At 52.1% G+C, this 70,144-nt stretch overlaps 2 protein-coding genes and 1 long non-coding RNA gene across 4 annotated transcripts in view; all 3 read right to left on the reverse strand.

The window, feature by feature from the left end:
* Positions 1-5,176, reverse strand: part of COMMD4 (COMM domain containing 4) — a 6,149-nt gene extending 973 nt beyond the window's left edge. The window contains exons 1-5 of the mRNA XM_030317665.1: positions 5,085-5,176; positions 1,072-1,143; positions 779-844; positions 577-616; positions 138-257 (exon numbers count right to left, since the gene is read on the reverse strand). Of these exons, the coding sequence (XP_030173525.1) occupies positions 138-257; positions 577-616; positions 779-844; positions 1,072-1,143; positions 5,085-5,087 (301 nt within the window). The 5' untranslated portion in view covers positions 5,088-5,176. The remainder of the gene's footprint in view (positions 1-137; positions 258-576; positions 617-778; positions 845-1,071; positions 1,144-5,084) is intronic.
* A 13,749-nt stretch (positions 5,177-18,925) lies between these two features.
* LOC115515660 lies at positions 18,926-20,262 on the reverse strand. The gene is made up of 2 exons (XR_003969360.1): positions 20,225-20,262; positions 18,926-19,090 (listed from the first exon to the last, which is right to left on the reverse strand). It is a non-coding gene; the product is annotated as an uncharacterized LOC115515660 (long non-coding RNA).
* A 6,949-nt stretch (positions 20,263-27,211) lies between these two features.
* CB3H15orf39 (chromosome B3 C15orf39 homolog) lies at positions 27,212-36,727 on the reverse strand. Of its 2 annotated transcripts, none has more exons than XM_030317666.1 (3): positions 36,564-36,727; positions 30,508-33,237; positions 27,212-28,554 (listed from the first exon to the last, which is right to left on the reverse strand). In XM_030317666.1, exons 2-3 carry the CDS (start codon positions 33,185-33,187, stop codon positions 28,187-28,189), a joined length of 3,048 nt encoding a protein of 1,015 aa, XP_030173526.1. In that variant the 5' UTR covers positions 33,188-33,237; positions 36,564-36,727; the 3' UTR covers positions 27,212-28,186. The 2 variants fall into 2 exon arrangements, with proteins under 2 accessions (XP_030173526.1, XP_030173527.1); XM_030317667.1 differs by having other exon boundaries at positions 28,473-28,554; positions 30,456-33,237.
* Between the last annotated feature and the right edge of the window lie 33,417 nt (positions 36,728-70,144).

Below are 70,144 nucleotides of genomic sequence, written 5' to 3' on the forward strand. Positions count from 1 at the left end.
GCAGAATAGAGGTCCCCTGAAGTAGCAGGTAGGGGCTCAGACTGCTCACAGGGCACCTCTCAGGGCCACCCGGCCCTGCCTGCTGCCCAGCAGCCTCTGGCACACAGGTTACCTGCCCGCTGCCTGCACACCCATACCTTTGGGCAGCCCCAGCTGCTGCAGTTCGCTGGACAAGGACTCGCCATCCACGCTGTGCTTGGCTGCACTGGAGAGGATGAAACTCAGCACTGCCACCGTGGCCTTGACATCGCCCGACTCTGGGAGGACCCATGGGTGGGGTAGGGGGTGTCACTGTGGCCTCGGCCAGCTCCTTGTTGCCCTACTATCTTCAGCTCAGAGCCCCTGGGCCTGCTTGAGCCCATGAGCACTGTTACTGCTTCACCAGGAAGTGGAAGAGGACACTGGCGAGCGGGGGGGGGGGGGGGGGGTGGATGTCAACACCTTTCTTCCCCTCATGCGCCTCTGCTGAGGCAAGTGCATCAGGGCAGACTGCTGGGAGGAGGGGCCTCTGTGCTAACCCCCAGGCCTAGTACCTAGAGTGGCCCAAACATCTGTGGACTCAGTGGGGGTACTCACCAAACCTGGCATCGGCGGTGAGCTTCAGGATCTTCTCGTACTATGGGGAAAGGAGGCCCTCAGGGGGTGCCAGACCCCTGCTCACCAGCCTCTTGCACCCCAGCCAGGGTCCTGATCACCCGCCTCCCTGGGTCTGGTGCACTTTCAGGGCAGTAGAGGTCACAGGCTCATGGGACAGTGGGGTGCTGGGCCCGGCACTCACGTCAATCCCCTGTCCCAGGAGTTCTTTCAGCACCTGGCTACACAGCAGCCTCAGCTTCACGGAGGACTGGAGGGGAAGGCCTTGCATTAGTCAAAGTGTCCCACCTCACCCCTCCATGCTGGGGGGGCGGGCTCAGAGAGGGCTGGCCACATGATCAGAGTCATACAGCAGGCTAGGACAAGCTGAGGGCACTGAGGCCCCAACCTCCGAGTGACCTCACCACCCTTCATCCCCAAAGCCCCCATCCCCCATCCCTGCTCCTCCCACCCTCAAAAAGGTCCCATGCACTCAACAATCTTGGCCAGCGTGCTGATCTCTGCCAGGACCCAGTCAGGACAGTCCAGATCACCGCAGAACCGGAACCTCTGCACAAGAGTGAGGCAGATGGTCAGGCTGGGGCAGGGGGTGGTGGGGGGTGCCGAGGTGTGGCCAGGTGTCTCCCACATTCTGTTCTTTAGGGACCCCTGCTCCCTGTCCAAGATGGAGGCCGTCTGGCCACTTGTTCTCTCCGATTACCAGGCCATTTAGGGAACCCTCTCACTGACCCCACCCACCACCAAGCCTAGTTCTGATGCCTGTCCTGGGTGTTCATGCGCTCAGCAGTGACTGTGGCAAACTTCTCTGTGGCAGATCCTGCTCTAAGTGCTGGGGGTACAGCATAGAACAAAGTCCTTGTCAGGGCGTCATGACCTCTCACTTTCTCCTCCTTCCCTTCTCCAGCTCCAGCCACGCTGGCCTCCCTGCTACTCCTGTTACAACGGGCACTCTCCCGTGTCCTTGCCACCCCCTCTGCACACCCTGCTCTCTCCTCTTTCATTCAGGTCTCTGCTCAAATGGGCATTCTCTGACCATACTTTCTAAAACAGCCCCTTACACAAGGCAATTCTGGGGGCCAGTGCCCCAGTGATCTTGATTGTGGTAAAGTTTTCAGGAACATATACGTGTTGAAACTTATTGAACTGTACATTTACAGATGTGTATTACTGACTTTACTTCAGTTAAGCTGTTAATAAAATAGTTGGGGCTCCCAGGTAGCTCAGTCAGTTAAGCGTCTGACTCTTGATTTCGGCTCAGGTCATGATCTCATGGTTTCTGAGTTTGAGCCCCCCCTCAGGCTCTGTGGCATTGTGGAGCCTGCTTGGAATTCTGTCTCCCTCTCTCTCTCTGCCCCTTCCTGCTCATGCTCTCTCTCTCAAAATAAATAAACTTAAAACAAACAAATAAAATACCTCTTCTCCATCATACTCTAGCCCCTATCCTTTTTATTATTTTGTTTCAATATTTATTTATTTTTGTGAAGGGGGGCACGAGTGGGGGTGGGGGAGGGGCAGACAGGGAGACAGAGAATCCCAAGCAGGCTTTGCGCTCTCAGCACGGAGCCCGACGTGGGGCTCAAACTCAGGAACTGTGAGATCATGACCTGAGCCAAAATCAAGTCAGGCACTTAACCAACTGAGCCACCCAAGGCATTGCTCTATCCTTCTTTCTTGATCTCCACAGCATTTATCACAGCAGACAGGTTTTATTATCTATTTGAGGTCTGTCTCCTGCTAGAATGCAAACCCACCCTGTCAACCACATTTTGCCCATACCCTCCATTCCCCAGACCAGCTCCTGTCCGCCTGGCAGGACTCTAGTGCACAGCAACATCCACGTCCATCCTTCCATGCCTCTTACCTGTGGGCAGCTTCCTGCTGCTGGGAACAAAACCGCATAAACTGAGGACACCGCAAACCCATGTTCTCCTGATCCCACTGGACCCTCAGGCAGCCTGGAAACACCATGTCCTCTACTTGGCCCCCCCAGTCACCTTCTCAGACACTTCAGGCCTGCTCCATGACCCTTCAACCTCCAACCCTCTTGCTCCTCTTCACCTGACCCTACTGCACTGGTGCTTCTATATGGGCCTCCAGTGAAGTCCCATAGCCATGGTCACAAATGACTGTCACTAAATCTGGCCTTCCTCTTCCTCAACTCCTCAGTGACATCTGACACAAACCCGTCCTCCCTGGTGAAACACCATACTCTTCTGGACTTCTCCCGGTCCTGGCCTTGGTCTCATTCGCTGGCTCACCCTCCTCCCCCCACCCCCAAATAGTGATCTCTGCACATCACCTGCTGTCATTACTCTGGGGCAGGAGCCTGGACCAGTTGGTGAGGTGATGGGATGTTAAGGACAGTGACAGGCTTGCACTCATCTCTATTTCAGGGGTTTTTAACATTTTGGTGCCATAGACTCATTTGGCATCTGGCAAAACCTACAGGCCTTTCTCAAAACAATGTTTTTATTTTTATTTTAATTTTTTAAATGTTTATTAATTTTTGAGAGAGAGAGACAGAGCATGAGTGGGGAGGGGCAGAGAGAGAGGGAGACACTGAATCCAAAGCAGGCTCCAGGCTGAGCTGTCAGCACAGAGCCTGACATGGGGCTTGGACCCGTGAACCCATGAACTGTGAGATCATGACCTGAGCCGAAGTTGGAAGCTTAAACGACTGAGCCACCCAGGCGCCCCTCAAAACAATGTTTTTAAATGCATAAAATACATAGGATTGCAAAGGAAACTAAGTTATCAAAATCTTCAAATAAATTGGTGATGTAGTGTATGTTTCAAGTCTGATATCCACTGTAATTTACAAATGAACATAAATACATACATGAACAATGTCACCAACTGTAATGTGATAGGCAGATATCTCTCATTTCTCTTGGTGACAAAGTCAGAGGTGCTAACATTGGGGCTTATTGCCAACATTCATGACTGAAGGCAATGCTGAATTTCAGTTTGAAGTTGGTGAAAATTAAGATGTGAGATTTCTCCTACGTTCATGGGCCCCTGACTTCTACCCACAGAAGTCTTCCACCATCTCTGTATTACTTACATTTTTTTTACTACAAGAACGTGTTTCTTGCGTTCGTTTCTTAAAATGCTGGCATTTCTCAAGGTTCTGCTCTAGGTCCTCTCTTCCCAACTCACATCACTCAGGTTACTTGTTTTTAGGGTTACCGTGATCATCTTGGTGCTGATGACTCCTAAATTTATAACTGCACTGTAGATTCTCTTCTGAGCTTTAGCCCCTGAAATCTAGACGGTCGTCTCCCAGCTGCACCTGGTGGCCCACAGACACCTCCCACAGTGCCTGGCAAAATGTGCTCTTCCCATTGAAGCCTGCTCCCCTTCCTGGGTTTCCCATCCCACTGAGCACAGCCACCTGGGAACCAAGCCCAGACACCTGCCTCTCCCTTTTCCCTCAAGCCTCTGGTCCTCAGGCCCTGATGATTTCTCCACTCTCTCTGCCCTAACTCAGGTCACCACCATTTCCTGGGGGGTCTGCTGCCCTAACTGGGGCCCTCTGCTCCCCTCCTGCTCCCACCACAAGTCAGCCGAAAATAGGAAAATATCTCTAATTTCTGCTGGAAAGGACCTTCCTAGCTTCTCAGTGCTCTCTTCTTAAAGTAAACTCCTTTCCCAGCTCTCAAGACCCAGCAAGATATGGTCTTTGCTTACCTGTTGAGCCTCATGTTTCACTAACCTCCAGTTGGTCCCCTTCCAGATAGGTGAAGTGCGTCTACCTAGGGAGCCCTGCTCTCTCTCCCCTGAAGTCTTTAAACATGCTGTTCTCTGTCTGAAGATACAGCCCCCACCCGCAAAGCTTCCAAACCTCTGGTACACAAACTGCACTGCGGCCAGCCAGCTTTCTTCCCTGCCCCCGCCTCCTCAGGTTGCTGTCAGGTTCAGGAAGCCTTCCTAACACTACACACGTTAGGTCCCGTCCCCTCAAGTCCTAACTATGACCGCCAATTCAGGCCCCCTGCAGCTGAAGTCCCAGCGCCTGGCACCCTGCCTGGTACAGAGTAGGCACTCGAAGTCTGTCGAAGGAATGAATGGATGGAGGAGTGGAGAAGCCTCAATCCCACGTCTAGTCCTGTCTGGTTCTGGGAAGGGCGAAGGGGCTTCCTAACAGTGCGGAAGACTCAGCCTAATTCCAAGCAAATTATTCTCCAGGTCTCACAGGAGGGCCGGGAAGCGGGCACCTCCCGCCGCAGGCAAGCCCAGTTCCTGTCCGGGGGGTGCGGGCCCTTCCTTTCCGCCGAGGAAGCACCCGGGACACCAAGGCCGCAGGGCTCCCGCCCGCCCTGCCAGCCGGACGCTCGGCCCTCACGACCGCACCCAGGTGTCTGCCGAGGGGCCGGGACCGTCTCCACCTGCCCGTCCCGACGTCCGCCCGCGGCCGCAGCCACGAGACTCGGGCGCCCGCCTGCCCGCCCGCCCCGGGGCCCCGCCTCCCGACACCCCGCGGCCCTCACCATCGCGCCAGAAAGCCGCCCGGCCTTTCTCCTCCCTGCGCGCCTGGTCAGCTGACTTGGCGCTCACGTGACGCGGGGCGGGGCCTCTGCGGGCGGGGGCGGGGACGGGCGCGCGTCTGCGCTTCCGGAGCTGCAGGGGGCTGGCGATGAGTTCCGTGTCTCCCCGGAACCTCTTCCCGGAACTGCCCGGCGCCGGCCCCCAGTTTAGCTAGAAGAGAGGGACAGGGAGCCATTGAATGTGTTCAACTTAAGAGACCAGGAGTCCGGGAGCCCTTTTTGGCACTTGCGATGATACTCTTGAGAAGGGGGGCGTTCAGGTCGTTCCGTGTATCCCGCCAGTAAGCCGTGCCGTTATAGGTAGCTGTGGGCTGCGGCAAAAGACAGTTTAAAAACTTTACCGAAATAAGATACACATAAAGAAAATTGTGGGGCGCCTGGGTGGCGCAGTCGGTTAAGCGTCCGACTTCAGCCAGGTCACGATCTCGCGGTGCGTGAGTTCGAGCCCCGCGTCAGGCTCTGGGCTGATGGCTCAGAGCCTGGATCCTGTTTCCGATTCTGTGTCTCCCTCTCTCGCTGCCCCTCCCCCGTTCATGCTCTGTCTCTCTCTGTCTCAAAAATAAATAAACGTTAAAAAAAAAAATTTAAAAAAAAAAAAAAAAAAAAAAAAAAAAAATTTTCATAAACTGTACAGCCCACGTCACCAGCACCCGTCCAGCTCCCTCGAGTGCCTGCGTATTTTATTTCATTTTGATGAATTCCCTTTAGTTGCCTTCCTTACAATTGGCTGTAACAATTGACATGCTCAGAACTTCCCCTGTGGCTTCGCCAACGTTAGATGTTATACCTTAGTTTTTCTAATGGGAAGAGAATAAGTTGTTTGAAGTTGCATTAGTCCGCTTACTGGTGAGTTTGAGCAAGGGATGAACTAGGAACAGTTTCCAACATTCACTTAAAGAGGTAAAAGCAAAAAACAAAACAGCAACAGCACCGAAAATACCCTAGAGAATAGACTAATAACCAAAGAAGAAATTGAACAATTTGAGAGCTCTCTTCAATGACATATCCCGCCCCCATAAGCCAGGCCCAGCTGGTTTTATTGTTGCAGCCTTTCAAGCTTTCAAAGGACAACCCATCGCAATTAAACTCTCCATAAATAGAAAAAGATGGAAAGCTTTCCCAATTCATGCTAAAATCGATCTCATTTATAAAGAGCTTTTTGAAAATCATAAACGTCAGCATGTTTAAGTCAACAGTGTTTTAAAATACTACACGATGTCAAAGAAAACTTACATTTTAAGCATTATAAGGCTGGCTCAATTTCTATTTCATCATATCAGTAGGTTACAGAAGAAAACAGTTGATAGACTGTTTAATCAAAACCAGTTTTGATTAAAAAGAAAATTTGGGAATAGGTGGAAACTGCCTTACGTTGATAGGGTATTTGAAAAATGAAAGAGCAAATATGAAATTTAGCATCAGACAGACAAATTATTTAAATCTGGAAACAAGGCAAAAAGGTGGGTGGTGTGTCCTTTTAATGTCATACTGGAGCACTGTCTCAGATTTTTTTCACAAGTAAAGATTATTTGACTATTTAGAGCAGTGGTTCTCAAACTTTACAGTGCGTCAGGATCACTGGCAGGGCTTGGGCAAACAGAGGTGGTTCCCACCCTCGGAGTTTCTAATTAAACAGGTCTGGGATGGGACCCGAAAATGTGCAATTCCCACCAAGTTCCCAGGTGATACTGATGCTTCCCCTTTGGGGACTATACTTTGAAAACCACTAATGTAGGAAAATGTACCTGAAAGGTTATATGTTAACTTACAGATTTCCGTCTAGTAGAAAAAATAACCCCAAAGATTACAGTTTTATCACCCTGTCAAACATTGACAGGGTTTCTCTCTAATTCAACACACATTAGAAATACTTTTCCTCAAAATGTTACTTGAACTAGCTTTACAATTTACCACGTTACTAGGTATTTACCCAAAGAATACAAAAACACTAATTCAAAGGGATACATGCACCCCTATGTTTATAGCAGCATTATTTACAATAGCCAAATTGTAAGCATCCAAATGCAAGCAGCCCAAGTGTCAAGTGTCCATCGATTGATGAACAGATAAGATGTGGGATGTGTGTGTGTGTTTGTGTGTATAAATGTGTGTACACACATACACAGTGGAATATTACTCAGCCATAAACAATAACGAAATTTTGTCATTTGCAATGTACAGTGGATGGAGCTAGAGAGTATAATGCTAAGTGAAATAAGTCAGAGGAAGACAAATACCATATGATTTCACTCATGTGGAATTTAAGAAACAAAACAAATGAGCAAAGGGAAAAAAAAGAAAGACAAACCAAGAAACAGACTCTTAACTATAGAGAACAAACTGATGGTTACCAGAGGGGAGGTGGGTGGGTGGACAATGGGTAAAACAGGTGATGGGGATTAAAGAGTGCACTTGTCATGATGAGCACTGGGTGATTAACATAAAAACCTAAAATAGTAATTAATTTTGAAATAAACACAAAAAGGCATGTAAATAAATCACAAAATACAGAAAAGTTAAAGCAACAAAAAATTAGCAAAGCCCTTCTTTCCCCAGGTAACTTCTCTAACAGCCCTTTCTGGCTTTTTTCCATATGTACACAACTGTGACCTAATAAGAAATATATATTTGGTCTCTGCCCTCAGTTCCTGACACAGAGCTCCTAAATCCCTTGGAGTTTCCTAGGTAATAGGAGTCCCTTGACTCTTGGTGGGCTCCTGGATAGCTTCAGGATGGGGCTGGTCACCAGGAAGACCAAGCGATGATTGGAAGCTTGGAGAAGAGCTACAGACTGAGTTAATGACTGATCATGTCTACATGATGAAGCTTCCATAAAAACCTCTGAACTGCAGAGAGCTTCCGGGTTGTGATCACATCCATGTGCTGGGAAGTAGCATGTCTCAACTCAATGGAGACAGAAGTCGTGCACTCGGGACCCTTTCAGGTCTTGCCTTGAGTATCTCTTCATAGGACGGTTCATTTGTACCCTTTATTATATAGTAAACTGGTGGGCATGTTTCCCTAATTTCTGTTACATGTTGTAGCAAATTAACTTGAGAGGGTTGTGAAAACCCTGATTTGTTGCCAAACCAGACAGAAGTGGGGGTAACCAGAGAACCCACTGCTTCCAATTGCTGTCTGAAGTGCGGGCAGTCTTGTGGGACTGAGCCCTTAACCTGTGGGCTCTGATGCTAACTCTAGGTAGACAGTGTCAGAATTGAATTGAATTGAATTGTAGGGCATTCAGCCAGTGTTGGAGAATTGATTGGTGGAGGAACACCTTTGATGTCAGTGTATTGTCTGTTTTATCAACTATTAATATAAATTTCATAATGGTATCTTACCCTGTATTCTGTTTTGGAACCTGATTTTTCACTCAGCAATGACTAGGGGCAGGCTTTGAACACACTAGGAATTGTGCTAGCCCTGCCCTGAGTCCTAGCAGGGGTGAGAGCACTGGAAGAGGAGTCTTACCGTGTGTGTGTGTGTGTGTGTGTGTGTGTATGTGTGTGTGTCAAATTAAGGGCAGGAAGAGGTGTGAGTAGGACTAGATCAGTGTCTGTGAGTCAGAATTGTCACATAAAGCTGTATAGGCTGTGTACTGCACAATTCCAGGGGGAGGGGAATTCACATCATAATCTGTGGGCATGGAACCCCCAGAATTGGGCAATGAACGTGCCCTGCCCTGAATGTGGTGTGTGAATCTGTAGGTACGTATACCATAAATAATTGATATTTACAGTTACCTTCTATATATAGTAAATGATAGTCAAGCAAACTGCCATGCTGGCAGCTCAGAGATCACACATGGAGAACCACAAATTTGGTTGCCTTTTAAATACATTGGTTTAGGTGTTAGAAATGAGTTGATTTAAAGTACACAAATAGATGTCCAACATCACTAGCTTTTAGGGAAATACAAATTAAGACCGTGGTAAGATATTACTACATACCTATCAGAACAGCTGAACTAAAAAGTCGTGATAACACCAAATCCTGGTGCAGATGCCATTAAAACTGGATCTCTGGGGGCACCCAGGTGGTTCAGTTGGTTAAGGAGCCAACTCTTGATTTTGGCTCAGGTCAAGATCTCACAGTTCCTGAGTTCAAGCCCCACCTCGGGCTCTGTGCTGGCAACAGGGAGCCTGCTTTGGATTCTCGCTCTCTCTTTCTGCCCCTCTCCTGCTCATGCTCTCTCTCTCTCTCTCTGTCTCAAAATAAATAAATAAATAAATAAACTTAAAAAATGGATCTCTGTTAGAAATGTAAAATGGTGCAGATACTCTAGGAAATAGTTTGGCAGTTTCTTTAAAAATTTTTTTTTCAATGTTTATTTATTTTTGGGACAGAGAGAGACAGAGCATGAACGGGGGAGGGGCAGAGAGAGAGGGAGACACAGAATCGGAAACAGGCTCCAGGCTCTGAGCCATCAGCCCAGAGCCTGACGCGGGGCTCGAACTCACGGACCGCGAGATCGTGACCTGGCTGAAGTCGGACGCTTAACCGACTGCGCCACCCAGGCGCCCCAACAGTTTCTTTAAATATGTACCTGGGATCGCCTGGGTGGCTCAGTTGGTTGAGCGACTGACTCTTGACTGGCTCAGGTCATGATCTTGCACTTCAAGGGTCCCAACCTCGAGCAAGGCTCTGTGCTGATGGTGCAGAGCCTGCTTGGGTTTTTCTCTCTCTCTCCCTCTCTCTCTTCCCCTCCCCTGCTTGTGCTTGCTCGCTGTCTCTCAAAATAAATAAATAACCTTAAAAAAAGGGGTAAATATATACCTCCTTGGGGTGCCTGAGTGGCTCAGTCACTTGGTCATCTGTCTTCAGCTCAGGTCATGATCTCTTGGTCTGTGAGTTCAAGCCCTGTGTCGGGCTCTGTGCTGACAGCTCAGAGCCTGGATCCTGCTTCCGATTCTGTGTCTCCCCATCTCTCTGCCCTTCCCCCTCTCACACTCTGTCTCTCTTTCACTCTCAAAAATAAACATTAAAAAATAAATATATACCTCCTATATGACCTAGCAATTACATTCTTGGGCAATTATCCCAGGGGGAAAAAAGAGAAATTATGTCTACACAAAAACCTATATGCAGTTGTTCATGGCAGATTTATTTGTAATAATCTCAAACTGGAAACAACCAAATATCCCTCAAATAGTGAACAGTCAAGCAAACTGTTTGACATCCATTCTATGAAATACTACTCAGCAATAAAAAGGGACAAACTATAGATATATGCAACAACTTGGATAGATCTCAAGGGTATTATGCAGAGTGAGGGGAGAAAGGCCAATCTCAAAGGGTCACATAGGATATAATTCCATTTATATAACAGTATTGGAATGACAAAATCATAGAGATGGGAAGCAGAGCAGTGGTTGCTGGGGAAGGGGTGGTGGGAGGGAGGAGGGAGGTGTGATTACAAAGGAGTAGCAGAGGGAACTCTTTGTGGTGGTGGAACAGTTCTGTATCCTGATTACAGGTGGTCACATGAACCTAAACATGGGATAAAATGATGTAGAACTATACATTTGACATTGTTTTCATATTGAGCTATGTTTCTGTCGAATGTAACCATTGGAAGAAATGGAGTGAAGAATACATGAAACCTCCCTGCACTATCTTTGAAATCTCTCCTGAATCTATAATGATTTCAAGATGAAAAAGAATTGATTTAGTAAAAAATAGTACTTGGCAGTATGAAGGTCTGGCAATTTTGACATAGTAAATGACTGAGCATCTCTTTTTTAAAATAATTTTTTATGTTTGTTTATTTACTGAGAGAGAGACAGAGCAAGTCTGGCAGTGGCAGATAGAAGTGGGGAGAGAGAAATTCCAAGCAGGCTTGCAGAGCCCGATGCGGGGCTCAGCCTCACAAGTCATGAGATCATGACCTGAGCCAAAACCAAGAGTCAGAAGCCCAATCTACTGAGCCACCCAGGCGCCCCCATGACTATCACTGATCCATCCAATGCACAATTGTCCCCATGAGGCCATGCTCTAGGCCAGACCACTTGCAGGAGGCTGGGATTTTGGATTCTTCTTTCCGCTTGGCATTTGGGGTAGGGTTGCCAAGTAAAATACAGGATGCCCAGTGATATTTAAATTTCTGATAAACAGGGGCGCCTGGGTGGCGCAGTCGGTTAAGCGTCCGACTTCAGCCAGGTCACCATCTCGCGGTGCGTGAGTTCGAGCCCCGCGTCAGGCTCTGGGCTGATGGCTCAGAGCCTGGAGCCTGTTTCCGATTCTGTGTCTCCCTCTCTCTCTCTGCCCCTCCCCCATTCATGCTCTGTCTCTCTCTGTCCCAAAAATAAATAAACGTTGAAAAAAAAATTTTTTTTAAATAAAAAAATAAAAAAAAAATTTCTGATAAACAAGGAATAATTTTTAGTGTAAGTATATCCCAAATAATTAATGGGATATACTTAAACTAAAATATTATTCCTGAAAATTCTTTTTTTTTTAATTTTTTTTAACATTTATTTATTTTTGAGACAGAGAGAGACAGAGCATGAACGGGGGAGAGTCAGAGAGAGAGGGAGACACAGAATCTGAAACAGGCTCCAGGCTCTGAGCAGTCAGCACAGAGCCTGACACGGGGATCGAACCCACGGACAGTGAGATCGTGACCTGAGCCGAAGTCGGACGCTTAACTGACTGAGCCACCCAGGCACCCCTGAAAATTCTTTAATGTACTTAAATAGTTGTCTTTTTAAGCCCTTGTCTGCTAATTCTAATATCTGAACCATTTACAGGTCTGCATGTGTTGGCTGGTTTTTCTCTTAATTTTTGAATATCCTTTCTTCTTCATATGTCTAGTAAGTATTTTTTGATATGCTGAACATTGTGAATGTACATTGTAGAAATTTGGATTATATTAACATTTATTTCTTTTTGAGACAGGGAGAGACAGAGCATGAATGGGGAAGGATCAGAAAGAAAAGGAGACACAGAATCTGAAACAGGCTCCAGACTCTGAGCTGTCAGCACAGAGCCCGACACGGGGCTTGAACTCACGGACCATGAGATCATGACCTGAGCCAAAGTCAGATGCTTAACCGACTGAGCCACCCAGGTGCCCCAAAATTTGGATTATATTATCTCACTCTAAATAGTGTTGAATTTTGTTCTAGGAGGCAATTAAATTACTGATGGATTAACTTGATCATATATGTCAAGGCTTGGTTTTAGGTTTTGTTAGGGTGCATCTTTTTCCATTTTTCCTTGATTCCTAGAGAAGTTTCCTTACTCCAAAAGCATAGCCTTCTAGGCCCTCATGTGACTGGGATGGTTATGAAGACCTCTCCACTCTGGTTGGGTCAGAGCTCCATTGTGTCTCTAGTATCCTGTGACCTCAGAAGTATATGTTTTGCCCTCAGCGCCCTGGCAGCTGTTTTCTGCTAGCCCTTGCAGAGTCTGAGTCCACACATTCAGAGTTTAGGATTTGACCAAGGACCTGAGGAGAAGCTCTGTAAGATTTCTGGGGCCCCTTCTCTGTAACTCCTTTCTGCTACTCTACCATATGCATTTTAGCAGCCCTGAACTCCGATGCTCTCTACCTGAACTCCACTTCCCTGTGCCATCATTTGGGGCTTGGAAATGTCTTCCAGGCAGAAAGATGTAAAATTCACTTCATATTATTCCCTTCTCTCAGAGATTGTAAACCTGCACTGTCTGTTGCCCAATGCCTGAAGATAATTTCTGTATATATTTTGTTCAGCTTTTTAGTTTTATGATGGGAGGCTATAATCAATATTCCATCTTGGTCACAGTAGGAGTGCTATTATTCATTCCATGCTAAAAAAAGAAAAGAAAGACCAACAATTCTAAGAAAAACTGGAAAGACATATAAAACTTCAAAGAAAAAGAAATGCAAATTCTCCTGACACATTAAAAAAAAAAATGTTCAAACTCGCTGACAAGAAAGACACAGATTAAAACTAAATGGAGGGAGAAACCAAGATGGCGGAACATCATGGAAGTTTTTTGTGTGTCTTGCATCCATGAAATACAGCCAGACCAATACTAAACCATCCTGTACACCTAGAAAACTGATCAGAGAATTAATACAACAATCTGCACAACCTGAACCACAGAATTCAGGAGGTACATGGTGCAGAAAGGTGAACTGGGGGAGAGAGAAGCTTTACAGGGCAGAGAGCCACTTTTGCAGGTGGAGAGAGGACAGCAACAGGGGTATGGGTGTGGGGGGAGAATACAGGAAAAGTCTCCCCCCCCAAAACAGCTGGAGAGAAAGTGGAAAAGTGGAAGCAGCCACAGGGACTGAACTAAAAAGGGAGAAAGGAGAAAGGAGAAAGAAGAGGGTTTAAATTCCATTAAGACTATAAACGGGGGGGAGGTGCGGCGCTTGGGTGGCTTGGTCGGTTAAGCGTCCAACTTCGGCTCAGGTCATGATCTCACGGTCTGTGAGTTCGAACCCTGCGTCAGGCTCTGTGCTGACAGCTCAGAGCCTGGAGCCTGTTTCAGATTCTGTGTCTCCCTCTCTCTCTGCCCCTCCCCTGTTCATGCTCTGTCTCTCTCTGTCTCAAAAATAAATAAACGTTAAAAAAAAAAAAAGACTATAAACAGGGGGAGCACAAACCGCAGCTCAATACCTGCTGGTGCTCTGGTGGGAAGGGAGAATTCCCAGGAGCAGAGTGGAGTCCAATGTTCTTCAGGCCACATAGGGAGAGGCAGCTCCCCTGCTGGGAGAACACCTGGTAGAGGCTGTGTGGGTCCCCCAAAGGCAAGGCCCCAGTGGACCTGGGAGAACAACCACATTCACTGGTTCTGAAACAAGGTCATTAAGGGTGAAGCCTGGTGCCAGATGTGTGTTGTGATTTTCCATAATCCCTGAAATGCTGTTGCTACACTATCTCACGAAATTTTCCTGGGGTGGGTTGGCACCCAACCACAGTCTCTGGGCATCAGCAGCAGCACAGTCCTGCAAACGTTCTTGGGTGTGGCTGACACCTGGCCATTGCTTGCTGAGACCCGCCTGCAGAGGGGAATAACGGGTTGAAGCCACAGTCCCTCAGAAGTAAGGGGTCAGAAAAACAGCTGCATCTGAGATAAAACTCAGTAGGGAGGTGCTGCCTGGGGCTTGGTCATGGACTGTGTAAAAGCGGGGAATAGAAGGAAGCCAAAGACAAAGGACGGGTGCACAATTGCTGATCGGGGAGAACAGAGTTCCAATACTAGAGACTTGGTAGCTGGGTGATGGCCATTTTCACCGCTCCCGCACATGTGCATATGCACCTACAAGTGTCACAACAATCCACCCCAGTAAGCTAAGCAGCACCATCTAGTGGAAAATGGAGCCATTACACTAAGCCCCACCCAAGTGGGCCAACCCCACTCTTCAGAAACACAAGTCCCTCTGCCTGCTTAGTTTATGGACTATAAAGTGCTTCATAGTTAGGCTTCTAGGAGAAAAGGAAGTAATTTCAGTCGTATTTCAGTCTGTTCACCAGTCGATCTATTCAATTTTTTTTCTTTCTTTTTTCTTTTTTCTTTTTTGTTTCTTTTCTTTTTCTTGAATACAGAAAGAGAAAAAATTCATTTTTATTTTCAATTTTTATTAAAAATGTTTTCTTTAGGGGTGCCTGGGTGGCTCAGTCGGTTAAGCATCTGACTTCAGTTCAGGTCATGATCTCACAGTCCATGAGTTTGTGCCCCATGTCGGGCTCTGTGCTGACAGCTCAGAGCCTGGAGCCTGCTTCTGTGCCTCCCTTTCTCTCTGCCTCTCCCCTGCTCATTATCTGTCTCTCTCTGTCTCAAAAAAAGAAATAAAAAACATTAAAAATATTTTCTTTAATTTTTTCTACTATATTTTTTACTTTTGTGTAAACTTTTTCAAATTTTATTTTACTTCCATCATTTCATTTTAGTCTACTTCAGTGTATTCATTTTTTCAAAATTTCAAATGATTTCCTTTTTTTTCTTCCCCTTTTTTCTCTAATCTATCAAGCCCCCTTCAACACCCAGACCAAAACATACCTACAATCTAGCTTCATTTATTCTATTTTGTGTGTGTGTGTTTAATTTTTAATTTTAATATTTTTTAATTTTAATTTTTTTACCTCAAAATTCCTTTTCTCCCTTCAAAATGATGAAACAAAGGAATTCACCCCAAATGAAAGAGCTGGAAGAAATGACAGCCAAGGACTTAACCAACACAGATACAAGCAAGATGTCTGAACTGAATCACAACAGTAAGAATACCAGCTGGAGTCGAAAATAGATTAGAATCCCTTTCTGCGGAGATAAAAGAAGTAAAAGCCTTTGTAGTCAAATGCAGCCATCAGCAATCAAAGCACAGATCCCCAGTATATAGAGGACAGAGCCCTTTTACCTACCCCATCTCCCATTAGGTCCACTATACTATTTTACTTACTTTTTTTAAATGTTTATTTTTGAGAGACAGAGACAGAGCGCTAGCAGGGGAGGGGCAGAGAGAGGGAGACACAGCATCCAAAGCAGGCTCCAGGCTCTGAGCTGTCAGCACAGAGCCCGACATGGGGCTCAAACTCATGAACTGTAAGATCATGACCTGAGCTGAAGTCGAACGCTTAACCGACTGAGCCACCCAGGTGCCCCCAAAATACAGAATCATTATCTTGAAGATATACATACTGAAGAATTTATAGATGATGTTATATGAAGTTTGGGATTTGCTTCAGCTAATCCAGTGTAAGCAGAGTATGTAGAGCATAGAGGAAGCAAGATTATCTGTATTTGATAATTATTGAAAGTGAGTGATGGGATTGTTTTTTTCTTTACCTCCATATAGATAGAAACTTTCCATAAAAAGGAGGTAAAAATACTCATTTAGATGGATGTTCGTGGGTTTATATATGTATACAGCAGTTTTCCACCCCCATCTGTGGTTTCACTTCCTGTGGTTTTAGTTACCTGTCGTCAGTCATAGTCTGGAAGCAGATGATCCTGCCATATGTCAGAAGGTCACAAGCAGCCTAATGCTACGTCTCAGTGCCTACATCAATCACCTCACTTCATGTCATTATGTAGGCATTTTGTCATTTCATATCATCACAAGAAGGGTGAGTATAGTACAAAAGGCTATTCTGAGAGACAGGGAGACCACATTCACAGAAACTTTTTTAAAATTACAGTTGACACACAATGTTACATTAGATTCAGGTGTACAACATAGTAAATCCACAACTGTATATTATGCTATGCCCCCCGGCAAGTGTAGCTGCCACATGTCACCATACAACACGATCACAGTGTCATTGACTGTATTCGTTATGCTGTACCTTTCCTCCCCATGACTTTCACATTCCCCAACCAGAAGCTTGTATCTCCTACTCTCCTGTGCCCATTTTGCTCATGCCCCCAACCCATCCCATCTGGCAACTGCCAGCTGTTTTCTGTATTTCTGGGCCTGTTTCTGCTTTCTTTGTTTGGTTTTTCACATTCCACACACAAGTGAAGTCATATAGTTTTGTCTTCCTCTGACTTATTTTGCTTATTATAATGCCTTCTAGGTCCATCCATGTTGTTACAAATGGGATTATCTCATCCTTCTTATGGCTAATATTCCATTGTGTGTATGTATGCATATATATCACATTTATATCACACATATATCATGTATATTTATCCATTCATCTATCAATGTACACTTACGTTGCTTCCATATCTTAGCTATTGTAAGATTGTGTTTTATTATTTTTTTATTTTTTTTAATGTTTATTTATTTTTGAGACAAAGACAGAGCATGAATGGGGGGAGGATCAGAGAGAGAGGGAGACACAGAATCCGAAGCAGGCTCCAGGCTCTGAGCTGTCAGCACAGAGCCCGATGCAGGGCTCGAACTCACGGACCATGAGATCATGACCTGAGCTGAAGTCAGACACTTAACCGACGGAGCCACCCAGGTGCCCCTTGGCTATTGTAAATAGTGCTGCAATAAACACATGGGTGCATATATCTTTTCAAATTAGTGTTTCCATTTTCTTTGGGTAAATAACCAGTAGTGGAATAAGGGGATCATATGATATCTCTATTTTTAAATCTTTGAGGAACCTCCACTCCACAATGGCTGCACCAATTTACATTCCCAAGAATGGTGGTGCATGAGGGTTCCTTTTTCTCCACATCCTCACCAACCCTTGTTATCTCTTGCTTTTTGATACAGCCGTTCTGTTGTGAGGCGGTATCTCATTGTGGTTTTGATTTACACTTCCCCAATGATTCATGATGTTAAATATCTTTAATTTTTTTTTTATTTTAGAGAAAAAGAGTGCACAAGTGGGGGAGAGGGGCAGCAAGAGAGAGAGGGAGAGAGAGAATTGTAAACAGGCTGTACGTTCAGCACAGATCCCGACATGGGACTTAATCCCAAGACCCCAGGATCATGACCTGAGCTGAAATCAAGAGTGGGGTGCTCAATTGACTGAGACCTGAATATCTTTTCATGGGTCTGTTGTTATCTGTATGTCTTCTTTGGAAAAATGTTTATTCAGGTCCCCTCCCTGTTTTTTTTTTTTTAATTTTTTAACGTTTATTTATTACTGAGAGACAGAGAGACACAAAGCATGAGCAGGAGAGGGGTAGAGAGAGGGAGAGACACAGAATCTGAAGCAGGCCCCAGTCTCCGAGCTGTCAGCACAGAGCCGGATGCGGAGCTCGAACTCACAAACTGTGAGATCATGACCTGAGCTGAAGTCGGTGGCCCAACCAACTGAGCCACCCAGGTGCCCCACCTCCCCACCTCCCTGTTTTTAAAAATTTAACTGGTTTTGCTTGTTTTTGTTTGTGTTTTTTTGGTTTTAAGTTGTAGAAGGTTTGTATATATTTTAGACATTAACTCCTTTTTAGATATATCATTGACAAATATCTTCTCCCATTCAGTAACTTGCCTTTTTGTTTTGTTAATGGTTTCCTTCACTGTGCAAGGTTTTCATTTTAGTCCCAATAGTTTATTTGTGCTTTTGTTTCCCTTGCCTGAGGAAACACATCTAGAAAAATGTTGCTAAGACCAATGTTTTGTTGCTACGACACTCTTCCGAGAGTTTTATGGTTTTAGGTCTCACATTTAGGTACTTATTTTATTTTTGTGTATGGTGTGAGAAAGCGGTCCAGTTTTCCCAGCACCTCTTAAAGAAACTGTCCTTTCTCTGTTGTATATTCTTACCATCTTTGTAAGAGATTAACTGGCCATAGAATTGTGGATTTCTTTCTGGGCTCTTTATTCTGTTTCATTGATGTTTGTGTCCATTTTTGTGCCAGCACCATACCTCTTTGATTATTATAGCTTTGTAGTATATCTTACAATCTGGAATTGTGATACCTCTCACTTTGTTCTTTCTCAGGACTGCATTGGCTATTCAAGGCCTTTTGTGGTTCTATACAAATGTTAGAAGTATTTGTTCTAGCTCTGTGAAAAGTGCTATTGGTATTTTTCTAGGGATTACACTGAATCTGTAGATTGCTTTGGGTAGTATGGACACTTTAACTGTATTTGACTAATGTCTTTCCAATACATGAGCATGGACTATTTCCTACTTGTGTCATCCTCCATTTCTTTCATCAGTGTTTTATGGTTTTCGGAGTATGGGTCTTTCCTCTCCTGGGTTAAGTTCATTCCCAGGTCTTTTATTCTTTTTGGTGCAATCATAAATTGTTTCCTTAATTTCTCTTTCTGCTACTTCACTATTGGCGTATAGAAATGCAACCGATGTCTGTATATTAATTTTGTATCCTACAACTTTACTGAATGCATTTATTCTAATAGTTTTTTGATGGAGTCTTTAGGGTTTCCTATGTATAGCATCATGCCCTCTGCAGGCAGGTTTGGTGACCTCCTGGGTGACATCCAGGTGGGAAAAGGCCTTGATTCACAAAACTCCAACAGCTCCTGGGCCCACTGGGACACAAGAGAGATTTGGCAGCAGAGGGGGGATGGTCTTGGAACTTGTGACCTGGAAGGAAACAGAGACTCAGGTGTAGTCCTACTTTAGGCTCCCCACCTACAGAAGAGCCAACAGGCCCCATGAGGTGCCCCAGGAGCCCAGGACCTAGACAAAGATGACAGCCAACACCAAGATGCCAGAGAGGGTCAGCAAGAAGGTCACCATATACGGGTTGACTACAGTCGGTGACATGTTCTTCTGTCCTTCATTCATACCCGAGGGGCCCCTGCCCCCCAAGGTTCTACCCCAGCCCCTCAAAGACCAGCCTGATATATGCACATACCCTCAGCCAGTCTCCACTCTCCATGTACCCACAACTTCTGACTAAAAGGGCCGGGGCAGGCCAGGGTATAAGAGGGTACCCTGGGAAATACTCCCCCGACTGTTAGGATATCTAAAACTTCCCCATTAGGGTTTGTCCTAGGGAGGGAGGATTATGCAGCCCTGTTCTCTTGAGTCACCTCCATTACCATAGGAGTCCTTGTAGGTGACCTGGGAGCAAAGCAGTGGGATGGACAGGGACAGAGCCTGAGGGTGAGCTGAGCCCCTCCCCTCTTTGGGCTTTGTTTTCTGGCCCTCTACAAAACAGGCTGTGTCAAGCCTCATGTGAGGCCTTGCGTGAAGATATAGTTCAGACAGTACACACCCTCGGTGGGGGCACAAGAGGAGAACCCTCATGCCTGGCATGACCTCTTTGGAGGTGATAGATAAACCTGCAACATGGAAGGAGAAAGGGTCCACCCGGGGAGGTGAGTCAGCCAGATGGCCGTCAGGCTGGACGGTCACCACCAGGGTCAGCAGGATGGTGGAGGGGTCTGGCCTGGGCTGGGAATACCCGCTCCCCCATACAGATGAGTGAGTCTTTCCTAAGCAGGTCTTTCCTGTGGGCAGGATGGGGCTTCAGGATCACTTCCCAGGGCCCATGACGAGCAGCACACAGACAATTCTCGCAGCAACCCTAGTGCCACGCATCTTATTCCAGATGAATAAGAGGTTCAGAGAGACGGACATGCAATCTGGCCTCAATCACTCCGCCTGTCACCACCTCTGGACTCCATTCCTGCCAACAACCGGATGCTCATCAAGTACCTGTGAAACAGGTGCTATTATCCCCATATAACATCTGAAGAAAGGGAGGCTTACGAGTTAAGTGACTTGTCTAAAGTCACAAAGTGTGGGGCGCCTGGGTGGCTCAGTCGGTTAAGGCGTCCAACTTCAGCCCAGGTCATGATCTCACGGTCTTTGAGTTCGAGCCCCACGTCGGGCTCTGTGCTGACAGCTCAGAGCCTGGAGCCTGCTTCAGATTCTGTGTCTCCCTCTCTCTCTGTCCCTCCTCCACTCATGCTCTGTCTCTATCAAAAAATGAATAAACGTTAAAAAAAAAAGTCACAAAGTAACAGGGCTGGGCTCAAACCCCAGCTGTGTGAATGACTCCAGAGCCTGCATTCTTGACCACCACATCCCCATGGCAGGGGCTTTACTAGGACCTAAACGTGGAAGGTAGGAATACTGCTTCTTCCTTCTGCCCACCCAGAGGACAGAGCATGCAGCCCCAGGTATTGGGAGATGGCAGTGGGGAAACCAGCTGACCAAGGCTCTCTTGGGCCAGTGGTTGCCCAGGCCCTGAAGATCAGGGAGGAGTGCTGAGGCTCACCTCCCTCCCACCCCTGACACTCACTGGGAACCTCAAGATGAAACCTGTAACTCAGGGAGCCGGGAGGCAGGCAGGAATGGACACCTCACCTCCAATGAACCTTAAGTGGTGGAGGCAGGGACAGAGCTCTTGCCTGACCTTCCTCCCCTGTCTCCTGCTCCTGCAAGGTGCCCTGCATGGGAGAAGTGGTAGCTGCCCACTAGGCCATTGCTCAGATGGGGAAGGGTCTCTGGGAGCCACTGGAGCTAGGTCCCAGAAGGAGAGCATGACCTCTGGGTACCTCAAGCTAGCCCTAGGCCTACCAGGGTGGCCATGTCTCTTGTAAGGGCCTGGCAGACAACAGACATAATGTCTGAGTAGCTCTATAAGTTTCCTATTGAGGACAGTCAAGGGAATAGGCAAGACTGTTGCATTCAGCTGAGAGCCTGGTAGGCAAAGGAGAGGCCAGAAGCAGACAAAGGCCAGGTGGGCCCACACCTGGCCTTGGAGGAACAGCAGGGTGGGGAAAGAGGGGGTGTCACTCACCAGTCACAGTGAGAGAGCTCAGGCCCATGGCTGGTTGTTCAGCACCGTCAGCACCTGGGGACCATTCACCAGGCCTGGCTCTGCACTTGGGCTTCCGCCTGGAAGCACAGGGGCCCTGACACTGGCCTGAGGTAGGGAGGGTGGTAGGGGAGGCTCCTGTGGCCATATGCAGGAACCCACACATGACAAGGCGTCATGCCCAAAAGAGGCCACAGGGGCCAAGAACTTAAGCAGATGTCCTGGGACATCTTGTCCATTTAAGTCAGACCCTACCCCCACCCTCAGAATACAGCCTGCTTGAACCTCTACAAATAGATGCAGTGGGGAAGGGGCCAAGCCCAGCCTAGCACATCTGGCAATGCTGTGTTGAATCTGCCAAGATGAGTCATACAAGACAGAGGTAGCCGCAGGTCTGGTCCAGGGCCCAGGAGCTACAGGCTGAGTGTCCCTCCAGGGGCTGGAAGATGGCAGGGCAATGGCTTGAGGCTCCAGGGGGAAACTTCAGTGGCCAAAGCCTGTCTTGGTGTGGCAGCCATGGGGGTGGCAATGCCCCGGGATCCTCCAGGGCTGGGAGAGGAGAATGCCCAGGGTCTGGGGGCCTGAGGACCTTTAGTGAGACAGACTCAAAGTCCTGGGCTTCTGGATCAAGACACAGAAAAAAGCACTCTGCCCAAGGCCAGGTTGTGGACCTGGGGGATGCCTTGTCTGGTCTAAGCCACTCAAGCTACTGCCCAGATGCCATCTGTGCTCAAATGGAAGAAGAGGTGGCAGTGAAGGCAGAGCCCCAGCCCCCTATTCCCTCCTACCCTTTCCAGATATAAATGAAGGTGAAGTCTTCGCTGGACATGCCCACCCATCTTCTCTGTTGGCTGCAGAGGGGTGAGAAAGCTGTATCTGAGTAAGGAAGAGCCAAGGTCCCACTCTGCCCCTCACTGCAGGGTAAACCTTGGACAATTCCTCTTTTTTTTTTTTTTTTTTGGAGCCATGTGATTCACAGGGGAAGGGTCAGGTTCAGAGGTCCCACCCAGGAGCCCAGATGACAGCTTATGGAGATACCCTGTCCTCTCGATCTGTGATCTGCTCCCATCCCCTAAGCCTCTAGGAACAACACCCTCCCAACACCAGGGCTGTGGAAGGTGCAGGGACAGCACCTGCTTTTGGGTTGCTCAGCAGATTCAGCCTTCATCATGGGCAGAGCGTTGATCTCAGGACCACCAAGGTGATGGGCAGCTTCTTGGGCTCCAGGTGCTCCAGGTACACCCTACAGGGCACAAAACTAGAAGGGTGTTAGGCCACCTTGTGCCAAGACCCAAGGCCTGTTTGGCTGTGGTGCCCCTGACAACCCCTGCTAGGCCAGCCTTCCCCTCTGTCTCACAGGGATGTCAGTACCGCCTTGGAAGTCAAATTGAGCAAGGGTAACCATAGCTCCCAGCCAGCCCCAGACCAAAGGAAGCAGGGCATTGAGCTGTCCTGGAAGGAGAGGCCACGGCAGATGAGAGCCTGGCCCTGTGGGAATTACAGCTATCTGGGTCCTACTCTCCACTCTTAAATGTTACCCCCTAATATCCAACCCCTAACATGAACTCCCACCAAAATCTCTGAAGTGAGGGGGTGTAGGGGTGGGGATGTCCTTTCAGGTAAAAGTTTTTGTGTGCAGGGAAGGTTTGAGCTGGGCCTCAGGGCTGTCAGAGGGGTAGGTAACAGGTCTGCCAAGGAATCCAGGAGGCACAAAGGTGTGGTGGGCATGTTCTAGAAGATAGTGAGCATCCTTTCATTCACCACTGGGGCTGAGTGAGGCCAGGCCCACGAGCTGGCACATGTTGGCTACCACAGGGCACGGATATGAGCTAGTGGGCACAAAGTACCCCTAGGCCTCCACCCGACTCTGCACCCAGACCGACCTCTCGCTGCAGGGAGCGGACATGAACAGGGCACAGCTAGTGGGTATCAGCAGCAATGGAGGCCCAGGTCTCTCCCTAGCCTGGAAGGGGCTTGAGAGGCAGACAGGGCAGGGCCCTAACCCCAGGCTTAGAGCCTCATCCAGCCTCATGGAGCCAAGAAGACTTACTAGAAACAGACTCTTTTAGGAAGCTGGGTGTGAGGACAGCATGTGCCTGAGCTAGAGAAGGCTGGTAAGAGGGAGGCCTCTAAGCTTAGCACCCACTAGGCATGACCACCCACAGAAGGGCTGGGGCCATGGGGGGGGGCTTCCACCTCTCTGCCTCAGTTGGCCCTCTTTGTTGAGGAAAGCAGAGATAACCACATCTCACAAGGATCCCAGGGCAAAACAAAGCTGTCAGTCCCACAGGGAGGTGGAGGAGACATTCTAGGGAAAGAAAGACCAGGGGCAGTGTTGTGTGCTTGGGGCAGGGTAGGAGACATGGAGAAAACTGCTTTCTTTGAGGGCCAAGGAAAAAGGAGAGAGGAGCAAGCAGAGAGGAGCTCAAAGACATTGTGCCACAGCCCCTCTCCCACCCATCTCCAAACCATCCCTTCTTGGTCAACAATTCAGATGGTACTATTCTCCTTACTGTCAGTGGAACTTCCCAGCTGAGCTGGTGAACACAGACAGAGCCTGGATTCATCAGGAGCGGTGCATAGATGATGTGCACGGAAGTGGAGAGGAGCATGGGAGCCCTGGCAGGCAAGCCTGGGGCTTCAGACATGGTACCTGCCCTGGCCATGGCAGGCTATACTGGAACCTGCCAGATGTGGCCTCCAACCCAAAGGTATCCGGTTTCCAGGCCAGGACTGGAGCCAGACTCCTCTCCAGGGGCAAGGGACACAGTGGGATAGGACATAGGCCACCCAGACATCACTGGGACTTTGGGTCTGCTGGCCAGCTGGAAAAACAAACCTGGACGGGCTCTACTTGAAGGCAGGGCTGGGACTGGCTGATTCAGATCACCTCTGCGAGGGGGGCAGTCCCATCCTCTGGGGCAGACTTCTGAGCTGGGGTGGAGAAGAGAGGACCTGTAGCCCACGCCCCCCAACAGATCCCAAAGCCCCTCCCACCCAAGTGGGCACCATATAAAGGGGTGCAGAAACCCTCCCAGCTGGCTGTGGGTTCCTGAGGTGGTCTCTCCATGACCAGTGGCTGAATTGGATAGCAACCCAGCAGCCAAGGTAGGAGAGCTGACAGGAACATGGCGGGAGTTGTGAGTGCTGGTTGCTTAGGACTGAGCCCCTCTGCCCAGGTGGCCTCAGAGACACTCCCACTACCCAGCTCAGCCCAGAGAGCCAAGGCCTGGTGCCAAGTAGCTTCTCTGGTTGAGAAGAATGTGCTGGGGGTCATTAAACCTCTGCCCAGAGGCTTGAATATCCAGGCTGTGGAAGGACCATCAGTCAGAAAGGGGCCTGTGGTTCTGAGGCCTTTGTGTGGGTCTCGCAGCAGTCAGGAGCCTCGGTGGACAAAGAGCCCCTGATGTGTGAGGAGGAAGGGGGCCTGGACTGTGTCGGGTCCATGGCACCAGACCCCCGAGAGGTCCCTGGGATGGAGCCCAGCACGAAAGTGTTACAGAAGCCGTGGGTACCTCCTCTGCAAGGGTGGGCCCAGCTGGAGGTTTAGGGTCTACATGGCAGGGGCCACATGGGAAAAGGGCTACCTGCTGGGACTACGTGGAAAGCAAGTCTGGTGTACAGAGCATGGCATCAGCTGAGCCAGGAGAGGCCTCCTCACCAGTCCTGAGGAAAGCTGGGAGACCAGGCTGCCAGGAGGGGGATCTAAGCTAACTCCAGATGCAACAGCATTCACAGGTCCAGAAGGTGGCTCCAAGCTGACAACTGGAAAGGACCAGGCTACCAGAAGCTGGGGTCCTAGGATGCCCCTGAGTTGCAAGGCAGTGTTGGGGAAGTGCCAGGCAGATCTGGCAAGGACCAGTCCTTCAGTTGGACACCCTTGCCACCTGCTGACTTGGTGATGCCAAGGGTGGTAGGTTGGTAGTGGACAGGGCTGGGAACACCTAGTGTGTCCTCAGGGCCAGCAGGTGGCAAGTGGAGGGGCGGCAGTGAAGGCTGGAGAGGGCAACCCTGGCTCTCTCACACCAGGGACAGAGGAGGCAGGCAGGGCCCAAGTCTGTCAGGGGACCCAGGCCTCTCTGAGTAGGGGCTTTCTTCAGGATCTCTTGCCCACTCAGAGTGGATGCAAGCAAGCCCAAACCCAAGGACACTTCAATGGAAGGGCAGAGGCTGACAGAGCCTCTAGCTTCTGTGCTGAGCTGAAGCTTTGGCTCTTCTGACAGGATGCTTGGGTCTGGGAGGTTTATAGGGTCTGAGAAGCAGTTGCCAAGCTTGGAGTCCCAGGCTCTAAACTAGAGGCAGGAGTGGAGCGTTCTCTGGCCCCATCACCCCCATCTGAGAAGAGGTCTACAGAGGATTTGATCTGGTGGCTAGTGGAGAAAGAAGCAAGGGACCCCCTGCCAGTCATAGTAATCATAGGAGGGGCCTCTCAAGGTTCTTCCAAGGGAGCCAGCACCCTCTTCCCAGGGGCCCAGGCTTTCACTGCCTCAAGAAGACACAGAGCCTGGGAGTTGGGTCCCTCTGGGACAGAGGCAGGGGGTTTGGGATGGGAGTGTTAAATGGGATGGATCGCTCTACAGATGTAGACACCTCCGAGGGGCAGCAGCTAGAACACCCAGGGTCAGGGTCCCCATGGAGGCAACAATGTCCCTGAAGAGCCCACCTCCCTGCCAGCCTCAGTCCAGGGGCTTGTCTTGCTAGAGATAGGAGGGGGTCTGCAGGATCTTCCCCTGACTTGGGGCACTAGGCTGGGCTGGGGGCTGAAGGAACTGCCTGGGAAGAGGTCTGGAGTGCAGAGATCAGCCTGCAGCAGGGCTTGGTGCTCACTGGCTGGGATGTCCCTGTAGCCTTCCTCAGCTGCGGCTGGGCCTGAAGGGGCAGCGGGCCGGGCTAGGGGGTAGCCCATGGGCTGGAGACACTACTCTAGGAGGGGGACTGTGGGGTCAGAAGAGGCACATTCAGGCAGGAGGGTTGGGCCTTGCTCCATCTCCCCTGTGGGGGTTTAGGGAGACCCAGCCCTTTCACCGCAACCCCTTTAGTGAGAACAAGGCAGAGCAGGAAGCACCTGATTACCAAGGAGGGGGGGGATTCTTCATAATCCCCTTGTCAGGCATAGCTCTGCTCTCTTCCTTCCAAAACACCGGCTCCGAGACAAAGCTGCCCCATCACTTACCTTGAAGGTGGCAAAGCTAGCGGGTTGGGCTCCTCAGCCTTTTGTACTGGGTTAGAGCCCCAAGTGGGGCAGCCAGGAGGCAGGGCCTCACTCAAGCTGGAGGCTCACCTGAGTGCCATCTTCCTTTTATTAACTGAGGCCAGAGACGCACCTAGCGTCTTGCCTAGTGAGGCCACCCGAGTCAGAGAGAAGCCTAACCAAACAGGCCTGGGCTCAGCCATTGGGGCAAAGCAGAGCCAGGAGGGATCCTGTAGCCGGGCTCAGGAAAGACTCACCAACACTAGGACTGACACTGGCAGGTCTGACCAGCCCTAGTAGACCAGCCTCCGGTCTAGATGGAGTGAGACACCACCACAGCAGCCCCGAGGACGCACCTCTGCAGGAAGAGCCCAGCAGAGGCAGGGTCTCTGGAGGGTGTGCTGGGTGTCCCCACACCAGCTCACGTGTGAAGGATGAAGTACACCTTGGTGGGCATGTCCTTGGTGCTGGGGTGTGTGGTGACTAGCATTTCTCACCGGGTGGTGTGCTATAGACGAACAACCACCAGGACCCACAAGGGGACGGGCTTTCCCTGAGCAAGGAAGTGGCTGCCCAGTGGGTGTGACAAGGACCCACATGGCCAGAGCAAGCCAGCACAGTGGTGCCAGAGAGCCTTGGCACCTTCTGGGCTGGGAACAGGGAGAACTGCTAAGGACTAGGCACCTGATGATGGCCTATTAAACCTGTGGACGCCCCGCCAAACACACAGCCAGGCCCCAGGTCCAAAAACAACCCAATTGCTTTTAATGTTTAATGGCCTGCCTCCAGGGCCCACAGCCTTATGACAAACCTTAGCCAGGCCAAGGGCTCAGCCTGCCAGCCTCTGGCTCAGGTTAGCACTCTGCAAGGAGGTAACTCATAGCAGGCATGACGGATGGGGCTCTAGCTTGGGAGGGCCAGGGGCCCCAGTCCATATCTTCAGAGACCTCCCAGGACTGAGCTGTCATTCAGCCTGTCTCTTCTAGTCCCTGAGTCCCTGCAGCTGCATGACTTCTAGCAAACACAACTTCTTGGGAAAACACACAAAGATGACAGCCCCAGGCTGTATCCCTGCACCCCCTGTAGTGCAGGAGGGAAGAAGCAGGCTTCCCCAGAGTGCTCCAGGCTGGGGGGTCAGGGCCCAACACCAAGTGAGGGGGTATAGCCCCAGGCTTTCCTGAGGATGACTCTAGAAAGTGTAAGTCATACACACTGTACAATAACCAAGTCTCATGACACACAAAGACTTTCTAGAAGAAGGTTCTGCTTGCCTTAGCCTCCTACTCCAGGCCCCGGCTGGGATTTAGGCCCCAGTCCTGGGGGGGGAGCAGAGAGCAAACCCTAATGGGTGTGTGTCAGGCATCACCCCACAACAACCCTGTGAGGTAGGCTGCGTTGTCCTATCTTACAAATGGAGAACTGGGAGCTCAAGGAAGGAAGTGACTTGCCTGGTTACACAGCAAGGAACACAGGAGCCAGGATTCAAGCCCAAGTCTGTTGAGCTCCAAAGCCCACACATTTTCTCTAAGGAAAAAAACAGGAAGTAGTTCTTTCTAATGAAGGCCCTCAAGTTAAAAGCAGGGTCTCCAGCCCAGTGGGGGCAGCAAGAGCTGGAGAAGCTCCAAGGGTGTATCCACTGATCGCCCTGGGCCGCTGGCCTACCAGATAAGGGTACAGAGTGACCCCCACACAGCAGCTGTCCAAACAGCAACCAGTGCTACAGGTGATGGCTCTGGCCACCCAACACCTGTGGGTGGGGCACGGGCCGATCCGGCCCTGAGGCCTTGTGGCCCCAAGTGGGCAGTGCTAGGCCATTGAGCCAGGCAGTTTCCAGCAGGTTGCGGAAGCGAGCCCTTAGTGTGGGGCCAGGTGGGCTGGCGCTGGTGGCAGGGGTAGGTGAGGCACCGCGGGACCCTTCCCCAGCATTTGCCTCTGCTTTCTCCGGGCCAGGCGTTGGTGGCTTCCTCCCCGGCTTCCTGGCCTTGGGGGCAGGTGACTTCCAGGCCAGGGTTGGGCTTTCTGGCTCATCTCTGGCCATGGTGGGTTCTGAGGAGGGTACAGATCCAGCCTCAGTGTCCAAGTCACCTGGAAAATGAACACACAGTCAGGCTGCAGACCCCAACACCCTTAGGTCCCATCTCCTGGCCTCCCAGCCACCTAAACCAGTGGTTCCGCTCTGCTCGGGCCTGGGTGGCCCCAGCAGGGTCACAGACATCATGACCCTTCCCCACACGTGCTGGAGGCCAGACCACCAAACCAAAGGGTGTGATTCTCCCCTGGTGATACCAGAGCTCTGTCTGATGAGGGTACTGCTCAGGAGAAGTGTCTGGTGCAAGAACAAAAGGAAAGGGGCCAACAGGCCAGGAACCCCTGGCCTGTACAGGCAGGGAAACTAAGGTATGAGAGAGGGCCCTACTATACATCAGCACCATCATCTTTCCATCATACCACCCCAGAGCTTGGAGTGGAGGAAGCAGCAGAGGGGACAGAAGGGGGGGGCTTCTGACCAAGAACACACCTACTAGTAAGGGAGGCTGTCAGGGTAACACTAAGGACATCCACAGAAGGGTGAACCCCCCCAAGGATCGGGGGAGGACCCACAGCCCAGGGAGGGAGTGGGGACTGGGATGCCAAATCCAGCCAGCGGCAGGAAGCTGGGTCCCAGTCAACTCTGCGCTATGCCCCAGATTCCAGCAGGCTCAGTCAGAGCAGGAAGGGACTATGAAGTGCCTAGGCCCCATTGCCCAGCAAGCTGTCCAGGAAATATGGCCCTGTCCTCTCTAGGCCTAACAGCCCAATTGTACAGAAACAAGACGGTCTTTGCACCCACTAGGGCAAATGTCCCAACTGTTTAAGTGCTCAGGGGACAGCAATGCTTGTCACCCAGAGCCCAAGCTCCACATTTGTGCCTCATTGCCTCAGGGTCTTCTCCACCCTGACCTGAAACTTGGACAAGGTAAGGGCCCAGGCCAAGGTTGCCATCATGGCAAGGGGACAAGAAACAGTTCCTGTGGAGACACAGCCCAGACACAGGCTTGGTGGCAGGGATGGCGGAGCAGCAAGGGAAGAAAGACTACCGAGAGGGTCACAGGCCTCAGGCCTCAATATGCCACATGCAGGAGAGGCCATGATGGACACCGCCTGGCACCATCACCAAAGTCCTGGCCGAAGAAGTGAGTGTACACACCATGAAACACCACAGCAGCTCCCGAGAGCGGGGCCAAGCTACCCACACCAATGCACATGATGCTCCAGGACACAAAAAGAGTGAGCTGAAGAACAATATGCACACGGCATCATTTAGTAGGGGAAAAGCAAACCACAAAACACTGCTCCGACTTATGGGTGCACTACCCATAAATACGCGGGAGGACTGAAACACTACACATTCAAAAGGCAACAGTGTTTTGGAGGGGATGGGGGATTCCTGCCCACTTTCGGGGATGAGGTGCCATTCACTGAGATGGAGAAGGCGGGGGGCAGAGGACTTAGGGGGAAGCTCAGGAGCGTGGGTCTGGGAGGAGTTAAGGGTCAGACAGACATCAGGTGCAACAGGCCAACATGCATTCAGTTCTTTGCGGCCCAAGCCCAGAAGGGAAGCCGGGTGGGACACAGACACAGTGGGGAAAGACGTCAGATAGAGAACACAGCCTGGTCAGAGCCCTAGAACCCAAAGGAGAAGCCTGCACCAAAGCCAGAGAAGGCACAGCAGAGGAGGAGGAGGAGGGAATCTGGGAAGGTGCTGCACCGGGGAAGGCCGAGAAAGTTTCCATAGGGACAGAGCGGTTGGCATGCTCAGAGGCTTACAGAGGAGGCTGTGAAGGCTCTCGGTGCTGGGGCGAGGGGGGGGTGGGAGTGGGGGGTCCACAGAGCCTACCCTGGATGGCCAGCCCCCTCCCCAGCATGAGTTCTTGGGCCTCCCTGCCCTTTCCAAGGTCCAGGCATCCCTCAGCCCCTAGCCGTGACCATTCACACAGCCCACACACCTGTCACTCGCTCACACAGCTCCGGTGGCTACTGGGGCTGCCCCATGCTCACCCAGCTGGCGGCGCACACAGTCACGCCACTGCAGGCCCAGCAGGTCAGGGTAGATGTCGGGCAGCTGGCGCAGCGCCAGCAGCTTGAGCATGCGCGAGGTACAGCCATGCAGGGCCCGCTCGCGCAGCGCCCGCTCCTCTGACAGCGTGGTGGGCCGCAGCTCCACACGGTGCTCCTGCAACACATGGTCCACGGAAGCGGGGGGCAACCGTGGGAAGAGCCGCTCCTTCACCAGGTGGATGGGCACGAAGATGGCACCGGCCCGCACCACGTGGGGGAAGGGGCACTGCTGGGTGCACACGAAGCTCTGCAGCTGTGACAGCAGCTTGCCCAGCAGCCCCTGCACGCCCTGGCAGTCCTGCCATGCTGCCCGGCCCCAAGGCCCGGCCATCTCGAGCCACTCGCGCAGCTTCTCGGGTGGGGAATGGGCCACCGAGCCCGAGATGGCATCGCACAGGGACGCATGCAGTCCTGTAAAGTGTTGCTCTGGGGAGTCCGCCGTGGCGGGGGTAGAAGCCGGAGTCGGGGCCTGGGCCTGGGCCGGCGATGGAGCCGGAGCAGGGGCTGGGGTCGGGGACGTCATGGCTACAGCTGGAGGACTGGGCAGCGCCAGGTTGAAGCAGGCCACGGGCAAGGGCTGGCTGAGAATCTGTAGACCAAGGGGCACAGATGTGGGCGTGGGTACAGGCTGGGCAGACGCAGGGGCCGGGGTAGGCGCAGATGGGACCACGGCTGCAGGCAAGGGTGCCGGCCGGAGGATCTTGAATTTTCGGAACATGAAGGCCACGGAGCTATGGAAGTTGGTCCTAGGGGTGGCCTCTGTAGTCGCTGGCGCCCCGGGTGCCTCTGGGACTACCTTTTCCAGGTCAGGCAGATCCGAGACCGTGTTTCCCACACCGGGGGCATCCAGGGCCGGGGGCTTGGCATGCGCTGCAGGACTAGGAACCCTGACTGGAGCCTCTGCCATGGGCTTCTTCACACTTAAGTCCAGTGCCACCTCCTCTCGAAGCGAGCATCGTGCCTTCGAAGGGGTCTCCCGGGCTGGCAGGGGCTCCCCACAGCCTTTGGCAGGGCTCTCCCTGGGGGCAGGGGCTGAGTCAGGCTCGGCCGCGTCCTCAGGTGCCTGCACATCCAGATAGTCACGGTAGGGGGCCAGGCTGAAGACATTGTCAATAACAGGCATGGGTGGAGAGCTGGGTGGCAGCGTACCCTGATTCTGTGGAAGAGACTGGCGCTCCTGGGCACAGGCTGGGAGTGCCGGCGGGGTGCGAGGGCCCGGACTATCTTCGATGACAATAGGCGCTCCAGGGTGTTCATCAAGCTGGGGCTGGAGCTGCTCTTTCCTGCAGCTGGGCAGCCACATCTTCTCCTCCGCTTCCCGCACCAGCTTCTCTGCAGGCCTTCCGGGCTCTGGGCATGGCTGGCTGGCAGGGAGAGGCTGGCATCCTCGCTGGAAGGCACCGGGCTGTGGCACAGCCTGCACACTGTTTTGGGAAGGTGGCGTCCCTCCGAGCCCTGGGGATGCCCCATAGAGAGAGAGGTCATCCCGGGCATAAGGAAAGCCCAGTGTCTGGGGAGCAAAGTCCAGCGGGCACCGGGGAGCAAGAGGCGGCTCCAGCTTGAGGCCTGGTGAGGGTGCTGGGAGCGGGGCAGAGGGGTAGGAAAAAGTGTCCAGGCCCACTGGGGGCATATAGGGTGTCTGGGCTGCCTGCTGCCTCAGGTAGGGGCTGCTCAGCCCACCAGCTGGGTACCCAGTCCCTTTGTGGGCTCCCAGAGGCTGCAGTGGGAGCACTGAGCTGTAGCTGCCCTGCTTGTCTGGGTGGCGACAGGCTGGTGGGCAAGGCAGGGCCTGCGGAGGGTGAGGGTGAGGGAGCGGGTAGTGGGTGGGCACCGTATCCTGGCAGGCTGGCCCCAAGGGTTGGGCCAGCTGGGTCCAAGGACTTGGGGGTCCCTCAGACAATGCCTGCTTGGGGTCCCCAGAGTAAGGACCCGCATACTTGGAGGCTAGGAAGCCTGTGCTGTGGATGGTCCGATACTTCTCCAGGAATGCCTGACACGGGGAGAAGCCCACGGAGTTTTTGCCGGATCCCCCAGCCGGCACCCCGCGCAAGAAGGTGCCATCCAGAGACTGGCTCTTGCCAGGAGTTGGGGTCAGTGAACAAGGCGGGTCAGCCGGGGGTAACAGGGGTCCAGTCACCATTGTCCAATCAACATCCAGTGGCCTCTTCACCGCCCCTTCGCCCAGGCAAGTCGAGAGCCCGTAACACAGAGGGCTGCGGTAGACAGGTTTGGGGGCCGCCAACGGTGGGCCTGGGTAGGAATGAGACTGGGGACCGAAGGGCAGGAGCTCAACGGGGCCAGAGTCCTGCACCTTCTCAGAGCTTTCTGCTGGCGGGCGGTAGAGCAGGCAGCTGGTCAATAGGTTGTCTGTCCGAAGAGGGGGTCCTGCCACACTGGTAGGGTACAAGGGTGGGTATGGGGTCCAGGATGCCAACCGCTCAGACCCTGCCTTGGGAGCACCCCCCATAGGGCAGGAAAAGTAGGCACCCTTGTAGCTGCAGGGGTCCTGGTTACCAGCAGAGGGGGGCAGGCTGTGCCCGGGTCCGGAGTCTGCCTCTAGGCGGGGGAGCTTGCCATATACCACAGGCCCCAGGGTCCCCAATGGCCGCTTCTCCGCCATCACTGTGAAGGCTTCAAGCCCTCAGAGGCCCCAGCTACTCAACTGCTGACCTGGGGGAGAGAGAGAGAAAGAGAGAAAGGGAGGGGCTGTCAGAACGGGTTCCAGACAAGCAACGGAGGACTGCTGCTCTCACTGGCTTGTTGCCACACCTAAGAACTTGGCACTTAGTAGATGCTCGATAAAGACTATGAATGAATGAACGCATGAGTCATACAACACAGAGATTTCCAATGTATACTCCCCACCCCCATCCCAGGAGCCTCCTTCTGTTCAGCTTCTCTCCACATGACTCCCAAGACCCCTTTCTTGGGGTTTCAGACTTTACAGAGCACAGTCTGAGGATCAGCTCACTTGGCTACCCCCGTTCCCCATATTGGGATGAAACGCATTCATCCCAACGTCACTGATAAAGGAGATGGGACAAGAGGTAGGTAGGCTTCCTACCTCCCACTATAGCTCTCACTGCAGATGCTATAGGGTTCTCAAGGTGCCCACTGCAGCCAAGATGCGGAATTGGACATTGTCTGTGAATTCAGACTTCCTGAGACACTCTTCAGCTCTCACTCTCTGACCTACCAGTCTTATCAAAAATGTCAGAGCTAAGCCTGGAACCCAGGTCCCTCAGCCCAGAGTGACACAGACACTGGGCCTGGTTTCACAGGGTAGGGCTATTCCCCCAGGAGAGGCAGTGGGGTGCACAGCTTTGTACAGGCCCTGCCCCCAGCTGGAGAGCCAAGACTGTCCAGTAGATGGTGCTGTGACACCAGCAGGAAGGTCCCAAAAGTGTCCAGAAGGACAGCCTTGTGTGCATCCCAGCCCCTAAGCTGCAGTTGGGGATTCCAAGGCACATGAGGGCAGCACAGCACCAGGGACAAGCAGGTAGGGAGGTGGGAGGGTGTGACTGTCCAGGGAAGGAGTCCCCAGGGGCCACAGAGTGCTAGCTGGCAACCACCCCCACTGTACCGATAGAAAAACTGAATGCCAGAACAAGACTAAAGTCCTGAAGCAAGGCCAAGCAAGGATTGGGAGCCGGGCCCAGAGAGGTCAAGCATCAAGGCAGCACGTACGCAGTGATCTGTGAAGGGTCATCTAAGGTCAGTCTTCTAAGGCCACATTGCCCTGCCTCTACCTCTCCTAGTACCCTGGTCTCCGAAACACTCAGGTGGCTTAGAAACGATGAATCAGCTCACTCTTGTTATGATTAGGCCATGGTTCAGGTGCCACAGGTTTCTATCACTAACAAGCCAAGCCAGCCCTCTCTCCCAGCCCTCTCCTCCCTTCTGGCTAGTGGCCAATGACAGCCACAGGCCCAGAGTGAGACCAGCACATTTTGGGGGCAAGAAAAGCCAAGGGTAGTGTGAGGGCCAATGCTCACTCCTATCCTAGCTTAATTGCACCAAGGAAGCCGGGCAGGACTCTCACAAAGTTGGCTCATCTCCTGGCCAGAATCCCAACACCTCCGGCCAGCCTAGGAGACAGGAAGGGGCGTCAGGGCAACGGTACTGAGAGCAATTCCCTATAACAGAGATCTGCATCCCAGAGAGAAAACCCCAACCAGCTGCACGGCAACCTTACAAGGAGTTGTACCGTGTTGGGGGTGTTAAGCCTCCGTTCCCCGCCCAAGGATAGCTCTGGATTAATTAAGTGCTGGCTCTGGTCTCACCACCCCCACATGCCCCTTGGAGCCTGCTGCACACCCACCCCAATCCCAGGAGTCCTTCTCTCCTGGGCTCTGCCCATTGCGTGCCCTTTGCCCTGGAGATTTCCTGAGACAGCCTCCCCTCTACCCTGGGACTCAGCCAATAGAGGCAAAGCCCCCCGGGGACCCTCGGGAGTCTTTAGGGGAGAGATGAGGGTTCTGAGGAGTCAGTGGAGGACTATGAAGGGTATGGGGCTGACCTGACCTCCTGCCAGTAGAAGGCCCCTCCCCACTCAAGACAGTAGCCAAAATGTAGGTGCCTTCTTCCCTGACACACACACACACACACACACACACACACACACACACACACACACACATACTGAGGAGGCAAGTGATTGTTTGGAGAAGGGCAGGACCACAAGGAGCAGGGTCACATCATCTTTTGGGCCACCAAGCTGTCTGCTGACTGAGGTTAGAGTTGGGCTGGGAGGATCAACCTCAGCCACGGCCTAGGGCAGGGACAAGGAAAAGGCCCCCCCCCCCCCCCCGACCAAGCATCAGAGGAAGCAAACAGAATCTGGAGCGCAATTCCCTCTTCCATCTCCTAGCTGCTCTCCGGAAGGCCCGTGGACGGTGGGAAAGACCAGAAATAAGACAGCGATCCTGCGTGGCTATGACCAGCGTCTGGCCTCCCCTAGAGGGCTGAACCAGGCCCTTCCCGGGGTTCTCACACCTCCCCCAGCTGAGACTCTGGGCCCTGCTGACGTGAACAAATGAACCTGGGGCGGCCCAGGCTCCAGGGGAGGGGGAAGGGTCGCAGGATCAGCCTCCACCACCTTTCTTCTACCTGCCCCGCCCATAACCGTGGTGCCAGGGGCCCTCGGCCAACCTGGCTTTGGGACTGCCGCCGCGCCTGACCCCGCGGCTTCCGCGTGTCCCCATGCTCTGCCCGTTGGCGCTGGGGCGCACGTGCACCCCAGCAGGCTGTTACACAGGCCGCAGCCACGCATGCAAACCCGTGCTTGCAAGTACGTGCACGGCCCACATCTGCACACACGCCCCTTCAGAACTGCGTTCTCCCCTCGCTGGGGCCCGGCACACGTGTGCACCCCAAGAAGGCCCGTGCACCCATGCCCACGGACCTACACCCAAAGACTGGCGGGAGGTCAGGCGCAGGGGGCGGCCTGGCCGCAGAGTTCGGGCAGCCACCGCCTCGGGGCGATCCCGCCAGCCTGGGCTGCGGCCAGAGGGTGAGTCAAGCCGTAGCGAGGAAACCGCAGGGCCGTCCCGTCCCAGCAGGGCGCGTCCAGGGCTCTACGGCGCCTCCGCGCCCGCCGCCCCCCAGGCCCAGCCCCCCGCCGCCCCCTCATCTCCGCCCCGGCAGTCCACGTGAGCGGGGCCCCGAGGGAGGCCCGAGGGCTCCTGCCAGAGCTGCTCCTCACCGGCCCCTCGCCGGATCTGGCGCCAGAGCCCTGCCAGAGCTGCGGGGCGCTCCCGGGCCCCGGGAGCCTCGAAGTTCGGGGAAAGTCGGAGCAGCCGCCCGCCCCCTGCCCCTCAGCCCGCCAGCCCCGGGCCGGCTGCAGCCCGGAGCCGCCGCACCTCTGCCCAGGCCTGGGGCGCTCCATGCGCCGGCCGGCCGGTAGGGGCGCCCTAGGGCAGCGCCACCCGCCCCTTCCCCACGCGCTGCCCGCAAACTCGGCCCAACTTTCCGCGCCGGAGCGGGCGAGCTCGTACCTGCAGGGCGCCAGGCTTCCCGCCGCTGCTGCCCGGGGCCGCGACCGCATCGTCCAGCGCCGCGGAGGCCGCGGGTCCTTGTCGGGCCAGGCCCTGAGCGGGAAGTCGCGGTGAGCACCGAGCTCGGAGCCACCCTCCTCGCGGCCGTTCGCGCCGCCGCTGGGCGCCGTCTGCGGTCCCGGGCGGGGCGGGCTGGGGGCGGAGCGGGGGCGGGGCGGCCCGCGTGGTGGAGGCTGAGCCCGGCAGCGCTTCTGGGAGCCCACGTTCCCCTGGGCCCGGGGTGCGGAGGGCCTCGGGCGGCCAGCCCTACCCGGCCCCGGCCTCGCGTGCCGTGCACCGTCTGTATCCACCGCACTCCGCGAACCGCTGCCCAGCGCGCCCAGCACACACCTTCATGCAGTCACTCCGTGAGATCATTCATTCATTGCCACTTTCTAGCTACGTGGCCTCGTGCATGCCACTTGACCTCTTTGGGCGTCAGTTTCCTTATTTTAGTAAAACGAATTATATCATAGTGGTGGTGCTGTAAAGGCTTAGAAGAGGTTGTATTAAGATATCTGGCACACAGTAGGTGCTCCGGTTCCCTTGGCCAGTACTAACTAGTTGCATTAGAGAGCTGGAGAAGGGTTCCTTAGTCTGTCCCTCAATCTCAGTGCAGCCAGTGAGAGCAAATTCCAGACCAACATATGTCAGTCCCTGTTAGGGCACCACATGTATCTGAGGAAGAGGTGATTTCCCCATCACCGTAATGAGCCAGGAGTGAGGGTGCTGGGGGTTACGAAGTGGCCTCAGTGGGCACCTCTGAACCTTTTTGGCAAATCTCCCTCAGTAAGACAGGTCTGAGCATGTGAAGCCTGCGAGGTGGGATGGCGTGGAGCATTCCCAGACAGGAATGATATGTTGCTGAGAGAGGGGCTGGAGAGGCCCACCGGCTGTCTCCATTTGCCCTGACTCTCTGAACCATCTGATTTTGGATGTGAAGCCTCTCAGTGCTGCTACCTTTTCAAAAGAAAGCTGGTCCCTCACAGTTCCTGGGCTGTCCAAGGACTGGGGACAGGTGTGTGCAGTGGAGGAGTGGGGAGGCAGGTGGACATGCCAAAGGTCAGAGCAAGTTCATGGGGCAAAACCACCCAGGCCACCTGCTTGGATCCCAAAGGTCAGGGCTGCCTGAGTCAGAGGGCAAAGCAGGCCTGAGGCCATAGGTTCCAAGAGTCAGGAAGCAGCTGGAGCTGAGGAGGAGGGGCTGGACACTAGAGGTAGAAAGGGAAGAGGAAGTGGAGGTCACCTGGGTGGCAGGGAGGGGGAGAGAGTATCACTTCGTTGAGAGCTGGAGGGTCCTTAGAAATAGTTTGGAGAGAACTGGGGAGCAGACAATCAGAGAGGTTTGGGGCTCTCCCGAGGGTCCACAGCAGGTTGGGATAAAAACTCAGATCTCCTGGCTCCTGCACCTTGGCATCAGGAAGGTGCACCTGTGTGTGACAACTGGGGGTATTGGCCAGGCCCCCGTTAACAGGCTGTTCGTCCCCACTCTTGCTCCTCACCACCTCTGCACTCCCCTCCCCGTTCTTTAGCCCAACACCCGGTTCTCTCACCTCTGCCCTGCGGCTAAGGGGTGGGAGGAGGTTCAGTTCTTAGGAGCTAGGACTCTCAGGTTGTGTGCTCAGTTCACCCGATGTTCTCTCCAATCTCTCTGAGCCCGAGTGGGACCCACCCAGGCCGGGATGAGCCTGGTGAGACCCTAGGGGCCAGTTAAGATTCTGCAGCCCCACTGAGTCTTGCCTTAATCCACAAAGACAGCAGCCCCCTTAATCAGTATCTCGCCCCTTCCTTTTCAGCATCACTTAAAAAGCTTGCACTACAAATGCAAGGACACGGTAGGGAACTTGGGAGCCACTTTGTTGTTACTTTCTGAGCCTCAATTTCCTCATCAGCAAAATGGGAACCTTGAGATCTGCCTCACAGACTGAGGTGAGTGTTGCACAAAATCAGTGTGGGAAATTGCCTATAAGTGGTAAAAAGCTCTATAGGGTATCAGCTGTGAACTCCTGAAGGCCCAACCTTGTCCTTTTCTTCTCTACCCCAGGGGTCATGTATGTGCAGACTGTGAAGAAAAGCCGCTATCAGGTGTCTCATGGATGAAGGAAGGTAATCAACACAAGGTGACTGCCTTGGGAGCCTCCACGTGTTTATTAGGCTGTGGTCGTGGGGAGGAGAAATGGTGTTGTGGCTGGAAGGGACAGTGTTAACAAAAGCAGAGAAGGGAGCAGCCTGTCTTTCTGTGGGCTTCTCGGGTGGGGTAAACCAAGAAAAGTAGCATAGAAAAGTCTGGAAGGGAGGTTTCACACTCCCCCAGCTTCCCCCCCTCCCCCCACCAGGTCTGCACAGGCTCTACAGGCACACACTCCTCCTGTACCCCACCCCTGATTACTCCCCCTTGGCTCTCTGGGAAGGTGAGGTAAAAGGTCACCTCCCCGAACCTCAGCTGTACCTACAGTTATTAATAATGTTGTTCCCTCTAATGAGGCCACATTTGCTATTTACAAATCTCTTTCCTCCCTCCGAGGAGCTTCTTCTCACCCCAGAGGAGGGAGATGTGGCTCCCACAGCCACTCTACAGGCAGAGAAACAGAGAAGTATGGCATCTTTCCCTGAGACACACAGCAGTGCTCTCTCCAATCCTTTCAGACCCAACTATACACATTGCCTCCTCCAGGAAGGCCCTTGGACTGCTGCTGCAGCACTGTCTGCCCTTTCTGCTTCCTCATCCCTTTCCTACTCCCACTTAGCAGAGGAATATTTCAGTGTTGGTGGGTGGGCTAGACAAGGCGCTCCTACTTGACACATGGCCCTGTGCTGGTCACTTAATACGCATCTCATTTAATTCTTACAACAACCATATGAAGCCGGGGTCTGAAAAACAGGCAAACAGGTTTGACTTACCGAGCTGTGTGACCTTAAGGCAGCCCCTTAACCTCTCAGTTTGCTCATCAAATGGGTATAATGAGAACATGTCACAGGGCTCATGCAAATCCAATGAGTTCACAGCTTGCTTTATGGTAAGACCTTAACCAGTGGTAGCTCTAGAGGAGGAGGGGGAAGTGGCTTGCCCACAGAGCCAAGAAATGGAGGAGCTGGGACTCCCCACGAAGAACTGTGACCCCAAACCATTCTGAGCAAAGGCTCAGGTACAGTTGGTGGTCAGGAACTCTCTGCCACCCACCCACACAAAGCCTGAGGGCTGCGCTGACCCAGCAGCCATCAGTGTGGACTCACACCATCTTAGGGAGTCTGGGTTGGATAGGACCTGGGGTGAGGGGCAGGGTCAAGGCATCTCATCAGAGTGAGCTCAGCCCCTCCCATGGGTATGCTGGCAAGCCAGAGCTTCCTTCCGCTGGGGAGGCAGTAACCTGCTGTCCTACCAGGTGAGCAGGGAGTGGGAAGCCCCCAAATTCCAGAGGAGCCCCACTCCACCTCCCGAGGAAATCAGAGTCTCTCAGAGGGGAATCCCAAAGACCAGGAAAGGGAGATGGGCTTTCACTGGGCCCCTCTGGAGGACTGTGCCTGCCAGCCTACTGGCTACACAGAAAAAGCCCACACACAGTAATTTTGGGGCCTTACTGCAGGGGAGGGGGGAGCACTTTGATTAATTAACAGCCAGGGTGGATTAACCATCCTTCCCATCCTTCCTTCCAGTGCTGTTTCCCAGTGCACTGAGAGAGACAGATGTGAAACAGACTGTGGCATTTCAGTGTGACGTGTGTTTCTGTAGGGATGGGCTGCCCAAGAGAGGCCTGAAGAATAGGGTACTGTGTAGGGTCCCCCATTCTGGTTGTGCCAGAGCCCAGCCACGGGGGCGGGGCGGGGGGGGGCGGGGGGACGAGGGGGTCTGGCTTGGTTTTGTAAGCAGTGGGAAACATTACCTTCCTACCTCTAGAGAGGTCTTTCTAATGCCCACATCTGACCCCGTCACCCCCCAGCTTGGAGCTTCCCATGGCTCCCCAGTACCCAGGATCCAGTTTCTCACTCTGGCTTCTGCCTGCCTCCTAACTGGCCCCCTCCAACCAGCCTACCACTAGAGCCCCCAGAGCCAGCCTCAGGGCCTCGCTGGGGCATACCTCTATGCTTTAGAATATGCTCTCGTGGGCTGAGAGCACTGGCCTCTGCTGCTTGTCCAGCTCTTTCTTTGCTAATTCCCGCTGGTCTTCAGGACAGCTCAGGCCCTCTCCTATGGGAAGCCTTCCAGAACTCTAGGCTGGGCTTCTTCTGAAGCCTCACAGCATTGCAAACTCCACTCCGCCCTAGCCTAGCCTCAGTTCCCTATGCTAACACGGCCTGGTTATAAGCCTGGCTGCCCTGCTAGACTGGGCAGGGACCTCTTCCAGGGCAGGGCCTGGGGTCCGCCTGAATGCTGATACTCTAGTGCCCAGCAGCGGGTGGAGTCTGGCCATGGTTAGGGAGTGGAGGTCTAATGGTAAAGCAGGGCTCTGCTCATCTGAAAGGGAAGAAAAGCAGAAAAACTTCCTTGGGCCCAGAGATGAGGGCCTGAAGGGAGCTCCCCTAAAGCCCCTGTACTTCCCCTCTCAGCCTCCCGGGACCCATGACACCAAACCTCAGACCAGCAACAGCCTGCTGCCAAGCCCACTTCAACAAGGAAACACTGAGGCCCAGAGAGGGGCAGCCACATGCCCGGGGTCTGGGGTGGGCGGGCCTTGAACCTAGGTCTCCTGAAAGCCTGTCCAGTCTGCACACCGGCTTCCTTCTTGTTTTGACGCGGCCTCTCCCCCCCCCCCGCCTCCCTCTCCATCCCCAGACCCAGGATGGAAAAACACCTGGCTGAGCTCCACCTGAGCTTTGGGCTGCCTGCAGCCCCCTCCTTGGAGGCCCCTAGCCTGGAGCTGGGGGTGTGAGAAGAGGAGGGGGAGGACCAGTGAAAAGGAGAGAGGCTGATGCATTTCCCCCTCAGTGTTGCAGGAGGCTGCAACCTACCCGGAGCCTGGACTTCTGCCAGCCTCCCTAATCACCTCCTTTCCTTTCCCCATCCAGGGCCTCTCTCTGGGGATCCCCTCCCCCACCTCTGTGCCCTGGGCAGAGCAGCACAGCTGTTTCCAGGATGGTGGTTTGGGCCTGGGCGGGCTGTACCCACAGCCCTGACTCCTGCCCAGTGTCTGTCTCGCTTCGGCCTCCGTAGGGAATTACCTTCCCGCAGCTCCCCAGTTCAAAGGTCTTGGGGGGCTGCCAACACAGCTCCTCCTGGCCCTGCCCAGGCCCCCTCCCCCAGTGCTAGAGCACATCCCCTCCTACCGTGGGCAGGCCGGGCCGGGGGACTGTCCATCGAAACCTTCCCTTAGCTTTAGCCGCTGGGGCAGTGGGGTCTGGGCCAGGTGGTTGGTGCTGCCCCCTCGTTAGTGGCCTGCTGGGGTTTCCGTCACTTAGGGCTGGTTACCAGGCAACCGCGTCGGGAGGGCTGGCTCTGGCTGAGGCTGGCACAGCCGCTGCTGAGGGGGAGGCGTGCAGCCAGGCCAGGGTCACGGTCAGGAGGCCTCTTGCTCCTGGGAGGGGTGGGGGTGGGGCCTCAGCTCTGCAACCTCAGAACTCCTGTCATTGTCTCAGCCTAGACTCACAGCCCAGCCCCAGGAAAGGGGTCTCCGAGGCCCTCCATGGTCCTCCACACAAACACTCATACTCAGAGTTTCTGGGAGCTTGAGGGCAGGCTGAGTGGGAGCAGAGAGGGACTGGCTGTATAGCCGTGTTGGGCTTATTGACCACCACCCTGTGGCTTGAGGTGGGGGACAAGAGGAGTCAGATTTCCCAGTGTACAGGGCTTAGACCTGAGTTTAAATCCTGCCCTGCCTTTTTTTTTTATTAAAAATTTTTTTTAATGTTCATTTATATTTGAGAGCCCAACATGGGGCTCAACCCCACCAACCGCGAGATCATGACCCGAGCCGAAGTTGGATGCTTAATCGACAGAGCCACCCAGGTTCCTCATCAATCCTGCCCTGCCTCTTAATGGTTGTGTGGCCCTGGGCATGTTAATTCCTTGTCTGAGCCTAGGTTGCCTCGTCTGTAGAATGGGATGCTAACCCCTGTCTTATAAGGCAGCGTGCAGTATGTAAAATGCTCAAAGCAGCGCCTGTCACGTAGCCTCCTCTCCATACCTGTTCATTCCCTTCCTCTGAACCCCAAGCCTCCCATGTTACGGGGGACAAGCATTACAGATGCTGACAGCCCACACACCGGCCACCCAGCATTGCCAGGTGACCCAGGGACGTGCCATCCTCAAGTCCAAGAATAGTCTTGTGCCCTCACCCTGCCCCTTGCTCCCCCTGTCCCTCCTGCCTTGTTTTTTCAATGTAATACTCATATAGCCCTTTACTATGTAGCAGGGCACTGGTTTAAGGGCTTTACAAATATTAATGCATTTAATTTATTTAATCCATTTAATGGATTAAGTCACTTAATCCGTTTATTTTATTAATCCATTTAATGGATTAAATGAGGTAATGCTGAGGTAGACCTGGAGAGCTGTGTGGGACAGGGGCCCAGGCACACCTCCTTGCCATGCTGGCGTGGCTTCACCCGGCCGCTGGGTTAGATGCCAGTCCCACCTCTTTCCACAACGCCAGGCTGGGCTGGTGTAGCCGTGGGCAGGTCAGAGTTTCAGGAAGAGCAGTGACGGCTAATTAAAACTTTGGCTCAGGGAGGCCCCCTCGGGGCAGGGATTGCCTCAGTCAGCTCCCTTGGGGAGGTCCCCTAATTGGACCCACAGGCTCTAGTAATGATGCAAACTCACCAGATAGAGGATAACAGGCAGGGAGGGAGGGGAAAGAGGGAAGGAAACACGTTGGCAAAAATAATAATAATAATAATAATAATAATAACAACAACAACAACAACAAGCCCCCTCTCGTTGTGAGGGGAATGACGGGAGTTGCCAGACTATCACTAAGTTGCTGTATGACTTTGGGTAAGTTGCATGGCCTCTCTGAGCCTCCATTTCCTCACTGGAAAGTGGAGATAATAAGAGAGCTCCTGGGGGTTGCTGTGAGAAAGTATGTACAGAAAGTTCCAAGCACAATGCCTGGCCCAGAAGTAGGGACTCATAAAATCAGAGCAATTATTATCATGTTATTAAACCAATATTATACCAAAGGCCTTTCGTACCCATCTTCTTGTTTAGTTCTGGGGCATTGGCCTCCTAGCTGTCTCTCCTGATTACCTGAGTGTGGGTCCTGGGCCTGGGGAGGGATGTGGAGGAGCAGGGGCTGTGGGTGCGGGTCAAGCAGGAGGTCACACAGCAGTTGGGATGCAGAGGGAGCCAGAGCCTGCGGAGTGGGGAGGACCTCACTAGGCTGCGAGGAGAAGAGAGGGGGTGCTTGGTGGGGTGAACAGCCCCAATAAAGGCCTGGAGACCAGAGAGAATGCAGAATGTGGACAGGAGCCATGGGGAGCCAGGGCCAGAGCTGTGGTCTGCTGAGATACCTAGGCCAACGTGAGTGACAGCCACACACTGCCCGGCTGAGGCCAGAGTGCCCCCTAGCTCCAGGGTGCTGAGCACGCCTGCACTCTGCAGGTGGGCTGTGAAGCAGGGAATTTGAGATCTGGGTGAGGGAGGCGGGTGCTACTTGTTGCCTTTCTGGTTGCAGCCAAGTGGTCTTACTGACTCCCCTGCCCTCTGTCTGGGGCCAGTCTCGTCCCCAATCTGGGAGGTCTCTGTGGTCACGGGGCACGAGTTCATCTCCTCTGGCTCTCCGGCCCCCTCAGGAAGCCACACAGGCCTGTTCTCGGGACAGGGCCCAGGCCAAGTTCCAGAAAGAGTCAGGGCCTGCCATGGGTGAGACCAGACCCCTCAAAGATGACCCAGCTCAATGATGTCACTTCTATTTTCACAGGCAGCCTCCAACAGCACCCAGCCCGGTGTCTGCCTGGGCTGCAGCAAGCCTGGAGGCCCCAGGACAGGGCGGGGGGGGGGGCTCCCTTCTCCTTGAGGGGTCCCCAGAGCAGAGCAGTCTGCCCCTGCAAAGTGCTCAGTGGACCCTTCCAACAAATAGGGCCTCAGAAGACAAGTCCTTTCGTGGAGGGAAAGCCAGGGCCAAGGTATAGAGGCGACCGGGCTGCATTTCAAAGCAGCTGGTCAGCGCTAGTGAGTCAACAATTCCTGAACAAACACGGCCCTCTGGACCTGGGCCTCTCTCCTCACCCTCTGCTGGCAGCCCCTTCCCCTCCTGCAGGCCTCAAGTCCTGTCAACTAGGCCATCTGTAGCTCACACAGGCTCCAATTAGCTCAGTAATTAGCACCTCATCAGGCCTGTCTACCTTTGAATAGCTCTCCTGGGAAGGGGTTTCAGGAGGTCTCCATGACCTCAGGGGCCCAGGGCTATGGCAAGTCCTAGCAGGCCTCCCTGCATTCACACATGCCCCCTAGCACTTGCTAGTATGGGTTTCCCAGCATAGGGCAGTGGACCCAACTGAAGAATCCCTCTGAGATTGGAGTAGGGCAGCTGAGAAGTAATGGAGCCTCAGGCAGGACACAGCTTCTCGCAGCAATCCCCAGGGCCATGCACTGCACCCACACAAACCTCCTCACCAGCTCTGCTTACTCAGGAACCCTTGGCTGGTTAGGACATCGGGATATGGGCAGGGCAGTGGGGAAGGGTAGGAGGATAGCCAAGTCCCCAAGGTCCCCTAGGGAAGAAGGCAAAACCAGTTGGGGTAATATCAGGGGGCTGAGGGTAGGATGGCCTGTGGCTGGTGGGGTCAGAGAAGGCCTCCTGCAAGAGACAAAAGTAGGTGGTAAGTCGTGAGGTGCTGTCAGCGTGTGTGGGGTCACAGCACAATGGAGTGGCTCCGGGGGCAGAGGCAGGCAGAGATGTCCCCTGACTAAGCTCAGTTCCTCCATCTCTAACATAGGGACAATGAGAGTAACAACCCCCAGGGTCTAGAGAGGATTCGAGAGGCAGGGTGTGGGATGGGCAATAGTGCTATGGGGGTAGGATGCAGGTGGCATTGGCACCCAGGCCACGATGTAGGAGTGAGAGGCCAGGGAAACCACATCTCATCTCCCTCTCCCAGACTCAGAACAGCAGAGGTCCTAGGAGTGGGCGTCCCATCGCTCAGCCTTGGGGGAAGGAGTGCACACTGGGCCTGAGTAACGAGTGTGAAAGGCACAGGGGACCCAGACAGACAGGAAGTCAGCCCCACCACAAGAGGAGGCCTGCAGATCGAGGCAACCTGGGGCTGATGGCCCGCTGTGGTCAGTCATGAAACTCGCCTCCAGCAGCAGGAGAGGCACACACCCTGCAGAGGCTCATTGCCAGTAAAATCTCCTGCTTTTAAGATTCTGGCTCTCAGCCTAAGATTCTGCCCCCATCCCAGCCCATCTTCACCCCCATCTGGCTCCCAGTCCCAGCTCTGGCCTCATTCCTATCCCAATTCTGAGGCAACAGCCAGTAAACACACCAGGAAAATCCTAATAGGGACAAAGGCCTGCAGTGGCCCTGTTCAGTTAAGGGGAAGCCTCCATGTTTCCTTGTGTCTGGTGGGCAGCTGGCCCGTTTGTACCCAGAAGTGGAAGCCTGAAACCCTTGAGGGCAAAGAGTTCCAGAAGGCATTTGGGGGAACTGGGGAGACTTTGTCCACTGCTCAGCCAGGCTGCAAGGGCTGTGGGAGATGAACCCAAGACATGGGGCTGGGCTTGGACACGAAAGGCCCACACGGCCCCCAGGGCCCACCCAACCACAGCTTTCTCCATGAACTGCCCTCAGCAGGGCCTGCCCAGAACCAAGCCACCTCCTTCAGCCCCTCAGGTGGCCAGCATCCCTTTGAACTTTGACAGGCTCCCTGATTGGCTGACCCCATGCTCGGGTTCAGTGGGTTCAGTGGGTACAGCACTACCCCCCCCCCCAGGAGCCAATCCCTGGGGAGCCGGGACTGTCACTGTGACCTGATATGCTTCCACCAGGATGCCAGGCTCCCCACCCCGTGACAAGTCAAGACAGGCCTCACAGAGCAGAATGATCTCAGGAATGTGCTCCTGGGGCCAGGGGACTGGAGGGAAGGGGGCCCACACTCTGTGCTCGTGCTGTGCTCGAGTGGCCAGGGAAGATTGGTGCCCGTCCTTAGCTCACATCCCGCCTCTGCTGCTCCTTAGCCGTGTTGCCTTAGGCAAGTCACTTCACCTTCCTGAAGCACAGTTTACACAGGCAGAAAATTGGGATAACTGTCACTTACCGACATGGGACAGCCAGGCAGACTAAGTGAGGCTGTGAACATGCTGCGGCCTGAGCTGGCACAGGGCAATACTCCCGGAGGAAGTCAACCTGAGGGGTCGGGGGGACCCAAGCCGGGCTGTGCCAGCGGCGCACATGCACGTGGGGGGACTGTCTGGCCCGGGACAGGCAAGAGCACCCCTTCTTCTAGCACAGGCTTGCCCGGGGTGTGCACTGCTCCCCAGCCCTACTCAGCCTTCCCTCCTCTATCTTCCTCCCTTCCCCATTTCCTGTCCTCTCTCCTCCCCACCCCTCTGCCCGTGGACTCTGTCCAGCGCTGTTGACTCCTCTTGTAATGAAAATAATACCAGTGCAGAGACTTACAGCTCATGAAGCTTAGTGGGCTGGCATGCACAACCATCTCCCGAGCTACGGGTTCATAGGCCTGTTGTGCAAAGGAGGAAGCCGAGGTGAAGTGACTTACTCAAAGTCTCACCACCAGGAAGCAGCAGATCCAGGAGTCAAGCAAGCCTAGGGTTCCTCACTCCCAACACTGTGCTCTGTCACCCGGAATGGAGGCCTTCTGGCAAGGCGGGACTCACAGGAGCTGCGACAGATGAGAAGGATGTCACGTCCACCCATGAGCACCCCTGGGCACAGACAGACCTCCAGACGTGGCTTTTCCTGCATTCTTTCCTGCATTCATTCATTCATTCATTCATCTGCTTTCTTTCTCAGTGTGTGCTGCATCCTGCCAGGCCTGTTAGGTCAGGGTGTGTATGACCTCTGTGTGTGGTCACAGGAATCACTAGTCACAGCTCTAAAGGGCCACTAACCTCTCCTTCCTGGCTCCGAATAAGGAGGGGCTGGGAAGGTGGGTTTTGGGGTGGGGGTATTCAACCACCCACTCCCCCCTCTCCAGCTTTGCTCCCAGCACCCCATTCCTGGCACCCACTGCTCTGGGGTTTGCACCAAGTTCCTCCACCAGACCAGCAAAGGCAAGTTTGCATCCTGGCTGCACCCCAGCCTAACTCTGTGACCCCAGGCACATCACTGGACACGGTTGGCCTGCTCTCTCATCTCTAAAATGCGGCTCATGCCTTTCTTATGTTTTTTTTTTTTTTAAGATTTTTCTTTAAGTTTATTTATTTATTTTGAGATACAGGGAGAGAGAGCAGGGGAGGAGCAGAGAGAGAGGGAGAGAGAATCTCTCGCAGGCTCTGAGCTGTCAAGCGCAGAGCCCGACGTGGAGCTTGAACTCACGAATGTGAGATCATGACCGGAGACGAAACCAAGAGTTGGATGCCTAACTGACTGCACCACCCAGGCACCCCAACCTTTCTTATGTTCTTATTGTGGAGAGGAGGGAGGTAGGAAGTCTTGAATGAAAAGCACCATGCGCTGTGATCGGTAGCTCATCCTCTCCCACCTGCCAGGGATGGAGCTGGTTCCCCTCCAGACAACTGCCCTAGACAGCACCTGGGGGTGGGTGAAGGCCCAGCTCACCCAGCTGGAATCCTCCCTCCTGCTCACCTCAGAGGAGCAGGCATGGGCAACCCACCCCACCCTCAAGGTAGTCCCCCTCACTTTATGCCAGGAGACCTCTGCAGGGCGAGTTCCACTGGGCACCCACCAGCTTCCCATCCCTCTAGCCTCCACCTGCTTCCACAAGGCCCTGGGAGCACCCTATCCCCTCCTTCCCTATTTTCTATCTTTGTGCGGGGTCCACCTGCATTCTCTTTCACAAGCCCCTCTTTGCTCAGTGTGGCTCTTATGTGGGTCTGTGGCCCGCAGGCACACCCAGCTCCCCTCATCCCCTTCTTCAGTTCAAGGTCCAAAGCCCAGGCTGCCCCAGGCCCACCCCTACTGAGCTGGAAGACTGGTACAATCCAGACAGGCGTTGACTACCAGCTCAGTTTCCTCATTGGTAATCTGGGAATAAAAATACCTAAAGATATGTTGTGACACTAAATTAGAAAAGCAGTGTATATAGGTTAATATAAACGATAGGAATAAATGGATAGATAAAGGAACATAATCGTGAGTCTGCTCTAACTTAAAAAAAATTTTTTTTAAATGTTTATTTATTTTGAGAGAGAGCGTGCGCATGTGCTCGAGCAGGGGAGGGGCAGAGAGAGGGAGAGAGAGCATCCCAAGCAGACCCCTCCATGCTGTCAGCACAGAGCCCAACGCAGGGCTCGAACCCATGAAACTGTGAGATCGTGACCTGAGCTGAGATCATGAATCAGATGCTTAACCAACCGAGCCACCCAGGCGCCCCTAACTTCTTAAAACAATGCCAAAACTCTAGTTAGCAAATTCTGATACTAGTATATTGCTAGGGATTCCCATCGTGGGCCCCATCTCTGTGTCTTTGAGGTGCCACTGACAGGATACCCTTGTAGAGACAGACTGCCCAGGGGAGGCTGGCCTAGGGAGGCCTCAGAAAAAAGTGGGAGGCTGAGTCAGGAGTCAGGATAAGGAAGGCCTGGGCGGCCCAATGAGGCTTTCTCTTACTTTGGAGGGTCTAGAACAGCAGCCCAGGACCCACACTATGTGTGGGACCCAAGAGGCTGCTACCTGAGGGGCCTCCTCCATTCCTCGGCTGTCAGCAGAGGCTCCCCACAGGGCAGCTGCCAAGCCCACATGGACCCGGAAAAGGAACCCCTCTGGGCAGACGGAGCCCTGTGCCAGGAGACCTGACTGGGGGCAAGAGCATGGATTTCAGGGGCTAGACACCATTTCGGCTGGACACCCTTGTGTACTGCCCAACCTGCAACTGGCAGGAACCCTGTGACCCCCCAGTAACTCTGAGGATGGCAGCAACTTAGATTTCTCCAGGCAGACTTCCCACCCAGCAGCTCCCCGTGTGCCCGTGGCCTCTAGGCCCACTGCTCCCCAAGCCGGACCCTCTCCCTCCAGCCCCTCAGCACCCACTGGCACAAAGCAGCGTTGGTATTAGACTTTGACCAAAGGTCAGGAGGATGAGGAAGATGAACATCCCAACTCAGAACAAGCAAGGCAGACAAGCAGTGGCCATCTTGTTTTCAAACCCATCAGCTATTTCCTGTTCTGCCACACCCCACTCAGGTCACAGCTGGCATCTTCTTTTCAGGTCCCCCTTCCCCCTTTCCCCCCTTGTTCTCCTGTCCTCATTCAAAGCAATTTAGCCCTCCACCCCCCCCCCATACGTGCAGACCAGATATGGCTCCACGTTTCTAAGCCCGCCCAGGCCGTTTGCTAAGTTGGGGGTACCTATCAACCCTGGGCCACAACAACCTTTGGCTGCGGGTCTATCTTCTCACAAGCTGCACTCATTCTCAGTCGGGGTGCTCTTGCCCACTCATGTAGAGAAACAGACAAAGAAGGATAGAACGATCTTTTTCTTTCAGGAATTTCTTCTTCCCCACAAGTTTGGTCCCAGTCACATCTCATCATTTTTAATCTGTTAAAGCCGATCGCAGACAGTTTTTAGATTGTGAGTACATGCCACAGGTTTATCATAAACTGCTTAGCAAAGGAACCAGTCAAGGAAAACAAAACACACTAGATTCCTCCAGCATCCTGGGAGAAGCTGTGTAATGCAGTGGTTTGGAGTACAAACACTAAAGCCAGACTGCCGGGTTTCAGTACCACTTTTGCACCTTTCTAGCTGTGTGACCTTGAGCAAGTTTATTTAACTTCTCTGTGCCTCAGGGTGCCTGGGCAGTTCAGTCAGTTAAGCATCCGACTCTTGGTTTTAGCTCAGGTTATGACCTCACGGTTTCGTGGGTTCAAGCCCCACATCGGGCTCTGAACTGGCAGCGTGGAGCCTGCTTGGGATTCTGTCTCCCTCTCTCCCTGCCCCTCTCCCACTCGCACTGTCATTGTCCCTCTCAAACAAACAAACAAACAAACAAACAAAAAATCTTCTCTGTGCCTCAGTTTCTTCACCCATGGACAATGGATAATAATAGTACTTATCTCTGGGAATGCAAGCTGGTGCAGCCACTCTGGAAAACAGTATGGAGGTTCCTCAAAAAAGTAAAAATAGAACTACCCTACGACTCAGCAATTGCACTACTAGGTATTTATCCAAGGGACACAGGTGTGCTCTTTCGAAGGGACACATGCACCCCCATGTTTATAGCAGCACTATTGACAATAGCCAACGTATGGAAAGAGCCCAAATGTCCATTGACGGATGAATGGATAAAGAAGATGTGGTGTATATATACACAATGGAGTATTACTTGGCCATCAAAAAGAATGAAATCTTGCCATTTGCAACTACATGCATGGAGCTAGAGGGTATTATGCTAAGTGGAATTAGGGAAAGACAAATATCATATGACTTCACTCATATGAGGACTTTAAGAGACAAAACAGATGAACATAAGGGAAGGGCAACAAAAAGAATCTAAAAACAAGGAGGGAGACAAAGCACAAGAGACTTGTAAATATGGAGAACAAACAGAGGGTTGCTGGAGGGGTTGTAGGAGGGGGGATGGGCTAAATGGGTAGGGGGCACTAAGGAATCTACTCCTGAAATCATTGTTGTACTATACGCTAATCTGGATGTAAATAAAAAATAAAATAAAATAAAAATAAGTAAAAAATAAATAATAGTGCTTATCTCATAGGGTTGTTGTTTGTGCCTAAAATCTAGTTGGATTCAAATTACATGAATTCATCAATGTAAGCTACTAGCACAGTGCCTGGCACACAATAAGCACGATAAGAGCGTCGGCTATTATTATTATGAGCACGTTTATAGAGGAGAAGAAACAGGAATGTTAGATAAGGTTGTTTAACTACGTACAGGTCTGGTTAGCTTTACATGGCTGTAAAGCTGTCACATTTGTATCAGCTGCATGGGTTAAACCTGGGTCATACCAAGCAGGACCATCCCTCCAAATTGCTAGGTGTGGGCTGTTAATCAGAAACACCAGCTGTAGTTGTCTTTTTTGAGCCTGGGATATTTTTTCCCCCAAACTGCCACCTGTACCCCTGAATGACTATCAGAAATATCTTTTAATCAAGCAGAGCCTGGGGGCCGGGAGGTGGCAAAGAGAATGAGAGAGCAGAGAAGCCTGTTCCATCATAGCCAGGTGGTGCTGGCAAGGCTGGTGGAAGGCTCTGTTGCCACTAAGAGATGGCCAGGAGGTGCTGGGCAGTGAGGCCTGGGACTGGGGCAGCTGAAAGGCCTGTCTGTGGTCCTGGCCATGGGAACAGCTCTCAAGGGCCAACCATGGTTCCTGGCCACGGGCTACACTGTCTTCTGAACCCTTGCCCTGCATGAAGCTCCTTCCCTAAGTTCCCAGAGCCTTGGCAGTCCTCAGAGCCCTCTGCCCAGCCTTCTGCTGGCCTGAGTGCCCTGTGGAGGCAGGACTGCAGGAGGACTCAGCCAGGCTGAGCTGAGAGCCAAGAGGGGCTTGGCAGCTTCCCCGAAGGCTGGCGCAGTATCTCCCCCGTCTCCACCCGCCCCCCGCCGAAGCTGTTCAGGACCTGATGCAGAGCATTCAGTTTATAAAGCCCGGTGATGTTGTCTGGTAAAAGCAAACCCAAAGATACAAGGTTACCTAACATTTAGTAGTTCTTTCCAATAGGGACATAATGCCAACCGCATATGTTTTTTTTAAAGTTTCTCTAGTAGACATGAAAAAAGTAAAAAAAAACAGGTGAAATTAATTTTAATAATATATTTTATTTAACCCAACTTATCCAAAGTATGATTTCACATGTAATCAATACTTGGAGTTATTAATGATACATTTTACATTCTTTTTTTTAATGTTTATTTATTTTCGAGACAGAGACAGCACGTGAGTGGGGGAAGGGCAGAGAGAGAGGGAGACACAGAATCTAAAGCAGGCTCCAGGCTCTGAGCTGTCAGCACAGAATCCAACGTGGGGCTCGTACCCACGAACCGCGAGATCATGACCTGAGCTGAAGTCGGAAGCTCAAACGACTGAGCCAACCCGGCGCCCCTATTTTGCATTCTTTTATCTCATGCTATCTTTGAAATCCTGTGTGTATTTTACACTTCTTGCACTTATCAATGTGGACTAGTGACTGTAGGGGAGGGAAACAAAGTTTCCCCTACCCTCCTAGGTGCGGTTGCTGGGACTCCATTGACAAAAGGCAAATTAACAGGAGAAAAGGGGTATTGGTATGCATACAGGAGCCAACAAAGGAACAAAGGAAGTAGGAGTCTCCTTAAACTATTACAGGTAAAGGTTTACAGACCTTAGTAGGGAAAAGTGAGTGGAGGGAAGTGGTTCAATGGGAAAAACAAATAGATTTCTTTAGCAAAGACAAATGGACTTTTAGGAGAACATAAGATAAGAGAGTTTGTGATAATATTTATCTATACGGGTATGGATGGTCTCTCATCTTCTTCTGGGCCATAAAGCTCTTTTGAAGACAGGATTTATGGTAGCCTCACTTCCCAGAAGTTGATGCTCTTAGTCAGATAAGGGAAGCTCTGAGGAAGCCTTTTTCCTGCATTGGTTGAATCTCAAATGTCTTAAGATAATCTTCATGCCAGCTCTGGGGTTCTGAGTGGGTCCCCACACCATATTTCAAGTGCTCAACAGCTACATGTGGCTAGTGCTTTTCTTTTTGGACAGCGTAGGTGCAGAATCACCAAATAGTCAAGTCCCAGGACTGGGCAGCCCCCGGAGATCTCAGCAAGCATCCTTTCTACTGCCTCCCTCACCAGCTCTGGCCCACATTTGCTTGGGTGTCTCCCAAGCGCAAGGTGCCCCCTGCCTCCTCAGGCAGCCTCTTTCTCTCAGGCCCCAAGGGGGAAGCTGTTGTTGCGCAGAAATCTCCCTCCAGGTTGTGCAACCGAGTATCTTTTCCAAAGCTCTGGGAGAGTGGTAGCCTGAGACCAAGTTTTTCATTTTACCCAGAGGGTCTGTGTCCGCAACAAGTGGGGAGAGGGGTAGGCTAGGATACTACAAAGTCATCCTTCTTCTGCGAGGCTGAGTGGTCCCTAAGGCCCTCGGGGGACGCGACTGCCTTCTGAGTCAAGTGGCTTTGTGAGCAGCCACCACTTGGCTAAAGTCGAAAGCCAAGTCAGAGTCACTGCCCCTCCTAGGGCCGCCCTTCGCCCGAGGCTCAAGGAGCATCTCCTCGTCCCCCAACTGGGAGACACCCACTCCTAACGCAGTCCCTGGTTTCAGAGATGGGGAAACTGAGACGCAGATTCTGCGCGGCTGAGGCAGAGGCCCCACCCTCCAGCCGAGCCAGATCTCCACGAAGCCCCACGGGCCTGCGGGGAGAGCGCAGGCCAGCAGGCCAGGGCAGGCGGGCGCCTCGCCACCCTCTGCTCCTCGGACACCGGCGTCAGGCGGGCAGGCGAGGGCCACGGGGACCTGGCCGTCGGGGCAGGAAGCTCCCGGGAACCGTGATGTAACTCGGCGCCCGGCTTGCAGCAGAAGCCCCCAGGCGCCGCGGCCGCCTGTTTACGGAGTGGGTTCAGGCCGGGGGGCGGGGTCACAGTCACTGGCCCCGCCCCCGGAGCCCCGCCCCCAGAGTCCGCCCCGCTCCTTCAGGGAGCCCAGCCGAGTCCTGGGACATCCGAAAGTCCAGGACCTCGGAACCCGCTCCAGGAGGTCGCTCGGCGCCCGTGGGAATTGGCCTCGTTTCCAAAAACCTCAGACGTCCAAGACCCGGAGCAGTGGCGGCGCCAATGGGTGACTCCGAAAGGGCCTAATCCCCCAAAGCAACTCAAAATAACATTACAACTAAATAAAAAGCTGGCGCTTGGAAGGCCCACGAAGCCTCAAGACAAGGGCCCTCCCTCTGAACACACTAGCGTCTCCACGCGGTGGTGGCGAGTCCCCGTCTCTCTTTAGGTCTTAGTTTTCTCATCTGTACAATTACGGTGCATTGCTGTGACAGTCTCTGATTCTATGCATTGTGGCCCTTCAAGAGTCTGTGAGGGTTGGTGGTGGGGTGGGGGGGAGGGAAGACTCCAGCACTTCCCAGGGGCCCTTTCTAATTTTGTTGGCATGGAGAGGGAATTTGCTGTTAACTGGGAAAAGTTGTTAACACCCTGGGGGTTTGAAGGACCCAGCTGCCTAGGGGCTGGGACTCAGGGTGGCCTCCAAACCCTCTTGCTGCAGGCCCCCCAAACCCCACACCCAGGTCTGGCTTACTGGAGCCAGTGGAGAGGAGCAGCGGCTGCTGGGCCCACAGCACCCAGCCCAGCTGGGCTCTCAGTCCAGACACAGGCCTCCCCTAGCCCCTCGCCCTCCCCAGAGGCAGAAGACAATACAAGGTGTGGCTGGATGACAATGGATCTGAATGGAGCCTAAAGTTTGGACAATGCTGATGCCGACAAGAACCCCAGCAGCTGTGGCCTGTGTCCACCGCCAGGATTTTCCCACCCAGACTCTCAGTTCCCTGGTGAGGCAGGAGAGCTGAGTCCAGATGAGCAATCTGAGACTCGCAAGGTAGCCCCAGGTCACCCCGCAAGTTGGTGACAGAGCTGCACCTAGGATCCAGACCCTTGCTTCCAGTCCTTCATGCTCCCACTCTTGTGAGGGCAAGAGCCCTGTGGGCAGGAACAGTCCCGGACAGCTTCCCGGACTGGAGGTCTGAGCTAGGCAAGGCAGGAAGGGCAAGACTGGGGGAGAGTGTGGGGCTGCAAGGGCTCCCTGAGCTGGGAGGTAAGAAGAGAGAAGAAACAAGGGTACGGGAGGTCTGACCAGAGAAGATGGTCTGGCAGTCGGTCAGGGACTACCAACTAGTCCAAGCTTAAGGATCCAACTAGTCCAAGGCTTAAGGGAAGTTCTTGAGGAAGGGGGCAGCAGACCCAGTGCAGGATGGGAGACTGTTGGTGCTGGGTGTTAGCTTTCTGGTCCTGTCTCCACTTCAGGCTCTCCCATTTCCCAGCCCTTTCACACAGTCTGTTCCCTCTGTGGGCCTGGCTTTCCTCATCTGTAAAAGGGGGGTCAGCTCTCTGTTCTGCTCACGGCTGAGAAGGTGCTTTGTGATAGGACTTTACATACTTACGGGTGTGAGAGCCTAGTATACAAATGTGACAAAGAGAATGGGGTCAGGGGACACCTCTTCAAGGGGCTCTTACCTTCTCTGGATTTCCTGGCCCCACAGGGAGAGGCTCCATACACTTGCTTTCCCCAATCCTGCCAGAATGTCTGGGAGGCCCCTGGGCTTAGCAAATATTTGTGCCTCTGATGTAGTCACTGGCTGCTGGAACGTTCTGTCCTGCTGCTCATTTGTACAGGCCTCTGCCTCAGGCTGTGAAGATCCTGGAAGAGGACAAAACCGCAGGGTTGGGACTTCTGGGTCCTTCCCCCAGCTCCCCTCCTGCCTGCTCCTCCCGAGCACTTTGGTCCTAGTTATTCCCGAAGTTCAGACCCTGCCTAAGGTGCTGTGCAGGGACAGGAGACATGCAGCTCTAAAGAGCCTCTCCGAAGAGCCAGGACTTTGGATCCAAATGTAAGCTCAGCAGTTGTCCTGCTGTGTGGTCTTGGGTGAGTCCCATTACCTCTCTGAGCTTGTTTCCTCATCCTGATAACAGTGGTGAAGTGGTTCGGGTCAGTCCCTGGCTTTCTTCCCTGGCCTTCCTTCCAGGGCTCCACACTGTCTCCATAGAAGTTTGGGCCTTTGGGTTTAGTCAGTACAAGAGTAGGAAGTTTCCAGTGTTATTTAATGCTCTGTAATGGTGTGCTGGTAAATGTTTAACAATCAGCTCTTAAAAAAAAAAAAAAAAAGTCCTGTTTTGCAGCATTTGCCTGATTTCTGTACTCTTACCACCATGGCCCTTTTAAGCTTCTAACATGATGTCACTGAACATGGAGTTGGGAGCCAGTGAGAGCTGGCTCCAGCACAACCTGCATCCACGATTGGTTACATAATTTGCCAGGCCAAGTGCAAAGGGAAATTATAGCGTTCCTGTTCAAAAAGCAGAAAGGAAGCCTTTTTCCTTTTCTCCGCGATTTCTCTCTCAACCATTATAATGTTCTTTTTATTTATTTAATAAATAAATCCCCTCCTTCCAGTATGGGGATACTCACAGGGCAAGTGCAGAACTGCCAATGGGGAGGTGGAGGTGGATGAGCCCCAAGACTTGGCACGTATTTATGGGACCCACCAACTACCAGGTTGCTCCTCCGGCCAGATGGATCCTCTTCCGATCCAGAGAGATGACCCACAAAGTCAAGTCAAGCATCTTCCCTTCCCAGAGGCCTTCAGTCTAGACCCGGGTCCCAACCTTCAAGCCAGGATACGCTAGGCACCCAAATGGGGTTGGGAGAGGGGTGACTGGGTGGTTCAGTCGGTTAAGCATCCGACTTCAGCTCAGGTCATGATCTTGCAGTCCTTGGGTTCGAGGCCCGCATCGGGCTCTGTACTGACAGCTCAGAGCCTGGGGCCTGCTTCGAATTCTATGTCTCCCTCTCTCCCTGCCCCTCCCCCACTTGCACTCTGTCTCTGTCTCTCTCTCTCTCTCTCAAAAATAAATAAACATTGAAAAGCTTAAAAAACCAAAAAGAAATGGAAGTGGGAGAGAGGCTCGCCCTGGGCAAGTCACTGTGCTGAATGCATCATATCACTGCCTGTCCCGGGAAGGATGGCCAGTGGGGTGGGTGGGGAGGAACAGGAGGCCAGGTGGGCCAGTGCACCAGACCTCACATTGGTGGGGGATCCTGGGGGGAAGGAGGGGAGAGACCAGAGAGATTCACAAACCCTCCCTCCCTCCTCAGTGAGAATCCCCACTTGGGGAAAGCACTCACAGAGCATTGCAAGTGGGCAAAAACTTGTTCAACAAACAAGACGCGGTTTTGTTATGGAACGTTGATCGCCAACTATCAGGCTCATCTCTTCCATTTTATTTTTATAGTGTGCCACTTTTCTCTTTTTGAAAATACTTTCTAAAAATGTGTCTTTTGCTTCTACACAAGTGAGAGGTAACATTTTCAAACACCCAGTTCACTGCCCATCTGTACAACGTGTAATTGACCACATTCATTGGTCTGTAGAACACTGACAACTATAAAACTTTTCTCCATACTGATATTTGTCCTCGGGATTGAAGCCAAATATTGACCCAGTTTTAGCAAATTTAGAGCATCAGGCTTCCTGGCTTAAAAAATATTTCCACTTATTAAGAATGGCGGTTTGTTGGGGCGCCTGGGTGGCGCAGTCGGTTAAGCGTCCGACTTCAGCCAGGTCACGATCTCGTGGTCCACGAGTTCGAGCCCCGCGTCGGGCTCTGGGCTGATGGCTCAGAGCCTGGAGCCTGTTTCCGATTCTGTGTCTCCCTCTCTCTCTGCCCCTCCCCCGTTCATGCTCTGTCTCTCTCTGTCCCAAAAATAAATAAACGTTGAAAAAAAAAATTAAAAAAAAAAAATAAATAAAAATAAATAAATAAAAAAAAAAAGAATGGCGGTTTGTTCCCTTGAGGGGAATGACCGTGGTGCCCCAGGTGTCTACTTCCTGATAGAGTTTGGAAGAGGCACTCTTCATACAACACCAGCCCCAGACCAGGGTGATTTGGGTTCAGTTTCTCAGGTGTGGCCAGATGCTCCAGACCAGTTGCTGGAGGGAGCGTCTCACCAAGGAGGAGGGCTGCAAAGTGTGGGCAAAGGACAAGAGGACCCCAAAGCCTGATGGCACAAGTTCAGCCTAAGAGTTGTGTGCTCCTGACCTCTGCTTGGATGATGACCCATAATGGGGGCCGAAGCTCAGCCCTCTAGCTATCAGGTTGTGCTGCACTGAGGAGAGGAAGAGGGTAAGCACTCACACACACACACTCATACCCAGACAGGAGGCCACCCAGGACCCTTAACCTGAAGTGTGTGCAGGGGCATTGGCCACAAGCAACTTTATAGTATATTGAGAAAAGCTGCCTGATTAAGGAAAAATGGGCATCCCTCTAGTATGTTCTTCAGTTGACTTCCCCATAATATTCAAACTATAGTATGGGTTAAGTCTACATCAGGCTCCTCCTACTCCTTCGTGGTCTTGGGCAAATCCCAGAGCATTATCCAAGCCTTAGTTTTTCCATCGCTTCTCGGCCTTTTGGCTAAGATCAAGCGCAAGCCTTAGTTTTTCCATCTGTAACATGGGGAAATGATGCATAACTTCAAGGTTGTGGGCAGGATTAAACAAGATGCATGTGTGTATGTTCATGCTTATACGCCAGACACAAAGCTGTTGCTACAATAAAAGATGATATTAGGGGTGGCTATTATTAGCAATCAAACAGTAGAGACGGGGTCTGATTCACTTACGGGTCCCTGGCGTACAGTAAGTGGTTACTGGAGAATGTGAGTTCTGTTATTGGGCTGTGCTGGGAGATGGCTTGTGGGGGTGTGGTCACAGGCAGCCGAAGGCGGAGGTGTGAGTGAGCTGTGCTGGGCCCCTGGTGGCCTTCCTACCCCCCCCCCCCGCCCCAGAATTGGAGTAGGGAGACATGAAGGTCATCCTCAGCTCCCTCATTTTACAGAGGGAGAAAGTGTGTCAATGCAGTGAACACTTTGTACTGATTCTCCAGGCTTCAAAGCAACTTTGGATCCCAAACAGAAGAGCATCTGCAGGTGCAGACCTTGAGTATTTGCTCAGATTCACTCAGCAATTGGCTTTAGTCCTCTTGTCCGGCACACCACCAGCACTGGGCGACGCTCCGCTTTTAGAATAGGAGAAAATGCCACATCACAAGGCACGGATCGCACCACCGAGGAACTTGATGATGAACCCCTAAGAATGGGTGATTTCACTCCAACTGAGGTGAAACTTGGCCAACAAGAAATAGGAGATGGGGAGCAGCTGGGCAGATAAATTCTGCCTCGTTTGTCTCCCCTGGGACTGCTCCAAGGTGCCAGTCCTCCTTGTAACCCTCTGGCCACATCCCCATGCAGAGGGACATGCTTGCTTGCTGTGAGGATACCGTCAGCTCGGTCACACATCACACAGTGCATTCCACCTCCCCTGGTCTCCCTCCCTTTCCTTCTCCCAAATAAAGTGTTAGCACCTTAGTCCTTAGTCCTTGCATCCAACTCGGTTTTTCAGAGGACCCAGGATAAGATGGGTAGCATTTCCAAATTATTCACACTTATTATATGATTATTCAACATAAAAAATCCTAAAACAGGGATGCCTGGGCGACCGGCTCTTGATTTCAGCTCAGGTCACAATCCCAGTTTCAGTTTGTGAGTTCCAGCCCCGCATGGGGCTCCGAGCTGACAAGGGGAGCCTGGTTGGGATTCTCTCTCTCTCTCTCTCTGCTTCTCCCCTGCTTGCTCATGCGCACGAGCACTCTCTCTCTCTCAAAATAAACTAAAAAAAGAAAAGAAAGATATTACAAAAGATCCTAATATAGAATCATACGCATTGCTTTGGGGCAGAAGTAAACGGGCCACGGCTCTAGGCGATGCCTGTGGTGGTCTGCTTTACTGGTATAGACGCGCTCTCTCGCCAACAGCGCTGGCTCCCCGAATGTTATTCTGCAGCAGCTCTGGTTTGAAGCTCTTCATGGCAGCACGCAGAGCCTCCTGATGGACACTTGCCCTTTATTTCAAACTTTTCTGTGCATGTTGCTGAGAGACAGCATGCACCCAGCATGGCTCTTACACTCTGCAGCGGAGAACTCCGTTTTTGTAAGTGTTTCCCGTGTGTAGTTTTTTCCACGCCAACAGCCAATTCTCTAACTGGGTGTCCAGCAAGTCAACTTAATTCTGACACTGTCTACCTGGAGTTAGCCTCAGATCTTACAACTTAAAGGGCTCAGTCCCACAAGACTAGCCCCACTTCAGACGCCAGTTGCAAATGGGGTGCCTGGGCTACGCACACTTCTGCTGGGCTGACTATAAACTCAGGGGTTCCCACAATCGCCCCACCCCCCAGTTTCAGTCATTTGCTAGAATGAACTCAGGAAAACACTTTACTTACACTTACCAGCTTATTATAAAAGATACAAACGAACAGTCAAATGGAAGACATGCATGGGGCAAGGCATGGGGATAAGGCACGGAGCTTCCGTGCTCTCTGCAGCTACAGTACCCGCCCACCCTGCTCCTTCATGTATTTACCAACTCGGAGGCTCTCTGAATCTCCTTGTAAAAGAGTTTTTATAATCCAATAGTCAGCCCTCTCTCCCTCCTCCCAGGTCAGGGTGGGTGTGGAGCTGAAATCACATATTTGGCGTTTCAGGTGATCAGCCCCCATCCTGAAACTATCTTGGGGGCCACCCACCCTAAGTCACCTCATTAGCATGAATTCTAAAGTTTATTTATTTATTTATTTAGAGACAGAGAGAGAGCAAGAGTGGGGCAGGGGCAGAGAGAGAGAGAGAGAGAGAGAATTCCAAGCAGGCTCCACACTCTCAGTGCAGAGCCTGATGCGGGGCTTGAACTTACCAACCGAGAGATCATGACCAGAGCTGAATCAAGAGTCAGACACTTAACCAAAGGAGCCACTCAGGAGCCCCAATTACATATATAATATTTTTTTATCATACTACAGTTCCTCTAAGGGAGTTGCCATTCATGTCTTCACTATGATTGGCTACATGCAAATTAGTTAAATGAGGTGTTGCTCTTGATTGGACTGGCACATATGCAGGCTCCACCACCCCCTCAAACCTGGCAGCAGGTCTGATAAATATGCAAATTAGGCAACCCTCATATGTTGATGCTGAGGTGCGGTCACCATATCACTGGGACTCACAATTCATGCACTGATACTCTACATTTTGAGTATATTCTATATAGTTTACACTCTGTCTTCAGATCTTCAAGACTAAAGACCAGGTAGATGAGATATGAAGGCACTGAGACTCAGAAGGACAAGCAATTGGTCCAAAGGTCCACGGTAAGGCAGTGGCAGAAGTGGGTAGAACACCCAAGTCTTAGGGCTTCAGCCCAGCCCCTCCCTCTGCAGCCAGTGGCTTCTTCCTGTAGTACGACATTATCTCTGCTGGCCATGTAGATGGGTCACACTCCAGCTGGCGTCCTTGCCAGCCCCACTGTCTTGGGACTGAGAACTATCAGAGCTAGGAGGGACATTACTACCCCACTGTGAAGACAGGGAAACTGAGGTCCCAAGTTACAGAGCCAGTGGTGGCAGAGCCAGAAGCAGGACCCACAGCACCTGTGGCCTGGCCCCAGCTCCTTAGGCTTGAGCTCTGGGTATGACTGGTTCAAATCCCAGCTCCACTGCTTATTCTCTGTGCCTTGGGCAAGTTAACCTCTCTATGCCTTAAGTTTTGTTTTTGTTTTTATATATCTTTCTCCCTCCCTCTTTCCCCCTCTCCTTCCTTCCTTGCTTCCTTCCTTCCTCTTTCTTTCCTTAGTGAGCTCTACACCCAGTGTGGGTCCTGAACTCATGACCCCAAGATCAAGAGTCACATGCTCCACCGACTGAGTCAGCTAGGTGCCCAATTTTTGTTTTTATTAAATGGGGCTAACAACAGCATCCACCTCAAAGGGATATTCGGTGGATTAAATTAGATAACACATATAAAGGTTTAGGACAGGGCCTGGCATATAGTACATGATAAATGAATGTTACCTAGTACTATGTTGATTTTAATCATGTTGGGGAGGACAAACTTTTCCTCTACCTACTTAGATCCAGTGATTGAGGACCTGTGAATTAAACTGACAGATTAAAAAATTAATAGGAGAAAAGATAAAGTTTATTCATGCACTAATGCAGGAGCTCATGGAAAATGTGCTCAAAGAAGCAGTTAGAATTTGGGGCTCCTACACCCAATTTTGTCTTCCAGTTTTCTTGAGATTTAATTGACATACAACATTGTGTAAGTTTAAGTAGTACATGTTGACTTAATACAGTTATGTATTGCAAAATGATTACCATCATAGGTTAGCTAACACCTCCATCATGTCATAGAATGAGTATTTATTTTTCATGGTGATAACAGTCAAGATGTACTCTCTTGGCAACTTTCAACTATATAATACAGTATTATTGACTATAATTACCATGCTACACATTAGATCCCCAGAACTCATTCATCTTATAACTCAAAGTTTGTACTGTTGGACCGACAATTCTCCCTTGCCCCCATCCTCCTAGCCCCTGGCAACTAACACCATATTCTCTGTTTCTATGAGTTCTGCACATATCACATACAAGTGATACGTTACAGTATTTGTCTTTCTCTGCTTGACACTCAGCATAATGCCCTCAAGGTCCATCCATGTTGCAAATGGCAGATTTTCTTCTTCCTCGTGGCTGAATAATATTCCGCTGCATATATGTACCATTTATCCCTCGATGGACACTTACGCTGTTTCCATGTCTTGGCTGTGCTGAATTATGTTGCAATGAACACGGGAGTACAGTCATGTCCTTGAGATCCTGTTTTCCTTTCCTTTACATATATGCCTAGAAGTGGGGTTGTTGAATCATAGGGCAGCTCTTTTTAATTTCTCGAGGAACCTCCATACTGTTTTCCACGGTGGCTACACCAGTTTGCATTTCTACCAATGGTGCACCAGGGTTCCCTTTCCTCCACATCCTTGCCGACACTCATTATTTCTTGTCTTTTTTGATGACAGTCATTCTAACAGGTGTGAGGTGATATCTCATTGTGGTTTTGATTTGTATTTCCCTGATGATGAGTGATGTTGAGCATCTTTTGATGTATCCGTTGGCCATCTGGATGTTTTCTTTGGAGAAATCTCTATTCGGTTCTTTTGCCCATTTTTAGTTGGATTGTTTGTTTTTTGTTTTGCTCTTTAGTTGCATGAGTTCTCTGTATATTTTCCCCTTGTCAGATGTTAGATCCCGTCTCAATAAGGGAAGGGGGAGGGGAGAAATGACACTTTATGGGAAAACAAATGACTTTTAGGAAAGATACATGGGCCTCTACAATAGATGGGAGATAAGATCGTTTTGTGATATGTCTGTTTAGGTGATTTCTTATCCTGGTCTCAGGTGACAGGAGTCAATCTTCTCTGGTTGCAAAACTGCTGGGGAGGGGGTTTATGACGCTGGAATTCTTAACCTACTGAGCCACCCAGGCGCCCCCTATGACGCTGGAATTCTTTTGGGAGGCTCTGATTTTAGGCAGATAAGGGGAAGTTAAGAAAAAAGCTCCTCTTTCTGCATGTGCTGATTCTCAAATACCTTCAGCTGAAAATAATGCTTAAGAGACACTGGCATATTTTATGCACCTCCAATCATGCAGGGGAGACAGTGGGGTAGGATGGGAGATGCAGGCTGAAGCTGGAGAGCACCTGTCGGTTTCCTACACATCTTCCAGGCTGTCCTCCCTGGCTGAGGTTGGAACACTTGGGGCCTCGGCTTCTCATCAGAGCTCCCTCACGGCTAAGTTGGGGCCATTCCATTCCCTGCCCCTCTGACCTGGTGCAACGAGGTGGCTTCAGGCTACACTGAGGATTCTCACCCACAGGTGAAGCTGCAATGGGGGATGGTGCCCACTGCTGGGCTGGGAATGTCAGCGAGGGCGGTTTCTCTGGGGAGGCCGAACACCTTCCCTGCCCTCCCATGGGGTCAAAGGTCCCCCAGGGCGGAGAAGTGGCTGGGTTCCCTTCTGCAGAGCTGCACAAGAAATTTGACTCTATCAAGCATATCTGACTCTCATAGTGGACCATTCTTTAATACTTCCCTCCTCTACATGATAAGGAAATGAAATGAATATATTTCATAATGAACTAGAGTTTGCACTTATCAGACAAAAATTATTACCTCTCTTGCTTTGCACCATTTAACTAGTTTAAATTTTATTTTTTAATTGTTTTTTTAAACATTTATTTATTTTTGAGACAGAGAGAGACAGAACATGAGCAAGGGAGTAGGCAGAGCGAGAGGGAGACACAGAATCTGAAGCAGGCTGCAGGCTCAGCTGTCAGCACAGAGACTGATGTGGGGCTCGAACTCCCAGAACTTGAGGTCATGACCTGAGCTGAAGTTGGATGCTCAATGGACTAAGCCACTCAGGCACCCCTAACTAGCTTAAATTTAAACAGAAATAAAACCTCCAAGCTGTCACAGAGTGGCAGAACTGAAGGCACTCAAGTTCTGTTTCTTCGTCTTTACAATCATTGGACTATCCTGGTGTATTTGGAATCCACTGTTTACACATAGGACCATGTCCTGCAGGGGCTGGAGACAGGAATGGCCCAGAACGGGCAGTGGGGACCCTACAGCTTCTCCGTGCGTGTGTAACAGGGAATTCTCTGAGTGAACGTTTATGTAGAACACAATATTCCTCAATAAGCAGTAAAGGTGCTAATCTGAAGCTTATTTTGTTTATTATAAAAATTCAATAGTAATTGTAGCAATTGTTTAGAACTTTGATCAGTAAGACTTTCAGAGAGGAGTCTTTTATCACTGACCTGGTTTAAAAGTGCTGGCACAGGGTGAAAATAAAAGGCAGATAGACTTTATTATTGTTTTTCAATTCTCTGCGTATGATGCCCTCTTACTGCCTGCACTTGGCGTGCACAGCCCCCACCATCCTGATCTTTGAATGCCTAGAGCACAAGCTGTCCCCACCTCTTGCCCACCCCTACCCCCATCACCTTTCACCTTGGACCCAGAGGCTGGCCGGCCACATTGTCGGGATGTCAGGCCCTAGGACTGAGACTGCCTCCTGCTTTCTCTGGCCTCCAAGATCCCCCCACCCCCTAGGCCACCTCACCCTAAGGCCTGGCCAGACAGCCTCAGTTCACTCGAGACAAGCTCTTGGAGATAGCTCGTGTGGGGAAACTGAGGCTGTCAGAGGAAAGAAAACTCTCTTAAGGGTAAAGGGGCTGAGGGGAAGAGGCTGACCCAGCTCTGAGCCTCCTTGGTGGCTGCTCAGACCCGGCGTGGTCTCCCTGGGGCAGGAGGAAGAGGAAGGGTGGCTGTGGGACAGGCTGGGGCACTGTAGGTAATTTACATCTCATTTGAATGGGTTCCCCCTGCCTCACACCCAGAGCAGACCCACCTGCAAGACCCTCAGCTGACGGAGGGTCCCTCTGGCCCCCACTACCTCCCCTGTGCAGTGTCCCGGAACCCCCTTCCCTATCAGTGCCTGTCCCTGGAGCAGGCTTGCCCTTCCAGAATCTGGCTGTGAAGGAGTTCTCCCGGAGAGAGGCGAGGCTCACAGCACAGGAGGGGCAAGGTGTATTGGTCAGACCCCAGAGGCTTCACTGGAGCAGCAGGTCTGGGCCTTGAGAGGGGAGGCCCCTCACTCACCTGGGTCCAGGAGGCACTAGAGGGAGGTGAGGCCCAGCCCTGAGGAGTCTGAGGGCACTGCGGTGCTCTGGTCTATGCTGGGCAGTGGGGTTTTCCTTAGCAGTCCTGCCTTCACCTGGCTGTGAGAATGTGTGGAGTCGTGACAGGAGCTGGGATAGAAACCGGACTGGGGAGGAAGCCAAAGTCCAACTGCTGATGCCCAGAGGAGAGGCATGTCCTGAGAGCAGGATATTTGGGCAATGCCCAGGCTCCACCGCCCCAGCCCTCCAGCCTGCCAGCCCTCTCTCAGATGGGCCAGCGGGGATTTGGGGAGGAGATACCCTTCCTGGCCATCTTCCCAAAGGCGTGAGATAGAGAAAGTGAAGGGACTCCGTTTTAGAAAGGCTCCATTTCGGTTGTTTCTCTCCTAAGTTTGCTCATGCTCTATATTTTGCATCTGAGTAAACCAAAGAAGCTATGTTCCCACTCCACAGGGAGACAAGAAACTTAATCATTCTCTAAGTTTCTTCCCAGGCCCCCAAACACCTGATACTATGTAAGAAGAATTGGATCCCAAACATGTTCCAGGACGGTAGCTTTGAACAAACCTTGGTCGACACTGGCATCAATCCCCCCTACCTTTGGTGATTTATGGAAAAACACCTACTGTTCACCTGACACTCGCCTTTGATCAGACCCTACTCTGGATTCCTGAAGGAACGTGTATCCTGGACCCCCTTCCAATAGAAACCCCTAACCCCAAGTGGCGGAGAGACTCCCTCCTTTTCTGAGTCCCCCAGATACTCCCTCAGCTGTGTGCCATCACTTACGCTATTCAATTAAACTCTGCTCTCACTTCCGCCTGGTTCGCGTTTGATTTCTATCCTGTGTGAAACCAACTTTCTTGGCTCATCCTGCAGGGCCCCCTCTGGGTCCTTGGACCTAGCCTGCCTCGGTAGGGTCGGTAGGGTCCTGTCCCATCAGGAGGGGCCCCTCTGGGGGCCCTTCTGGAAGCTCTCGCAGTCCCACCTACGGGCTACTCTCTATGTACTCCTCAGTGACAGAAAACTCATTAGTTCCCCCAAAACCAAATCACTGGCCTCCAGTTCTGCTGAAAGTCTTTCTTCTTTTTGAGCTGGAATCCCTCTCCCTGGGACTTACCTCATTGGCCAGTGGACCCCAGACACTGTTATAGGGGCCGAAAACTGTCCTTCTTTCCTTCTAGGTTCTTTGGCTGGTCTAATAATTAACTGGACATAAAACAGATTAACAAGAGGGGTGCCTGGGTGGCTCAGTTGGTTCAGTAGCCAACTCTTGATTTCGGCTCAGGTCATGATCTTGCGGTTCGTGGGTTCAAGCCCTAATTCGGGCTCTGCACTGATGGCACAGAGCCTGCTTGGAATTCTCTCTGCCCCCCTCTCTCTCTGCTTCTCCCCTGCTCTTTCTCTCTCAAAAATAAATCAATAAACATGAAAGAAAAAAAGATTGACATGAGAAAAACACATTTCATGTGTACGGGAGACCCATAAAAATAGAAGACTCCCAATGATAGTCAGGTAATTGAGGCTTATCTGCTATCCTGAGCTAAGAAGAAGGGGGTAGGGGGTCTGGGACTTCAAAGTGGAGGAAGAGAATTCACAGGAAGATGGGAAGAGCAAATGTTTGGTAAACAAATGTTTTCCATGCCATGCAGATAATTCTTTTTGTTGTAAAAAGTCATCTCTGGTAATAGCTCTCTTCTTGGAGCAGGCCCCCTATCTAATTCTTTTAGGCAGTTAAGGAGGAGGTAAAAAGCCCTTCCTGAGTCTGCTGGGCCCAAAATGTCTTCAGCTTCAAATAATCCACACACCAAAGTGGCACATTCTACGGTGGCGTATTCTGTTCCCCTTTACTGCCAAAGCTGCGGGGCCAGTGCTGTGGGGTCTACCCCACCAGTTCTGGTTTATGAGCACGTCCCTCCGGCCCCTCCAGGCCACCACCTCTCAGCCTCTTTCCGAAGTCTGTTGTGTTTTTAGCAGCTCATACTCTCTGGGGCACAATGAACTCCGCATCACTGGAGGGACACAAGCCAACACTAGGCACAAGCCTGCCAACCAGAGGTCTCGTAAGTGTCAGGTGGAAGCTTGGGTCCAGATCCTCCTGGGAGTTTCCCAGCCCTAAGGGAGCATGGAGGAGAAATATGGGAGGCAGGGAGCTTGAGATCACTTCACACTCTGGTTGGCGAGGCTCAGAATCATCAGCCATTTTTTCTTTGTTTTTACCTTTCCCAAACAAAGTGAGGAAACACCTCCTGAAAGCAATACCCTGCAGGCCAGCTGCCAGGGTGGCGTTTGTCTAGTGAGCTCAGGCCTCCCAGACACGCAGAGAATGCAGAAGGCCCACCCTGGAATAATCCAGGAGCACCTCAATACGCGCGCCCACTGGCTCAGCACCTCCCCAGATAGGGAAGGAGCCCACCCTTCTCTTGGTTCACCCGCCCACTCCGTTTCAACCACACAGACATACAGACCACTGCCACCCAATCACTAGAAGAAGCCAGTGAACAAGGGCACGCGCTCCTTCAACTAGACTCAAGAGAACACTTCCTGTGGAGCACCTGGGTGGCTCAGTCGGTTGAACATCCGACTCCTGATTTCGGCTCAGGTCATGATCCCAGAGTGCTGGGAACAAGCCCTGTGTTGGGGTCCACACTGAGAGTGGAGCCTATTTAATATTCTCTCTCTCCCTCCCTCTGCCCCTCTCTCTCACTCGCCCGCTCTCTCTCTCTAAAAGAAAACAAACACAAAAAAAGAGAAATAAAGAAAGAAAACATTCCCTGAGACCATAAATAGCAACTCAGGCACAGAATGGGTTTCAGGCTCTAGATGCACTTTGTTTTTGTTTTTAGTTTTTAGATTTTATTTTATTCCATTTAATTTTAATTTAATTTTTTGTTTATTTATTTCGAGACAGAGAGAACACAAATGGGGAAGGGAAGAGACAGGGGAGAACAGAGGATCCAAAGTGGGCCCTGCACTGACAGCAGAGAGCCCGATGTGAAGCTCAAACTCATGAACCATGACATCATAACCTGAGCTGAAGTCTGACACTCAACTGACTGAACCACCCAGGCACCCCTAGCTTTTACTTGAGAGAGAGAGAGAGAGAGAAGAGAGAGGGGCAGAGAGAATCTTAAGCAGCCTCTATGATCAGTGTGGAGCCCAACACAGGGCTCAATCCTGTGACCCTGGGATCATGACCTCAGCTGAAATCAAGAGTTGGACACTCAACCGAATGAGCCACCCAGGAAAGTAGGAGGGACACCCAAGGGATCAGGCATGATAAAGCTACCTGCAGAGTGAAGAACGGGCAGGACCAAGAGGGGGGAAGGTCGCCCCAGTACAGGTACTGAGGCCTAGGCATGCAAATGGGGGACACCCCCCAACCTCCATGCCCACAGACACATAGGCAGGGTCCTTTACTGCCTTGTTTCTCCTGGTCCACAGTAGCCCCTTTCACAGCTAATTCCTATCAGAGATCTGGGATCTAAATCATCCCTGCATCAGCCTGGCCTTTCCTGGAGTCCTTCAGATCCCTCTGGGGTCAAATTCAACTCAGACGTCTGGGTTTCACATCAGCACTTGGTCCCAATCACAGTCTGGCCAGCCTGGTTCCTTCTGTGGGCAGGTCACTCTGACATTCCTTCCACATGGTTTTCAGTTCCTGGGGTGTGGGGGCTCCCCTCCCATCCTTGTTTCTCCTTCTTTTTTTTTTTAAATGTTCATTTATTTTCGAGACAGAGAGAGACAGAGCATGAACGGGGGAGGAGCAGAGAGAGAGAAGGAGACACAGAATCCGAAGCAGGCTCCAGGCTCTGAGCTGTCAGCACAGAGCCCGACGCGGGGCTCGAACTCATGGACCATGAGATCGTGACCTGAGCCGAAGTCAGACGCTTAACCGACTGAGCCACCCAGGGGCCCCTCATCCTTGTTTCTCATATGCAGTCCTACACACTTCAAACCTTCTTCCTACATCTTTTAGCTGCCCCTCTAAGAGGATTCAGGGGCCAGGGAAGGGGGTGCCTAGGCCAGCTCAAGGACAGACTCTGGACCTAACAGCTTTTAGGGCATATTTGATGAAATTTGATTTCAGACTCCAGAGGCCAGAACACCTCCAACAGCGGCTGGGGTAAGGCAAGCGAGGAAGCTAGGGTGCAAAATTTGAGGAAGC

The sequence above is a fragment of the Lynx canadensis genome, chromosome B3 (assembly GCF_007474595.2).
Source record: "Lynx canadensis isolate LIC74 chromosome B3, mLynCan4.pri.v2, whole genome shotgun sequence".
NCBI classification, from domain to species: Eukaryota; Metazoa; Chordata; class Mammalia; order Carnivora; family Felidae; genus Lynx; species Lynx canadensis.

Coding starts and splice junctions, on each gene's coding strand:
- CB3H15orf39 (XM_030317666.1), bottom strand. CDS start 33,187: ATGGCGGAGAAGCGGCCATTGGGGACCCTGGGGCCTGTGGTATATGGC. Junction 28,555..30,507: donor CTGTGTGCGCCGCCAGCTGG/GTGAGCATGGGG, acceptor TTCATTTTCCAG/GTGACTTGGACACTGAGGCT.